Source organism: Rosa chinensis, chromosome 1 (assembly GCF_002994745.2).
Source record: "Rosa chinensis cultivar Old Blush chromosome 1, RchiOBHm-V2, whole genome shotgun sequence".
In the NCBI taxonomy this organism is placed as follows: Eukaryota; Viridiplantae; Streptophyta; class Magnoliopsida; order Rosales; family Rosaceae; genus Rosa; species Rosa chinensis.
In genome coordinates this window covers 24,560,589-24,630,694 of record NC_037088.1, presented here as the reverse complement: position 1 = coordinate 24,630,694, position 70,106 = coordinate 24,560,589, and the positions used below count along the sequence as shown (strand labels likewise).

Below are 70,106 nucleotides of genomic sequence, written 5' to 3'. Positions count from 1 at the left end.
GTGATCCATTAAACTGAATTTTGTAATTAAAAGATATTGAAAGTTGTAATTTTTTTATCCTTAATTACTGGAGGACCTGAAGTTCCTTACCAATGGTCATGAAGGTTAAACTCAATATTTCACATATATCCCTAATCCCTAATTTTAAGTTTTGAGAAAGTGATCCATTAAACTGAATTTTGTAATTAAAAGATATTGTAAGTTGCAATTTTTTTTATCCTTAATTACTAGAGGACCTGAAGTTCCCTTACCAATGGTCATGAAGGTTAAACTCAATATTTCACATATATCCCCTCCCCCCCCCCCCCCCCCCCCCCCCCTATATATATATTTTTTTTCCAGAAGCACAAAATGAATTGAAATGAGCCTGAAGTTCATCATAAATTGGATCTCTCAAGATCAGTATAAAATGTCAAACTTGAGTTTTTAGACAGATGTGAATTTTTCAAGTCCTTGAAGTGTCATATATTTAATTTAGTAAAAATCAGGCTTTGGATTTGACCGATGGATGTTCATAATTCATTGAAATTATTGATATTTCTCACGATTAAGCTTAGGTAACAACCTCTTCTGCCTTTAGCGGGAGGGAAGACTAATGTCATTAATAAATGACATGAATTTATGCAGAATACATCCACCAAGTCTAAAATTTTAAGCTTCCTACACAAGTTCTATAACACTTTAATGCAGTTATATGTAAAAAGATTCACATCCACTAAATAATTCATCTATGAGAGATGATTGTCTTAGAAAAAACAATGGATACCCTATAAGAGACATGGGTATCCAATATTAATAATCTCATTATAGCTAATGCATGCATATATGAATGTGCGAAATATAATTGATGATCGTCAATGTGATTCCCCGGAAATTCGTATTTATTTTCTGAGGAATCTAATTTGTGGTTATTGGACTGTTTCGCGGCTCGTGGATGGAGCGGAAGTGTTTCAGACGAATTTTTATTCCGAAAATATGACTTTAGGGGTGGCGCAAAGGTTGACTTTTGATACGTTGAGATTCTCTAAAAACTTCCTCCACGAAAGTTGTAGAGCGCATCGATATGAGTTCGTGGACATGTGGAACGCGAAAATCCGAGTTCGTATGAAGAAGTTATGGCCATTGGAAGAAGTTTCCATTTTGGTATAAATAGGAATTTCCGAAATTATTTTCATAATTCCCAAGTTTCCATTTCCGGAAACTCTCATTCTCTCTCTTTTCTCTCTCGGTCGATGCCTTCACTATCTGAGTTTTTCGTCTGACTCGGCCCGGACCAGGCCTACCCGACTCGACTTTTCCGGCGGTGAAATCTTCCAGATCAGCTCATCTCGACCATTTGCTCCTCACTCGGGTGTCCTCTAGCAGCGATTCTCCTTCAGGGCTATGTTGCAAGGAGGCAAAGTTTGAGGATTTTGGACCAGACCGGAAATCCTTGTTCCGGTGACGGCACGGCTTCAAGTTTCCTTCTTTGGGTTCGTGGAAGCTTTCTAGATCGATCTGTGGTGTTTGTTTGGATCGATTTACCTGGAAATTGGTTCAACTCGGATTGAGCAAAAATTCAAAGCTTGTGAGGTAGTTTTCAACCATTTATGCTTGTTTTTTGACTCCGAGCTAGTTATGAAAATGCACAAGCATGCTTAGATGAACATTTTTTATGTTGGGAGTTTTGGGAAATAATGAGTTTTGGCTAGTGGCAGTGCGCCACCGCCTGTGGAGGCGTTCCGACGGTGTTATGTCCATCTAGGGGACTGTTTCTGATATTATATATATTCTACTCATTGATATGAGCGTTTCGATGTATAATATGTAAATTTTGGTGTTCGAATGGATTTGTTATGATTTTTACCGTTTCATATCGGTAAATTTATTCAATCCTTGGGGATTTAAGCATCGGATCGAGTTGTGGTTTGGACATATCGATCGTAGAAGTATTCCGGAAACATTGGGTGGTCTCGGATGTGGTTTCGCCTCATTTGGCATCACTTTGGGAATTTTGGTTCGATTTAGGGTTTCGAACATTATTCCTTGTGTTTCAGTGACTAAATCTAGGCTGTACTTTCTTTAGGTACTTGGTGAATTATTCTTGGATGAGTTGTTGGTGTGAATGTTAGTTCGGTTCCGTACAGAAGACGCAGCGGGAGTTTCGAGGTGAGTAATCTCACAAGGTTCGTTAATGAACGGAATACCTTTATTTTTTAGAGTTATTTAGTAACTACAAACTATAGTTGGTATTAGTAGGCATTCCTGAGCGGATGACTACGTGTGTGTATATATATATATATATTTACGTGAAATATATATGTTTTGGTGGGTTTGTGGATTGACGAAAACAATATGCATGAAATGATGCTTTTTATTGTTTTGGGTTGTGGCTTTTTGGAAAACAAATGATTGTGGAATTGTTAATTTGATTTGTTTTGAAAAGCATTGAGATTTGTGTACGAAAACAATATGCATGAAATGATGCTTTTTATTGTTTTGGGTTGTGGCTTTTTGGAAAACAAATGATTGTGGAATTGTTGATTTGATTTGTTTTGAAAAGCGTTGAGATTTGTGTACGAAAACAATATGCATGAAATGATGCTTTTTATTGTTTTGGGTTGTAGCTTTTTGGAAAATAAATGATTGTGGAATTGTTGATTTGATTTTTTTTAAAAAGCGTTGAGATTTGTGTACGAAAACAATATGCATAGATTGATGCTCTTTTATTGTTTTGTGTTATGACTTTTCGGAAAACAATGATTATGGAAATGTTGATTTCAATTGTTTTCAAAAGCGTTGAGATTTGTATAACATTTTGGGTCCAGTGCGACTCCTTTAATGTTTTGCTCCAAGGGACTGTGCGGCACAAGGAACGAAGGTCTATGACATTGGGCAGAATATCAGGTAATCACGTCTTTGGCCGGAAGAGTGGTTACGTTTTAGTTAGAGCTCTAATCTGTCTGCCATATAGGTATTCATGGGGTAACAGGAACTGGTTATTGATAACTCATGACATTACGTATTTTTAGGGAATAAGGTGTGAGTTGCTTCCTTATTAACGGTTTTTAAGGGGACAATGTGCAAGTTGTTTTCCTTATTAACGATTTGATAGAAATCAAGGTGTGAGTTGCTTTCTATGGTACGATTTTGGTACATTTGATAGAAATCAAGGAGTGAGTTGCTTTCTATGTTATATTGATAGAATTCAAGTGTGGGTTGTTTTCTATGGTACGATTTTGGTACAATTGATAGAAATCAAGGTGTGAGTTTCTTTCTATGGTACGATTTTGTTACAATTGAGAGAAATTAAGGAGTGAGTTGCCTTCTATGTTATATTGATAGAATTCAAGTGTGGGTTATTTTCTATGGTACGATTTTGGTACAATTGATAGGAACCAAGGAATAAGTTGTTTTCTATGTTTCTTTTTAAAAGGAAACAAGGTGTGAGTTGCTTTCTTTTATTTCGATTTGAAAAGAAATTAAAGTGTGAGTTATTCTCCTTTATTTCGTGTTTTAAGAAATCAAAACGTGAGTTGTTTTCCTTATTTCTAGTGTGAGTTGTGTTAACTGTTTTGAGTTACTCATACGTGCTTGCAAAAGCTTACTGGGTTTGTTGTGTGACAACCCGGTACACTATTCAAACGGTGTAGGGGTTAATCTTGTAGGTTAGGATAATTGGGGCTGAAGCTGAGGTAGCACCTTTGCAGCTTTACGGTAAGAAGCCATTTTTGTAACTTTACCGTTGATAAGGACTTTCGTTGTAGTAAACTCTGAGGAGCATTTACGTTTTATTTTGTTTTTGACAATTTAATTTGTAAGCTTATGTAATATATGACTCTGTGGAGCTGGTCAATATTGACATAGTGGGTTCAGAGCATCAATATGTATTTGGGTAAAAAGGGAAAAAGTTTATAGGTATTTTTGTATTGATGGCTGAACATTCACGCATGTATAATTATGAGATTATATATCGATTTTTATTTGTGTTAAAAATCAGGGGCGTGACAGTCAATGATATATAAATTTTTATAGTAGCTACATCGTCAAAGGCTGTGTGTTAACATTACCATATTTCATTTTGTCGACAAAGTATATTATTGGCCAAAGAAAGAAGCAATTCCAATATGTTTTAATATCGGAAACGTGATGAAATACTTGGACCTATTAATTCCTAAATTAACGTGATGCAAAATTCTATTATTAATAAAATAAATAGAACCAGGCGTGGAGCTGAGCCTCTCAGCTAGGTTGGGTTCCAAACCCCTTTAAAAAAAAAACAAAAGAAGTGGAGAAATCCCTATGACACAGTGTTTCTTTATAGACACACATAATTATGAATATCATTGTTCCTTAAACAACAATTTTTCTATATGTACAGTGTTACATATATTGACGTGAGACTTATGACATGTTGTCATGGTATATTATGAAAAATTCTAAAGGCACATTGCTAAAAGAAAATTGCCAAAAATAAAGTGTCATTATAAGCATATTGCTTATCACATCCTTGAAGGATTCATATTGCCAAAGGCAAGTTTATGAATGATTGAAAGAGCCTGAAGCTCACTCGTGGAACCAAAAAGTCTAAAGCTGGCTCATATGTACTCATTTCATTATAGTTGACGTGATCTAAATTGTCTTATGAGTACTTTGACAATACTGAGAAATCGAATTTGAATTATAATTATAATATTGCAACATATTCTAACTCTCGAGAAGTTATGATTTACTTAGAGTCTCTTAAGAGTTTATATGAGGTGTACGTACCAATACACAAGTATATTGATATTTATGTCTAGGTATGTCATGAAAAACTTTCAATGTTTAAACTATATAAAGGTAAATATGTCCATTTCTTTATATTGTTATTGTTTAGCTAATACTTAGTGTATGAATTTGAGCAAATGAGATTGTTTCTAACCTTATTATTTGAGGTAACACTACTACAAAAATTGAATCAGACGACACCTCTCAGACGACGCATCATAGTTTTCTGTCCTCTGATTGATTTTTATTTTTTTGGACGTCGTTTTTATAAAATCTGTCGTCTGATATGGAATTTTGAACTAGTTCAGAAGACGTTTAAGGATAAAACCGTTGTATGACCTTAAAAAAAATTGAGCGGCAAGTTTCCCACCATGTCTGTGGTGCCAAACGCCATCTCAAACCCCAAATTTTCCCCCAGCACGTATTAATCATACGACGAGAAACAATAAAACTGTGGTCTGATTAATATGTTTGGTAAAAATGAAGGAGACTTCCGACCATCATTTTCCTGCAACTCCCAAAATAGGGAAGTTAAATTGATAGGAGACAAATTTCAAATTTCAAATGGCTACATTCAAACCACATTTTTATAAAATTCTGTTGTATGAGTCCTTCTCCAAATCGATCTATAGGAATTGGCCAAATCGATATAGGTCGGCCTTAAAACCCCAACACACTTGAAGAAGTGAAAAAAATAACAAAAAACCGAAAGCTCCTCACTCTCTCTCGATACCTACCCAGGAGTCCAAGACTAAAACCCAAAGCTCCCTCCCGCTCGACAATGTCTCTCCAAAACCAAAACCTACGGCCAAACCCTCACTCTTTCCCTAATCTTTCTAGGCTTTTAATTTTCAAATCCCCACCATCCTCCATCTGGATCCCTAAATTTCAAATCCTCAATTTTCAAATCCCCAAGATCTCGCTGAAGGTTTCGGTCTGGGCTTGGAGAAAAGAAGTGCAGTAATGCGTGGAGAGCCAATATAAACATGGAGGACATCCAAGACTTCTTCGATTAGTCAACCAAAGATGCTTTCTCCTTGGCAATCTCTCTCAGATCCATTACCACCTTCAGTGACTCGATTAAGGTTTCATGTTTCGCTTCTCTCACTAATCTATCCATTACCACCTAGAAGTGCCTTTCCTCCATTTCAATCTCATGGATTCGACCGCTTCACCGCCTCCCTATCGTCACCATTCTCGTTCGGAGTCTCCGTTCCTAACCAAATCGGCGTCGCAACTTGCAAATCTTCAGCTTCGCTCCCTCTGCACGAGCTACTGCTACTCTCGCCTTTGCCCAATCCAAGAACGTCCAAGACCCGTCTCGCCGATCGGTTTGAAATGCCCGATGAGTTTGGTCGCTTGTGTGCCCTCCCCAACTTCATCTACAAGTTAGTCCCGACCTCTTTCTTTCAATCTTTGTATCAGTCTTCCTCGATTTCTTTGGTTTTTTTTTTTAAATTTTATTTATTTATTTATGATTTATGTTTGTGTTTGTGTTGATAGTGGATGATGATGATGGGGGTCGTCTGGAGAGAATTGGGTAGTTATTGAATGATCTGATCATGTGGAGAGATGTAGCAAGATTGACCCTTTGGTTTGGTTTGGGCTCTCTGTTCTTCTTGTCTTCTTGCATTGCAGAAGGAGTGAACTTTAGGTGACTCCTCTTTGTCACTTTTCCCACTGTCATATGCTAGCTGAAACCTTAGGTGTCGCTGTGGGTCTTTTTATTTTTAATTTTGGGTGTCATAATTTGTTTAACTCTTGATATTGGGGCTGTTCTGTGGAATTCATTGTCAGTTGGTGTTGATGAGGGTTCTGAGCTTGATTGTGAAGAAACCAGACCAGCATAGGCAGTTATGCAGTATATGGAATCAGTGTCTGATATTAATATCAATGACCAACTTGTTCTGTGTTTGGATAAGCCACAGCACCCGCTTTCTGCTTACAAGCTTCCTTGCAGTGTGATTTAATGATTATTGGAGATAATGCAGCTGCCAACACCTACCCATACATTGAGGTAATTGTCTTTGATCTTGTCTCTTTTATTTATGGCGTTATGATTGTGTATGGTCTGTAATGTAATACAACTTTGCCTATTGTGTGATGATTTAGTTCTTAAAGATAGAAGGCATAATGAGCCTGGGGTTTTGTATTGAGGTTGCTTGTTTGTGATGCATACCAGATGGTTAACAAAATATTTAGGGTTTTCTTGGGGAAATTACCATTCATTTGTAAAATTTAAATTTCATTTGCTTTGCTGCAAACTGTAATAGTCAAAATTGGAAAATTTAAACAAGTCACTTGAAAATTGTAACTGTCATGTTCTGAGGTAGTTCAAAATTTCAGTGGCATAGCATCTCAGTGATCTCACAACAAAATGGTATCCCGATTCCTACTTGTTGATCACATAATTTTTACACGATTTTGTTTAGCATAATACAATATGAACCAATTAACAAATAGCAATATCTATATAATCAGTACTTGTTTGGTATAATTTCTCATTGCAGAATGCTTCGTTAGTGATTAAACATTTAAATTTTGAAATTGGCTACAAACTTCAATGTAATCACTGTGATGGTTTAATATGCTTCCTTATGCATTTGTTATCTCGTTTGTTGTTATCTTGTTTGCTGCTATTCTTGGAAACAAAACTGCTATTACCGGGGGTAGTGGGAAAGTTGTGGACAGTGGTCCGAATGATCACATCTTCATATACAACTCCGATCATGCTGGTCCTGGAGTACTTGGTGAGTAGCTATCGAGTAGCAATTTAGATGAAACAATTTGTCCTGCTTTGGTTGTTGTGTAAGGGTCAAATTGGTTGATTGTTGGTGCTTATTTGAGTTGAGCTAATAGTGGTATATATGTTGTGGATAGTCGTTTGAATAATTGTATTTCTAAGTAATTAAATTCATGGCAGACCTGGAGCTCTTGGCCATTAGGTCTGGAGAAAACATTTTTATAGAAGGATGTGGCATGCTGTAGATGTTGTTTGTTAGGGCGATAGTTAGTGATACTTATGCCTGGCTTTATTAGGGAAAAACCATAATATTGTAGTGACTGTGGCCTTCTATGGAATTCGAGAAATAGGTCTCAAGCTAAGCACTGAACTTGATAAATGAACCACCTGCCGTTAGATTTGAAAATCGGATATGAAATTTTATGTTGTTCTTGAGTCTTATTTATTTGATTTGATTTAGATATCAAGTTTGCATGTTACAATATTGAATTGCTCTCCATAACTGAACTATTTACTTTTTTTTTTTCTTCCAGGGATGCCTACCAGTCCCTATATTTATGCAAACAGGCTCATAGAAGTTCTAAAGAAGAAGCATGCTGCAGGGACATATGAAAGTTTGGTAAGTTCCTAGTTGAAGTGTGCATGCATCCTGCATATACCAATAGAGTTGGGCTAATTTGTGAAGTGCAGGTATTTTATCTTGAAGCTTGTGAATCCGGAAGTATCTTTGAGGGTCTACTTCCTGAAGGTTTGAATATCTTTGCAACTACAGCATCAAATGCAGAAGGGAGCAGTTAGGGGACTTACTGCCCGGGAGAGTATCCTAGTCCTCCCCCAGAATATGAAACCTGTTTGGGTGACTTGTATAGTGTTGTTTGGATGGAAGATAGGTATGCATAGTATTTCTCCCAACACTTTTAGCTTCGTGTAAAGTATAGTACTTATTGATTAGATTTTCACTATAAGATTCCTCAGAAAATAGGAGAATATATGATTAAATTGAAATTTGAAATATGATACACATCTAGAAGGGGAGCTGAATCTCTACATTTTAATTTAATGGAAATTATTCTGTATGATTTCATGCCACTTTCTTTTTGTTTTTGGTTTCGTTCTGTTTGTGTAAGAATTTGGATTGTCTTTAATCTTTATGAAATCATATGTTCAGTTTCTCCTCTCAAATTGAAGATAGAATTTTTATTTTTCATTTTGATCCTATGACAGTGACATACACAACTTGAAGTCAGAAACTCTGCACCAGCAGTATGAACTGGTAAGAACCTGTTGCTTACTGAATTGTTATGGAAAAAGTAGCGAACACTTTTATTTGGAAGAAAAGGATTTGTTAGGTAGAGTAGCTGTTTATGGTATGTTTTAAGTAAATGAAAAATGTTGTCCTTACTCAAAGAAAGGTGGGGGCACAATCATTGAGGTATCTTGAGGTCTGTTCAAGAAATATTTAGATTCCCTTACTTTGGATGTCTTCCGGTTGGTCTCTGATGGCAATTATATGATCTCACTATGCTGGCCCAGGTCAAATCAAGGACAGCGAGTGATAATGTAAAACTATTCCAATTAGTGCTCGTGTAATGTAAAACTATCATGCAATATACTATTATTCTTTGTTCCTCAATGAAATCATTTGGTACTTGTTAACAGGTCAAGAATCCTATAGCTCGCATTGAACACGAAGCCAATACCTCCAAAATTGGTGAAGACCATCAATTTTACTTTCAGCAAAGGGGAATAGACTATGAGAAAGCCATGGCTGCCATGATTTCTTGTTTTTGCCAGACAGTATTCAATGAGCTTCCTGACGAGTTTGGGTCTTAGGTGAATCAACTGATTGGCTTGAAGCTTGAAGCTTGAAGGAACAAGGGGTAGATAATTGTAAGATGAGTGGAGCAGCAATGAGGCCATGAGAGCAGCCAAGCTTGCAAAGCTAGACTCCTTAAGTAAATTTCTGGATGTATATTGCTAGGAGAGTAGTATTAGATGTACTCCTCTTGTAGATGAAAGATTACCTTTGCACAATCTATTTTGGTGCATGATGTGTATTATAACAATTTCTTCTATATATTGATTAGCTATTGTTAATTTGATCATTTTTTATTTCAGTTTCAGCATATACAATGCATTGAATCATTCTATTTAGACAATAATAACCACAAAAAAGCTGTCGTATGTGCACAATGGTCACAATGACTCAAAAATAAAAACTGTCGTCTGAATTTAAAATAGATAATGGATGCTTTGAAAAACTGTCGTCTGAATGAAAGTCACACAACGAGCATAAAATAAAGCGACTTCTGAATTACAATCACACAACAGTTTCTAAAGTCGCCCGTCGTCTGAAGAATAGTCACGCAATAGCTAATGCTGTCGACAGGCTGCCGGCATGCTGTCGAGCCCTTCACACGACTGTTCCCTACAACCGACCTTCATCAGACGGCGCCTCGATATACGACGGTTTGCTTCCATATCAGACGACGGTTTTTAGCCGTCGTCTGATTCAATTTTTGTAGTAGTGTAAGAATTAATGCAAATTACTTACTTTGTTGGTAATGCTTTAACTTTGTAGGTATGAATTTTTATGATGAGTCTCTGTATGTAAAGCACACATAGTATCACTTTAGTGATAGACACATCAAATAGTTTACATGATACATGTATTTATCATGTACATGATTGAAGTTTGCAACAATCAGGGGAAGATACTCATCGAGGGGAACATCTAGAAATATGCTACATATAACATGTGTGAGTTGTATTATTTTTCTCCTTTGACCAGAGTTAACTTTTATCCCACTGGATTTTCGTTACTTGATAAGGTTTTTAACAAGGTAAGATTAATAAGCGCGTCTAATACCATCATTCATTGGTGGACATCCAATGGGAAGTGTTGTAAATATGATTATCTATATGACTTTCCATGTATATACCCCTTAGATATGTACTTATGATGTATACCCTGCCTCAACATAAAGGAGTTAATGAAATTGAATAACACATTTCCACTTCCTTCCAACTATTCTTTCTTTATCTTCTCTCTATTTTATAATAATAAATTTTTTTTTTTTGAAATAGAAGTTGATATCATTAGATCAACAACAAAAAGGCTGTAGTCTATCAAAACTTGCATAAGAAATCCGGCAAGAAAATCCGGAGAACCTACCTAAGCTAAAACACACTATTAAGGATCACTGGGATGCTCACATTTAAGCGAGCCTATACAAGAATGAAAAAACCTCGCCTCCTACGGAAAAAAATCATTCAACTAGCCCTCACTTGCCATTCACGCAATTGTGGTACAAGCAAAGAACTAGAAACGTCATAGAAGACTCATAGAAGTTTAACCAACCTCACACAGGCTCAATACCCTAATACATTAGGGCCCAACTTGCCTCAACCTGAGTCCTAGCCCGTAGGCCCAATCCCAAATCGAATCTTGTTCAACAGGAAGGGTTGCCTGCCCCATCAGCCTAAGCCCATAAATTTGAGCCCAACAACCCAAGCTTGACCCCAGGCCCAAGCCCAAACCCGAGCCAAGAGGGCAGAAACCCTAGTCCACTGCAGCCGTGCCGCCTCCGCCGCCGTCCCTCCGGCGGCCAGCCCATCCTCCGCTGCATCAGAACTTCGAGCAGAACCCCCAGTGGCCTTCCTTGCCTACCGGTGCAACCCAAAGCTAAGACCACCAGCCAAATCAAATCAACGCAGAGATCACAGACCCACACTCTGCAATCCGAGCACCTGCACAGTAGCCGGCGACTCGTTGATGCCTCCAGTGACACAACGATGCAGCTCACAAATTTCGAGCGCCTGCACAAGAGCCAAAAACCAAGGAGAGCGAAGTCGTCCGCAACCCACCGCCTCCACGCCGAACTATAGGACTCTCACGGGCTGGATTCAACCCAGAAAAAAACACGGTCAGAGAGGCCTCCAATTCAGAAACCTCTCGCCGCAACCCACGATCGACGCTGAGGATCCGCTCCGTGCCGCCGCCTAAACTCACCGCTCCACGGACGCCGCCTTGCCTAAAGGAAGAACGTCGCCGCCAGTCTAAACCTAGGTTTCGAAACCAAAGCAAGTCTTTTCCATATAATAATAAATATATTCTTATAAAAGGACTGTTATAAAGAATAAAATATACACACAATTTTTTTCTTCCAAACCTCCTAATTTGGTCTAGTGGCATAAGTCTCTCATTTGTAAGTAGAAGGTCGTGAGTTTACCTTACAATAAACTCATTGTTGTATAAGGTTTGTTTATTTGATCCAAAAAAATAAAATAAAAAAAACCTCCTAATTATGTTGTGTATCCCAAAGGCTTTCTAGGTCCAAGGGTTAATCCCTCGGCGCATGTGAAATGTTCCAACTGTACATTGCATCACAATGCTTAGCCACTTTGACAACTTTGTGAGTCAGGCGGGTTGGAGAATTCCCAACCAGGACACTCAACCACTAGGCCACTTCCAGTGGTTAGTTTGATGATAGATCTAACAAATCCTAAATCTCTTATTATCTATTTATATCAAACTTAAAGCACTAATCATGTCATGGTCACAAGAACACTTGATTAGAAAAATTATTTTTTAAAATTTTCAAACAGCAGTGGTATTTTATTGAAGAATACTCAAGTTGCATCCTTTTTTTTAGACAACTAGAAGTCTAGAAATGAAATCAACCAACAAAAACTATAACGATAGTTAGCCGTTTGGAAGCAAATCATGCAATTATATGGGTAGTTTTTCCAATCCTTAGGCACATTAATGACGTTTTCCGTTGATGAACTGTGGGACCCCCCTTGACCCAAAAGGGGGTCCCACATGAACCTCCCGAAAACAAAACATATATACTGACAAATATTATTACTCTCAATAATTCAGCCTTGCAACTGATGAAATGATCGACTGAGAGCTCTGCTTTACAATAAAAACAGATGGAAATTCAGTATCTGTTTAAAAAAAAAATTTGGAAATTTAGTAAAAAAAAGGTTATTGTATTGGACGGGGCCACGGGGTGTAATTAGAAGTTTAAGATGTGAGTTGTAGGACTAGGTTTATTTTAGATATTTAAGAGAGGTATAATGAGCAAATCCCCACCCTTTTTACAAACCTCTTGCGTCTCTTCAAAAAAAAAAAGGTTGATATAATAAAATTATTGAGCAATTAAATCCAATCCAAGCCTCTAGTGCCTAGCTAGTGGCAAAGTTGGGTGAGCACCATCCTCAAAATTACCGATTAACGCAATGGACGAAGAGAAGACTTGATTGCAGAATAAACAGCATGCCAGCCATTCTGCGAAAGGTGCTCCATGTCCCAAAAGAAAGACCTTTCCGGATTACTGCACACTGTGTACTTGTTTGCTCCACTTTTCTCGTCCACACTCCCACACGAGTATTCGCTGCTCACCCCAACACAGCATGGCATCAGTGGATTCTCTGATCTTGTCGAATTTCCTGCTAGCGAGTGAAAACAATATGTCAATCGCATCGATCTATCACGACGCTAGCTAGTAATCAAATTTAAGAAGATAGGGTTTTTCTATATAATTAGTTCGGCCTAATGTACATAGGCCGTATGTATAGATCGAATGTGGATAGTTCGATTTAATAATCCACAACTGAAAACATACAAGTTAAATTACCAGAACAAATGTGAATTATAAAAAAATTAGACATTGATTTTGTAAGCTAAAAATTAAGTAAAGAGTAATACTAGGTGAACCACCTTTTTGTATATCACTTAAACCCTAATAGAAGAAAATGACTGAAGTACCTTGTTGCAGGTGTTTTTGTTGTTGGATTGCGGACAGAAATGCATTATAGAGATCCAAGATTACAAATGTTGATCTCGTAGTTGTCTGATTCTTTAAATCTTCAACCTTTTGGTGCAAAATCTGGTTGTGGAATCTTGAACCTGCATTCATACTTTCACTGCAATTCTGATACGAAGAAAAAATGGAAGTTACGGCTGGCAAACATCCCATGGGCTCTATTGCTGTAACCAATAATTTTCGCACTCCCAAATCATTTATACGCTTTATGTTCACCACAAGCTGGTCGACAATCGATGTGGACACCACTGAAAAATCCTGCCAAATTCGTTCATGACTTCATGTTATCTTTCTATGATCCAAAATAGCAAGTGAACATATTCATCCCCTAGCTATGGACATGCACACATTTTTTATTTACTATAAACTTCTTCTATATACATTACAAAAAAAAAAAAAAAAAATGCATGACTAGATACAATATCATATTGTCATATTTCCTTCCATTGAGGAATATTTTTTATTTTTTTTTTATCAATTTAAGGAATCGCTTATGAGAATCATTTTTCAATCACATTTCAATATTTCGACTGTTTAATTTTTAGGTCTCCATGAGTAGGTTACTTATGCAAACTTTGAACCAAATTGAAAATCGTTAAGGTACTGCAAATAAATGGATAAACCAAATATGTCCAACCTGAACCATTCATATTTATAATCATAAACCACAATCATTAATATCTCTTAACAATTATCAATTTAACTGAAAATTTGCATAAGTGATTTACTCATATTGACTTAAAATGAATGGTTAAAATGTCATGTGATCCAAAAATGAGCTCCACAAACAATCTCTTAAATAATAAGTTTAAAAAAAAAAATTTCTTATACTAGAAGAGTCCCACAGACACACAATGTCACGTTGAAATCCCGTTCTAGTCGTTCAGATGTACTCAAAATGTCCAACCTGCAAAGGGCGCACTAATTTCTTACTTAATTGAATGAGGGTACATGTATTACTCACTAAAACTGGCCAAACATGATTTATAATTTAACTAATGAAATGCTCAAATCAAGTTCTATGCCCTAAGTTACATGCAATGGTATATGAATTATCTAGGCAGAGTTAGCTTAACCACTCACCTGACTCTGGTTTCCTTTAAGAAAATAAGCAGCATAGTCGTTTCCACCTAGTGATACTAAAGCAACGGACGAGTCCAAGTCACTTTTGGTATACAATTTCTCTTCGACTAGTTGTTGGAGAAAGTCGATTTGGGTAGTCATGTTTGGTGCACTCACCAAAGTCTCAAAAACACCAGTTCCTCCATATGCAAAGTTCATCCCGTTCCTTAGTTTCGATTTCTCTTCAGTGTTTCTCAATTCGTAAGGTACTAGAGATCTTATACCCAAAAAGGAAGCTGCATTTCAAGAGAATTGGTAAATTAATGACATATAACAAAAATGAAATTAAATCCTTGCTGCTATATACATGTTTTTTTGTTTTACAATATAACATATTGGGTTAGTCCGATTTTGAATAATAGCTAGACCGGTTATTAGTTTTTTACTTATTGGATATATTATCACAAATTAAGGTTAATATCACAAATGTTACTTGAACTTTGGCCCATTAATTAGACACATGCATACTAGAATTCAAAAATGGGTTAACATTGAAGTATCCTAACAATTGCAAGGCATATTAATTAAAGTGAGTTAACTTCATTAAGAAAATTTTGGTAGTTTAAGGCATACTTTCGTTAAATCATCTATATCCCACCTATTCATATTATAACTAATAATGGGTGTGTGTGTTTGGTGGGGTGGTAAGGCTTTGGTCTCATATATAAGAGGTCAGGAGTTCGAGCCTCATCAAGGGTGGGAATGGGGTGGGTTTTTTTTTTTTAAAAAAAATTATATATATATATATATATATATTATAACTAATAATGAATCGTGTACTTTTAACGATATTAGACGTGTCAGAATAGATAGACTCAAATCTATTTGATAAAACTGTAGTGTTAGGTTAATCTAATGATCTATTTATGACTCAATATGTATGGTCGGGAGTACATATTGAAGAGAGAAAAACGGAGCGTTTTAGGGTTGGGGTTTTCAAAACGTTTTCTATTGCTTGTCCAGCGGCCCTTCTGTGCCAGCGACGGCGCCATGCCTCGCCGACATGAGGTAGGAGCAGCCGGACGGGCCTCTGGTTCTTTTGCTCTCTGCTATGAAAAGCTTGGCTGTTTGGGTATGGTTTTCTTCCATTCTCTGGTGGCGGCGCTGCTGGTATTGATAGTCGGCCCGCGTAGATCTGGTGTGGGCTGGGGGATGGCTTCGAGCAGACGTGATCTGGTTGGGTCTGTCCTTAGTTGCCATGGTGGTTATGTCTGGTGGAGCGTCTGTGATCGACATGATGGTGGTGGGATACATTGGAGATGGTGGAGGTGGATGACTCTTGGCTTATGGAGGCTGCACAGAGGTGAAGGTGGTGTTAGGGTGTTGATTGACGAAATTTGTGGCAATCTCGACTGGGTTCATGATGCGTGGGCGTGGAGTCTAAAACTAGGGCGTTGGTTTGGGTTTGGGATGATGTATGGAGCTTGGTCAATCACCGACGGTTGGTTGGATATCAGGTGGTTAAATCGATTAGGGCAGTGGCTGTGCAGTGGGTGGGTGGCCGTCATTGGGCGGGTGGAGGTGGTGGTGCCTGAGTGGTTGGTCAATCATGGTAGTTTCTTTCAGTTTTTTTATTAGGGTTTTAGTTTCAGGTTTTTGGTTAGGTCAAATAAAACGTCCCTACTCATTTGAGCTAGGGTTTGGAGGTTTTGGTCGTGTTGTGGAGCGATCTATATGGTGTTTCTCCTGGGAACAATATGTTACAATTTCGATGCTGTTTGGTTATCAACAGAAAGGTGGATTTCCTTTGCACGTGGTCTGGCGGTTTATGGACACGGTGTGGAAGAGGGTGGAGTGGTTCGTCTGGATGTTGGTGACGAGGTCGTATCGTGACACTCGGGATTGGTTATCTTTCTTTGTAGCCTGAGGTGATAGGCGTAAAAATTGGTTAGGGTTGGACCTTTTCGGTTCATGGATGTTACTATTAGTGACGGACCCATAACTATGGATCTTGGTAGGAATATGTATCGTGGTGTTGACACCACAACCAGTTATTCCAATGCTTTGTAATTTTTTTGGTTATTAATGGATTCTATTTCTTCTCAAAAAAAAAAAAAATCTAATCATCTATTTAGATATATGGGTTCAACACTTTACTCATTTAAAACATTTAACCAAAAAAAAAAAAGATGCATGAAATCTTGAAATAAATGGATGCATATAAACGAAATTAGACGTGTCAGAATAGATAGACTCAAATCTATTTGATAAAATTGTCGTGTTAGGTTAATCTAATGATCTATTTAGATATTTGGGTCCAACACTTTACTCATTTAAAACATTTAACCAAAAAAAAAAAAAAGATGCATGAAATCTTGAAATAAATGGACGCATATCACATATTAGATAGCTAAATATATGGTATGTAATTTTGGTAATATACATAAATGTGATGAATCCCCCAGCTCACTCACTATTAAGGAAACCAACAATTAATTACATGTTCTAGTCCTCATGAGTCTTTCATAATATAAAAGGGAGCAAACTTATTTAATAATAAAATTTGTTTAGTTATTTTTCAATTATATTCTGAGTTTTTCTTTATATATATGTATGCGTATATGTCTATATATATATATATATATATATATATATATATATATATGATCAGTAATTATATAATTTTTATATTATGGATGAAAAAGTTTTCTGCCAGACTATATTCTCTAAGTTTTTCTTTTTCTCAAAATAATAATACCCTGCAATAAAATAAAATTAGTATAAAGAATCGTTGCCAGATGCTCGAACTTACCTTATATCTCGAACCCCAAGTTATAAATCGTGTTTCCGCCCCTGATTGCTAGTTAACTCAATTCATTTTGTATTGGTATCGAGTCATGCTCATACCAATTTGACGTAATTTCATCAAATTGATCGATTTCAAAATTAGGAGCTAAATTCTCTGCTAGGCCAAGTTTAGATATCATTTGTGAATTAATTAAGCTAGAATTGGGTAATACATATTATGAAAGTAGGATCAATTTATGAATGAGTAGCTAGCGAAAAAAGCTGAGGGCGGATTAAACAAAATGAACGAACCTATATAATCAGTGAGCACGCGACCATCGGAGAAGCGGCCTGCCGGCTTTCCGGGAAAAGTGATCCCATAAGGCGGCTTCCACGAACCAGTTGCAGATTTGCCGCTGTTCCCAGTATCAGCATACGAATCCCCGAAAACAAAAAGCTTTACAGATCTCCTGTCATGGCGTTGGTGGCGGTGGCGGTGGCGGTGGTCGGAGGTTATGGCTGAATGAAGTACTTGTGGACAAGTGGAGATGTAGAGAAGAAAGAGACAGAATGAGACGATGGTGGTTTGCTCCATATGTAAGCATGCAGAGCTTTGGAAAATAGGACAGACACTGCAGGTGGTGTTGTTCTCATATAGGGTGGCACACTCTTAATTAAGGTAATTCAAAATTTATTGAGCTCCATAAATCACATTTGACATTAGCAAGGTTTCCAAAAGAAATTGACTACGAAAGTGACCATTCTTGACATTTTGTGAACAATGTCTGACCAGCCAACCTCAATAGTGGAAATACAAGGCAAAAAAACAGTAAGTAGTCTTGACCGGTCAAGCTCAATGGGTGAACTTGCTCTAAGTTGAATACATCGAATCTTTATGCTAATTATAATTCAATGAACTCTTAGTTAGTTAAATATAGAGATAATAGTTTGAATCTCATAGTACTGGGAATCCAAACTTGGTCACTTGATGTGATAAATCGAATGCATCAAACCTTGATAAAGTGAATACATAAAATATGTTTACTATTAAGCCAAAACAATAACTCTAAAAATATCTTTGTAAATATAAAAATTGATATCTCGCTGAATTAATAGAATTTATGTGGTTTGAAGGTTATTAATTTAAGAGAAAAATTCAGTCACCGTCCCCAGACTATGCTGTCAAGGCCAATTTGATACCCGAACTCTCAAAAGTATCAATGTGATACCCAAAGACCTAAATTGGCATCAACGCGATACTTCCGTCAAAAATTTCTAACGGCTCCGTCTGTTTGCTGATGTGGCAAGCACGTGGGCTCCAATTTTTTTTTTATCAAGGGCAGAATAGTCTTTCAATACTAACTAATTTTTTTTTTTAAAAAAAATGAACAAAACTCTCTCTCCCAACTCCGATTCTTCTTCTTCTTCCCAAATGTCATCGGGCTGATTGGGATTGGGGCCGAAATCAGAATTCTCGAAGAGGACGCCGGAGTGGAGGAGGCCAGGGCAGAAGATGGCGAGCTTGTGGAGGGAGGACCAGCCACCAGGAGGCTCGGAGGAGGCGGCGGAGACAAGATCGAAGACGACGGAGCAAGGTTCTAATCGATCAGTTTGGGCTTTTACTTTCTGGGTGTTCAATCGAAGAGCCTCAAACTCTTGGTTGCTCTCTTCCTCAAGCAGTAAAGTAGAAACTCTTGGTTAATATTCTGGTTCGTTGCCGTAATCCCTGTGGCTTTGGTTTTCATAGACGAGCTCCGGTGAGTCGGTGACAGAGAATAGAAGCCCGAAAGCTTCTCGGGTTCTTCGACCTATTTTTCGACTCCGGCCACGGCTGCAAGCGAGACCGGTGGCAGTAGCTTCGTCTTGGCGAGGTGAAGAAGCCTGTGGTATCTTTGTGTCCATCCATCAACTTGAAAGAGAGAATCAAATGGGAGAAGTTTCTGAGTTTTCCGGTCATGTTATGTGTTTTCCGGCGACTGTTGACGATAAATAAGGTATTGGTGTTCCTCTATTTGTCGAGCTCTACATGATTGTGCCATCAATTTTTAGTTTTGATTATGATTGGACGAATTGGAATTTTGGGGATTTTGAGGCTACTGTGTGTGTTCGAAGTTTGATGTGGTGTATTGATCAATTGATGTTCTTCAGTTAATTTTTGATCATAAAGAAACCTCTTAGTACCATTTTGGTTGTTGGTTAAACTTGAATTCAAGAATGATAAGAATTGGATGATCGGAAGGATAAACTGTGTTACTCAGGGGTCTAAGAACTCTAGCTGCTTTGGATTGTTTTTTGTATTCATATTTGTTTGTTGGATTGAGAATTGGAACTATGGAGCTTTGATTTGAGAACTGTAGAAGTGGGATGATTCCTCCATATTTGAGTCACTCTGTTTCAGCACAAAAGATCAGCTTTGGTCTTGTTGATATGAAGGACGAGGATAAGATGTTTGGTTTAATTGTTTATAACATGAAGTCTTAGGAACCAGAATGATGAGAATTTGCAGAGTTGGATACTGAGAGATTACTCTGTATGGTTTGTTAAATTAGTGGAATGGAATTGATACTTTATGTTGTAAAGAAAAAAAAAAAAAAAAAAAAAAAAGGAAGAAGAAGAAAAAGAAATGAAAAGAAAAAAAAATTAAACACAGGGGTAAATTGATCATTTCACAATTTTTTGGGACCCACGTGCTTGCCACGTCAGCAAACAGACGGAGCCGTTAGAAATTTTTTACGGAAGTATCACGTTGATGCCAATTTAGGTCTTTGGGTATCACATTGATACTTTTGAGAGTTCGGGTATCAAATTGGCCTTGGCAGCATAGTCTGGGGACGGTGACTGAATTTTTCTCTTAATTTAAAGAGGTTATTCTGGTACTCTATTGTATCAATCAATATTGGTTCCCTAAGAAAAGCTCTTGAAAACTTGGATCGATACCTAAACCTAGGGTTTCGTGCCATTTCCATCAAGTGATTGAGGTAGAAGGACAGGGTTCGTCTCCCCTGTGTAAGCGGCGGTGGTTTTTGGCCGACATTGGACTCGATCTTGTACAGATTTCTGGTCGGCACTGTGGAGTTTGGATTGAGGTTGTTGGCGTGAAGCTGCGTCAAATCCTGATCCTTCTGAAAAAGCGTGTGGGATCGTCGGCGTCTTTAGTTTGACAGTGGTGATTTTGGTTTGTCTAAACGGTGACCGTCTTCTCTAGGTGGTCGGAGGCCTTTTTTGTCTTCCTAGTAGGGCTTAAGGCAGGTTTCGTTTCGTGCCTTCGATGGTTGAGGGTCGATGAAGGGCTAACAGAAGACTACTCCCTCAGAGGTTCGGGTCCGACATGACCTTGGTGACAGAGGTAAAGGTCGTTGGGTTTGGGCCTGTGGGCCTTAGTCTTTCTGGGTTGCAACAATGTAGCCTGGTGGATTGGGCCACTGGGCTAGTTCCATCTTTCTTTCTCTCTTTTAGCTGGGTTGGGTTTGGGTTGGACCCTTGGGGAGTGGCCTCAACACCCTCACATTGCCCTAGTTAGAATTTGTTGCTGTGGTGCAAGCGGAGCTGTAACCATCAAGGTTCTAAAAAACGCTAGGCGCTAGTCGGGTGGTGACCCAGGGACTAGCGCCTAGGGGCCTAGGCGGTTTTTTTTTTTTTTTAAATTATTTTAATGACATATAATAATATAAATGACAATATTTAAAGTCTAAAAATTAATTATAAATATAAAAATAGTCAAAATATAGAATAAATTAGGGTTTATGACCGCCTAGGCTCCGCCTAGAACCGCCTAGCACCGCCTAGTCCCCACCTAGCACCACCGCCTAGCCCGCCTAGTCCCCGCCTAGTCCCCGCCTAGCCCGCCTAGTAGCCCAGCGCCTAAGGGAAACGCCTAGGCCAAAATCGGAGCGGTTCCTTGCCGCCTAGCGCCTAGGCGCCGCCTAGGCTGTTTTTTAGAACATTGGTAACCATAAGGGTCTTAGGCGTCAATGCTTGTCAAGATAGTTGCTTTGGTATGTTGTAAGCGGAGATGTACACCATAAGGGTCTTAGGCGTCACTGCTTGTCAAGACAGTTGCTTTGGTCTAGGGTTGTGTAGGAGTGGGATGGGGTTTTTTTCCCTACATTTTCTCTTTTTGGATTTTAGTTTTGCATCTTTTATAGATTGTAATCATTTGAATTGTAACATCCCGAACCTAAATTCACCGGTTTACTAGTCATTGGGACGGTAAACGACCTTTACTTTCACTTTTACTTTCGGTTTAGTACTTTTAGTGGCCCTAAAAGTTGACTTTTTGTTCGGGTCAAAATTTGAGAAAATGTTCTTCAAGGAAGTTGTAGAGGATGTTAAACCGAGCGCGTGCATATGTAGTACGTAAAAATCGGAGCTCGTATGCGAGAGTTATGGCCAAGAATGTGAAGTTACTGTTCATGGTAATTTTTGATTAAAATAGAAATTTACCCAGGGTAGGTTTCCATTTCCGGAAACCCACCCCAGCTCTTTCTCTCTCCTCCCCCCCGAGCTCTCTCTTCTCCGGTTCGGCCATTTTCCTTCTTCCTTCGATTTCCGGCGATTCCGGCCACCAACCGGCGTGCCACCGGTCATCAGAGGAGCGCCTCCTCCCTCCGATCACCCTAGCAACCTTGGTTTTCGACGATTTGACCGGAAAAGCACGGATCGAAGCAAAATCCCTTCCGGCTGCAGTTTGAAGCTTTTGCCGATTTTCGGAAATTCCGGCCACCTCTGGTCCTCATTCCGGCGTCGAAGGTTCGGTTTTCATCACTGATCATTTCCCCTATGGCCTTGTATCGCGATTTGTTGTGTAGATGCCGAATCGACGAATTGAAATTCTAGGGTTCTTGAGGATTTCTGGGTTTTTGTTCATTGATCGATTTCGGCCGTTTTTAATTGTTATTTGGGAATGTTGTAGTTGAGAAGTTGAATCAGTGTGTTGAGAAGGTGCTACTGTCAAATTTTGGTGGCCATCGGAGATGGTGGCGGCGGCGCCGCCACTGTGGGCGGCGGTAGCGGCGGCTAGGGTAGTTTATAAATTTCAATTTTTAGCTAGTTAAATTCTATAATTATCATAGAGCATATATATGAAGTTTGGTGAATTTTGGAGGAGTTTGGAAGTGTTTGTGAATTTTCGAAGTTTGGAGTTTTGTGGTGGAAGTATGGGAAATCCGGCCGTCGGATTTCCCTCGTTTTCATTATGGAATATGTAAATTGAGGAATTGGAATTGTGGAAGAGATTTGGGTTGAGTTTGAGAAGTCTTGGAGATAGGGATTTTCGGATTTCGTTTAAGTTCGTAATTATTTTATCGGATTACCGTTTATGGAAATATAATTGTGTACAGGGCAATGTCGCGAGCTACGGATAGATGAAGGAACTCGTTTGCGTGGTTGCCCAATAGTACTGTGAGTGGACGTTTGTTTTAAATAAGTGATGCATGCATTTATTTATTAAAGCTTGTTCTATTTTATTAACATATTATTTTCCGAGCATATAAAGTTGATTGCAAATGATCTTATGGATTTGCTTTTAAATAATGATTCTCATGAATAATTATAATTTATACCGGTTGTGAGTTTCGGTTATTAAGTTGTTATGCTCGGATTCGAATTTATAATTGATGTTGATTTTCGACGAATTATTTCCGAGGTGATTTCCGGAATTATGCTATTTATATTATATTCCTATTCGTGGATTTGAGATTTTTGGAAAGATTTTCGAAATGGGATTTCGATGGAATTATTTTCGTGTTTATTTATTTGATCATTGGTTTTGGCATTGGGAATGCCTCATTGACAACCTATTTATTTATTTAGCGTGTGGGACACGCTGTTAATTTATACGACTTTACGAGAATTTCCGGGTACGGTTGGGAATCGTACCCGTGTTTTCTTTATTCGTGGGACATGGGGAAGCCTTAAAGATTTATGGGATTTTATTAGTTTTTACCCACCATACCTGGGTCGTTATATATATATATTTATTGCTAGCTAGCCTATTAGAACTCCTCCCTACTTACTATGTGTTTGTGGGCGAGTAAGAGCAGAGCATGGGATGCTCCAGAGTGTGGGACACTCCGACCCGAGCCTGGGAGGCTCCCTTCTTTCGTATGGTGAAACTTCTTCCCCATATTTTATTGTTGCTTGACTAGCGGGGCTAGTCCGATTTTCACTGTATCCAGCGGGGCTGGTCTTATTTTCTTGAGAAATGAGATTTCGGTTTTACGATATAGTTTTCGAATGTGGTGACTAGCGAGGCTAGTCGATTTATCGTTTTGGAATTCTTGGATTTAAAGCTAAATGTATTTTTCTAATTGTTGCATGCATCGGTTATTAAAGAGAATAAATGTGGGAAAGTATGAAATCCTTTTTACTTTAAATTGTTTATTTTTGTCCACTCACGCTAACGTTTTTCGTCTACTTTCCCCTGGGCCTTTCGGTTTCTAATGCCCAGTTTGCAGGCGAATTAGTGGAGGTCGGGCGTACATGACATTTGAGGCATAGTTGTCACTACTTCCGCAGTGTAGGATCGCTTGATCCTTTACTCTTCTTTTATATCCCTGTGTATAGTAGTTTTGCTCTGATTAACCTTTGGGATTAGTATTTTTGAGTTTAGTGTTTTGTGAAAGTGGAGTTGTTGGTAATTGGGAGCAGGGTGGCTCCAGGAGTATAAGGTTGGTTTGCTTGAAGTGTTTTGTGTGTTTTACAGGTTTTTGGGTAGTCCATTTTAGAGGTGACTCTGCCGAATTTTTGGTAGAGTTATCCCTAAGGTGGGCCCCACAGGACCACCTCGGATTTCAGCGTGTAATTCGGGGCGGGTCCTGTCATGAATAATTGAGCATGACAATGTAATATGACGGATTTTCGAATCCCTCAAGCTTGACCTTGTACGGTCATATAATCTTTTGATCATAGCAATTTATTTTCCTTTTCCCTAAAAAAAAAAAAGAAGCAATTAAGAGGTTATACAGTAACCTTATAACTGAAATTTGATTGCTGTTGAACAAAAATTCTCATAATGTTGTGCTAGGATTGGTCTCCTAGCTAGCGCTAGTTAGGTTCAGCCTACCCACCGCCAACGACAAACTCAACTCCAGTATATCAGGAAGTATCGTATCGCCAGTACCAGTGCAAACAACTGCGCCAAGCCCTTTTTGATTTACTGAACTTTATTACAATCCATCAAAATATGGTTCCCATACTTGCGTGAAATGTAGGCAGGCATGGCTTTTGAAGAGGGCAAACAAGAAAACGAGCTATAGGCAAATGAGTCACACTCGAAAAATCAATGTTTGGTTGAATTCGTGTAAACCTGTACAATATGAGCACATTTAAGCTAAAACTGCAAACCTTGCCCCAACACTACGCATGCTAATATGCCCGACACAAATATGCCATTGAGACACCTACTTTTGACGTTAGTAATAGAACGAACCAATATTTGACCAAAGACAACAAAAAACAGAACCAATCAAACATATTGACAGGAAAATATATAAGTTCATAGCTGCAACGACTTCTGGTATCATTTTTTATGCTGGCATCGACACCTAATTTCTACCATTCATCTCTGTAAGAAGATCAATCTGTCAATGTTGTTTATTAGAAAAACATTTTAGGCAGAAACCAGTACCACAAATCAGAAAACACAAGCCTGAGGGGTTGATGAGAAACTTACAACAGGGTTTATGCTCGAATCTTGCATTTAACATGGGCAACACATATACAAAAAAAAAAAAAAGAACTAAATAGAACTAAATTGCATTAAGAAAAAGTACAATATCCTACGGAAACCTCTAACACGAGGACCCCTAAATTTTCATATATTTTAGATTTTCACAATTTCCCTAGGTAGCTGCTCATCAGGAAACACTCATGCAATGTCATGACAAATTTCAGTGTGAGAAGGGTAGCATGAGAAAAATATTGATTTTCAACTACTTTTAAAAAACCTTGCTTCTGTCAAGGGTCACACAGGAACATTCTACAAAAAGTAGATGGCTGGTTACAAACATTATACATTTCTGGGGTCAAATCTTTATATTCTTCTCTCTTAATTTTCATCTGGTTGCTGCTGATCTGCTTTGGCCCCTGCTATATCTTGGAGGGCTAGTCTTGGCAACATCAACAACTATCATCCAGCCATTAATGATCTGTAAGGAACGTTAACGAAAAGTACAATAAGATTTGGTTTCTCGGAATGATGTGTTAAAACATGTAAACAAAGATACAAAAGAATTGCTTGGTGTTCGACTTAATCTGATGAGGTTTATACAAAACAAAAAGGAATGCTCTTGCCTTGCCATTCATCTCATTGAGTGCAGCAGCAGCAGCTTCCTCTGTAGTGTATTCTATGAATGCATAGCCTTTGGACCTTTTAGAAATCTTGTCCATTATTATTTTTACTGTTGACAAAGTCGGTTCATCAGCATGAGCATTACCATTGCCAAGAAATTGAAAATCCCATTTTCTGATAAAAAGAAAGTATATTTATGTATAAGTATTACCTTCAACAAGCTGACCAAAGCCTTCAAATGCTTCTCGGAGGGTTTTCTCAGATGTATAAAATGATAAGCCTGTTAGAAACTAAGATGTTTTAAGCAGTTTCAAACCAATTTTGTAATTAGAGGGAATAAGAAATCAAGATATAATGGAGAACTGGTAATGTTTCCATGAGGGGTAAACAGTTTTTAAACTCAGCAAAGCATTACAGAGGAAGATTTAAATTTTATTATTTATTTTGAAAATATTATGCTGCTGTAACAAAAAAAATTAAAATTAAAATACTGCGAGTATCATATAAATTCTAAAGGACCACATGTTATGAAACGAATATTGGGTGGATCTAAATGAATGGAAGGATTTGGATTCCAGGTTTTAGTTTAACATTCATAATTGGACTCTAGAAATCTTAATTTCTTCTGTTGATAAAACCAGTAAAGTTCTCTATTTGAAAACAACGGATTTGATATTAAGAATATAAGAACAAATTACATTGTTAAAGACATTCAACTAAAACTCAAGTCCAAATACTCTCATTGTAAATCACCCTATGGAGCCTAAATGTTTGACATACGAATTGACATGCAACATACCAGTCACAAAAAGCTTCTTTGTTCTTGTGGGGGTTGTTTGACTTGCCTCCGCAGAGATTGACACATCCTTAGTCTTTATGTCATTAGCTGATAAAATAAATATCTGTTACTCGCATCCATGACAATTAAATACACCTTTATACATGCTTAGCAACTTAGCAGGAATGCCATCAAATAGAACAGGATCTGATTAGCACTGAAAAATAATAATTGGCAATTGGGTTCATGATGAGAATTTCGAGATAAAATAAATATCTGTTACTCGCATCCATGAGAATTAAATACACCTTTATACATGCTTAGCAACTCAGCAGTAATGCCATGATCTGATTAACACTGAAAAATAATAATTGGCAATGGGGTTCATGATGAGAACTTCCAGATAAATAGTTCTAGTAGATTGTAAATGCGTACCAATATATATGTCTACTTTTTTTTGTTTTATGAAACTGAATTCCTCAAAAGACTGTAGATAGGGTGAATACGGAACCCACTAAACTCTAAAAGCCAGCCAAAACAAGAAACCAAGCAACCAACAAGACAGTCTAAGAAACTCGACACTATGATTTGAACAAGTAACAAAAAAAGAACTATCTAACAGTTTACATAGCTCCTCCCCCCTTCCCTTCCTAAAAATCTTCTGTTTTTTTTTTCTTTCCTATTGAAGCATGCACATCTTACCAAAAACCATTCCCGTCTTCCTCCCACAAAAGAACTTGTGCCTTTCACTCAACAGAGCAACACAAGCAGCTGAGGTTTGATTATCCCAGCTCAACATAGTCTCCCAGAAACGTCTTGTCCAAAGGTCTAAAGCAACTGGAGAATGTAAAAACAGGTGGTCTCCACTCACAGCAACCACTTTGCACATCACACCAATGAGGAAAAAGAAAAATCCAAGGTCTTCTCCTCAAAACATATCACAGGAATTAACCTCCCATGAACAATAATCATCCATAGTCATAACCCAGGTGGTACTTTGGCCTTCCAGATTGCAGTAGGGGAAATAAATTGAGCAAGACTGACAAGAAAGTTCCCTGAAGATTCGAGCAAGTGCCTTCATCTATCTGGCCTAGGTGAGACCAGCACCACATATCTATCTGAAAACCACAATATCTAATTCACTACTAATATTTTTGTACAACCACCACTTTCAGATTTTCCTTCATTAACCTTTAATAAATATGTATTTCTTTAGACTTGGTACATATTTCTTACCCATCGTAAACCTGGTAGAAACAATGTCATCATTCAGTGGAAGGGATTAGCAATAAACATTAAATCACAGTTGAGAAAACAGTCAAGCTCCATAAACTATTCCACCAAGTCTCTTCCCACATACACTGATTGAGAGTAGACTAACCACAATGGTGTATTGAATAATTTCTATAGAAAAACCTACTCAGTACCAGAAACATGTGGCTTTGTACTAATATTTTTGTACAACCACCACTTTCATATTTTCCTTCATTAACCTTTAATAAATATGTATTTCCTTAGACTTGGTACATATTTCTTACCCATCGTAAACCTGGTAGAAACAATGTCATCATTCAGTGGAAGGGATTAGCAATAAACATTAAATCACAGTTGAGAAAACAGTCAAGCTCCATACACTATTCCACCAAGTCTCTTCCCACATATACTGATTGAGTGTAGACTAACCACAATGGTGTATTGAATAATTTCTATAGAAAAACCTACTCAGTACCAGAAACATGTGGCTTTGTTGTATGCGTTCTTCTTACTTTCTAAAATCAACAGATCTTTTATATTGCCAGAAAACCACGAATTTCACGAAACAAGAAACCAAGCTCAGTACCGTTTCATTTTACCTCTAAAATGAAGCTGCATCATTATAAGGTGTGTCAGATAACCTAAATATTTTTTGGCTCATTTCGTTCTGCTTTCTCCTTACTCGTTTACGCCCTTTTCTGCCACCATCAAACTTCAGTAAATTTGTATGTTGAAGCAAAAGAACATTAGGTGCTGTCTATTGCAAGATCAGAGTCACAAACTTGAGACCTGCTTCTGAAAAATTGTCTATTGCATCATGAATCTCACAATCTTGCCAACTCCCCTTCACTTTACAGACAGAGAAAAAAGTCATCTGTCACCATTCTGCACTTATCTTCTACTTCCTTGCTCTAGTGTTCAATGATACATTAAAAATTGTCTCCACAAGAATTTATTGTTTTCAATCTATGCACATAATTACTTGGGAGGGTATGGTGTAATTGCTCTCTGGCACTGACAGACATTTGCAAAACCAAGACACAGAGTGCTACTCTAGTATTACTTATATCCCAAAAGCAAGACATTCCATGACATCAAGTTGGTAAATATAGGTGCAAATGGGTTCAAAAGGCATTTAAATTGAGAAGCAAAGTTCTGATCTAGCAATGACAGGATACAAAATCATCTAAAATTACAAACATAACCAGATAGTTTTAATGAATCCAATTTAAGAAAGAGTAAAACCTCCATAGTCTTTATTTTCTGAGTCATAACTCTTGTCTGGCTGAACAGATAAAACACCAGGAACACCTGCAGTATATGGAGCATTTAGTCCCCAATATGCAAAAAAACCCAAATGTGGGCATACAAAATTTCATTTCATTCATATACTAACTTGCAATATTGCTTGCAGATTCTTCATCAAGTTCACAACAGAAGCCAAAGTTAGATTTCCACGAAACATGATATATACACATTTGTGCATCTTTCTCACTACAGACACACACACTACACCAATCAGCAAAAGTAAATAAAAGAAGGAAGCAAACAGCATTGACACCTACTCATAATAAGACACCTACTTTCCCAAGACCTTTGTTAGTATTTGAGCATAATAATCAACCATTTGCGCCTTTGTAACAACGCCAATCCCCGGTTTATCCATTCGAACAAGCCAGTGTTTGGTATTCCCAAGTGGAAATAACAGAGTACTTGCACTTTGAACATTTGAAAAACTGTAATCCTTTTTCACAGAACCAAAATCTGGGTCAGGCTTAACTGATAAAACCCCCGGTAAACCTACAAAAAAGACATGCAAAGAATTAAATCATTCAACATTGACAATAATGAACAACCAAGCCTCATAGAAACTTCATTATCTGTTCAAACAGAAAATCTCAGAAGCACTCATTTTGTGACAGCCACAAAATAGCACTCCCACAAATTTAGTGTCTAGCAAAAAGCAATTGAACTGAAATATCGGTAAAAATGATAGAATTTTACGTGCAAGCTTCTGGGAAGTTTCATCATCAACATCACAGCAAAAGCCAAAATGGGTATCCCAAGAAGCATCATATATACACATCTGAGCATCCTTCTCACTGTAGAAACCAACATCAAAGCATAGTTCAGCTTAAGAACTAAGCAATTCCACAATGGCAAACAAAGCTAAAGCTTACCCACTTTCCCAAAACTCTTTGAAGGGTTTTAACATAGTATTCAATAACTTGTTGTTTGGAAATGACCCCTTGTGGAGGAGTCTCCATGAGCACCATCCAGTGGCGGGAAGTTGAAGCTGAGGGTGCTGTTGATGTTGAAGCTGCACATGCTTTAATAGAAAAACACTTGTTGCAACAACTGAGACAAAAAGTTGATGGGTTTTGATGGGTTTGTGAGATGGGGAATCTGAGGTTGGTACAAGGGGTTTGGGAGTGGGTTTTGTTAGCTCTGAATGAGTAGCTGTTGGATATGGTGAATGTTGCGGAGGGAGAAAGAGACTTCATGGTTGCCTAGTCTGGTGCCTGTCCTCTGCTGTCTATGCATTTAATCAGACTAATCCTTAAAATAGTTCATGGAGGTGTAAAACAACAGTATTGGACTATTGGGTAGGAATAGGATATGCCCCCAATAACTTTCTTATTTTGTTACCGAAACTATGAAAAAATCTTTTTTATTTTTTATTTTATCAAATCAATAGTTCATAAATAAAAACACTCCTTTCAAAAAAAAAAATAAAAACACTTGTGCCACTGGACCAAATGGTAATAGGTAATCATATATAATTAGGGAAAAAATTACAAACAGTACCCAACTTATGGGCCACTCCGAATTTCAATACCCAAGCTTCCGAAACTATCACAATGGTACCTCAAATATCCCACCCGACCCAACATTCGTACCTGCCGTCATGGACGGCGTTAACTATCATGCCACGTGGCATTTTCTTAGGGGTAAAACCGACCCTCTGTCTTTACCTCCAGGGAAAAAAATACAAATAGTACCCAACCTATGACCGACTCTGAATTTCTGTACCCAAATTTTCAAAAACTATCACAATGGTACCCAGGTTATCTAGCCCGACCCAACATATGTACCTGCGTCCCACGCTTGTGCAGCCCACCCAGCGCCCCGCGCCTGCGCAGCCCACCCGTGCCCAAGATGATGGGAGAGTTGGGAGGAAGAAGAAAATGAAGAGAGTTTGAGGAAGAAGAAGAAATCTGGGGGAAAGACGAGAATACCCCTCACAGTTTGACAGTTGACTAACTCCGTAACGGCCAATAGTGTTCTAGGTACTAAAGTTGGGTCGGGGTCCGAACTTCAGGTACCAAAGTGATAGTTTTGGAAACTTGGGTACAGAAATTCGGAGTCGACCATAGTTTGGGTACTGTTTGTATTTTTTACCCTATATAATTAACTATTTGATCAAAATGTACTAATTACATAAAACTTGAGAGTTAATTTTAAGATGACTCGTCTCCTCTCTCTCGTCTTTGCCCTAACCCTCATCTTTTGTTCGGATGGCGGCGGTGGGTATTGGGATGGTGGCGGCGGTGGGCTTTGTGATGGCAGCCGTGGCTGGCTTCAGGCATCGAGGTGGTCGCGGCTAATCCCCTTTTCTCTTCCTTCTTCTCTCCTAACAGTTGTGGAGGCGAGGAACGATCTCCTATGGAATTGGAACTCTCGACCCGTTTACACTGGTAGAGAGACGATTTGGATGTCTTTGCAGCTATGCTTTTGACTGGTTCGGCGAAGGGCTTGGTGGCGTTGAATTAGGCGTGGTGTCCAGGATTACGGGTTGAAGAGGTTCGGAAGATTCTTGGGGTGCAGTAGTGGTGGCTGGCACTGAGGTCGTACCTCTTGTCGCTGACGAGGTGGAGCTAGGTGGCACGACCGCTATTGGTGGCCTTGGCGTTGAGATTCAAGGCGTAGGCTTGGGTTTGAAGCAACGGAGATGGTCTGGAGGCCTTGTGAGCTTCTCTAGGGTTCCGGCAATGTCGGGAAGTACGGCCACTGACGTCAATATGGCTGAAGTGGATTAAGGGCTGGATCCGGATCATGGGCTTGTTGTTGCTTGGGCTCGTAGATTAGTTCAGTACTTCAGTATTGGTCTTTTGGGCCTCGAGTTTTTATTTTTATTTTTTACCTGTTCATTGAGCCTGGAGAAGCCCCCTCTGTGTAGGGTTCTTCTTTGGGAACGTGAATAAAATTAGGGAAGGGTTTTGGCCGCATTCAGAGTCTTCCCTAATAGTGTCAAGGTTACTTGAATAATTGGAGCTTAATCCTATGGTTACGTTATGATTGAGTAGTCTAGGGCTTGCTTTAGATTATTCATTTATAGCTCTCTGTTGTTGTTGCTCGGAGTCCGGGTGAATAATATTTGTAATGTTTCCTACTTTACTATAATGGACTGACACCCCTCGCGTTAAAAAAAAAAAAAAAACTATTTGATCAAATGTCATAATTCTTATAGAGGTGCAACATTTACACTTCTTTATTTCTGTAGTATCTTAAATTTTGTCATTTTTATAAAAAATACTTTGAAAGTGTGAATTTCATTCTAGAAGAGGAAATGAGTGTACGGGATAGTGTTAATTTTACTGTCCTTGTATTTGTAAGTTAGAGGTCTTGTGTTCAACTCAAAAACAAACAAAGTAATTAATTATAGCGACAAAAAAAAAAAAAAAAAAATTCTATAGGTGTACCTAATTTAATGAACCCAATTAAGTAAATAACTAAATACGATACTAGGTTGTACTCTAGAAAATAGGTTAATCTCAAGTAGACCTGGCAACGTGCGAGTACCATACAGATTTTAACAGGTCGGATTCTTAACAGACCGATACGGTAAGAACCTGTTAGCTTAACATGTAAATTAAAATAAAATTACAAAATACTAATTCCCATCTCACTGTTTATCGTGAAATGACTATTTTGCCCTTCCTTTTCCATTCCCTAGGTATAAGAGTCGAGTCTTGTTCTGCGTCCGCCGATCTTCTCTCTTCGATTTCTCTCTCAAATCTCTGTAAAATTTCGTCTTTCTCCGGCTCAGGCCAAATAGTATAAGCAAAATCCCCTAACTCTTTGTGTCTTCGGGAAGCCATCAAAATCAGCAGCAGTAAAAGGTTGGTGAGATTTCGGCTTGATAAAATCAGCCCCGATGGCGATATCATAGTCATTCGTCAATTTTCGATTAGAAGACATAAATACACTGACCATGCTGTTTTTTATTTATGTGTGAAGAAGACATAAATACATTGATTGATTTTGTCTTTGGTTTCGGCAATTTTTGTTCTCTGTAATTCCGAAGAAATCTCTCACTAGGGTTGGGTTTTGTTTGTTAATAATCAGGGAAGGATGGTTTTGACTGAAGAAGAAATCACGAGGCTCTATAGGGTTCGAAAGACATTGATGCAAATGCTGAAAGATCGGGACTATCTGATTGTTGATCATGATCTCAACATGACAATGTCGCAGTTTAAGAACAAATATGGAGAGAACATGAAAAGGGAGGACCTTACTATCAATAGAAGGAAGAGAGGTGACGAGTCTGATCAGGTATTATTTGATGCTGTTTGCTGTTCCCGAACTAGTATTGTTTTCGGGTTCTAACTGATGGTTGTTGTTGTTGTTGTTGTGTACCAGATTTATGTGTTTTTCCCTGACGAACCAAAAGTTGGGGTCAAGACAATGAAGAGTTACATGACACGCATGAGTCAGGAGAATGTGATTAGAGCAATCTTAGTTGCTCAACAAAATCTGACCCCTTTTGCAAAGACCTCCATTAGTGAGATGGGTTCAAAGTACCACTTGGAGATTTTCCAGGTGAAGTTTAATTGTTTAAATTTTTTTTGTTTAGAGTGAAGTTTTGTTCTTGAAATATTGTGATTGTCGTGATAGTCTATTACCTTACATATAGGAAACTTAAGGTACCAGAAACTTAGTATCAGAAATGTGAAAGCTATACGCAGATAGGTCTATGCTGAAGAATTAGAATGGTAATTCCAAACCATTTATGCGTTGGAGACCTCAGTTTATCTCTATTCTAATGCAGCTTTTGATTCACAAGTAATGTGATCGAATACGCTTAATAGTATCGTCATTCTGACACTTAAAAGTGACAATTTGGATGCATAGGGTTATCTGATAATGCTAGTTAATAGAGATGTCCAACTGACAAAAGCATCAAAGTTTAACTAGGCCTGTCTTGGATTCCAAGCGAAGCCAAGGAAGATGTTCTTATTGCTATATAATGCAGCATATCTGTGTGGTGTTTGCACATTGGGAGAACAAAATAACTATCGGTTTAATACGATGGTCTCCTCTAAGAGAAAAAACTAAGGGTATTTTGAGGATTAGATTGCACTGTTTGATTTTGTTTTTTTTGTTGGCGGAACATCTTCAACAAATGCTGGCGCAATCACATTATTTTTGTTATGTATTAATCTTACCTTAATATGTATTGGCTATTCTGTGTGCTGTTCACAAACTTAGAAGATTTTGTTTTCTGAGTTAAATCTATTGGTTCAGGAGGCAGAATTGTTGGTGAATATTAAAGAGCATGTTCTAGTTCCTGAGCATCGGGTTCTTACAAATGAGGAAAAGAAAACTTTGCTGGAGAGGTACACTGTGAAAGAAACACAGGTCAGTCCTGAACAATACTATATTTGAATAATAACAAATGACTGATGTTAGATGCATATACACACTAACAATGTGTTACAAGTCTCTTTGGTAAATTCTTTTTATTGTTTCGGAGTGGGCATATTTTGTTGGTAGTGGTGCTTAATCTATCTTTGCACCCTCCAAACTTTTTACAAGCTGTTGATCTTTTTCTAGATTGGAATGTTTAAAACACATCTTAGTTTATTTTTCTTGTGGTTACCAAACTGATTTGGATACCTAATTCATTTTCATATTTGGTGGATGGTGCAGCTTCCTCGGATTCAGCTGATTGATCCAATTGCAAGATATTACGGGCTTAAGCGTGGACAAGTTGTGAAGATAATCCGGCCAAGTGAGACTGCAGGACGATATGTCACCTACCGTTATGTTATCTAAGTACTTTTATTGTAAGCTGAAACCTGGATTGCATTAGTCTTACTTATAATTGTCGTAATGGAAGGTTAGCTCAGAAGTGAACATTGCAGTTGGGATTTTGGGCATATGTGATGATGTTTTCAACTCATTCTGTGTATTCCTCCGTAGTGCCTGTAATGTGAGCTTGTGTAATGCTGAACTCCAATGATCTATAATGCTGTTGTTCTTGTAGTTGTTAAACCCCTCTTTAGACTGAGATGTCCTGATTTGTTTTAACCATTTTTGTTTTGATGGTGGTGGGAGATGAGCCATACCAATTTTTGAGGCAGTCTATGAAGTTTGTAGATATTTGATGCCCAAACAAAACCGAGAAACAAAATATATAACGTATCAAATCTTTCTAGTTTGCTTCTCTCTCTTTCACTAAGTTGCAAAATGTTCCTTAAAATCTGTTCAAAATGCAGGTCATGAAAGATCTCCCTTTTATACGTACTAGCGATGAAGTATGGACTTATCCATCAGATCTAGTTTATTGTATCTTCTCCAGCCCTTTGGGCTTGCCATGGGATGGCGTAAATTATCCCATATTACCAAACACAGGCAGTAGGTTTGAAGGACCAAAGGCTGGCTATGATATTCCAATCTCTCTTATTACGGACTTCATGTAGTCTCTTTTGGTCCAAGCAGTCGGTAATGTAGAATTTGAACAACCCTGCAATGTAATATAGTTTATGGAAAAGAAAGTAGCCAATAACATCGATGCGTTGCATATTTTAACGCATTGTAGGGGAGGTGTTTACTGTTTAGATTTCTCATCTCTGGTAGGGTCGGTAGACCTGGAAATATATTTGTTGAGCAGGTCAAAATTCACTAAAGTCTTTGTTTCATATGAAAGACTGACTAAATTAATGATGAAGCAGCTTTGATTCTTGATCCTCCTCCTCTGTGTTTCAGAGAGTGGATTTTCTATACGATGAAGCATTTATCACCTTCTCAGTTTAACAAGTTGTTAGTCTTACTTTGGTTCATTTTGAAGGCACGTAATGATCAGCTATGGCAAGGTCAACAATGTCTCCCTCGAGAACTTTTACTCGGTGCACAAGTTTGGTTATATAATCACTTGAGAGCCAAAACTCATGTTCCCAAACTGTGTGGCAACAATCGCATGCGCTCTACTTGGAAGAAGCCTCCACCTGGGTGGTTAAGTGTTTGCTTACATGGAGCTTTTGATCCTAACACAAGGTCAGGTGGTGTAGGGTTAGTTGTTAGAGATTGGCATGGTAATTTTCATTCGGGGACAGCCCGTAGTATTGCTCATGTTTCATCTCCAGCGCACATCGAAGCCATTGCTGGGCTTATAGCTTGTCGCCTTGTCCTTGATCATGGTCTCTCCCCTGTCAAGTTCGCGACAGATTCACTGCAGCTGGTGCAGGCAGTCTCGTCTCATTTGCAACCAAGACCTATTTATGAAGATGTGGCTGACTTGTTTATGCAATTACCAGGTTGTTCCTTCACTCACACCTACCGTGAAGGTAATGAAGCTGCTCATGAGTTAGCTCGTTGGGCATTAGCGACACAACCTGGTGATATTTATTTTTCTTCCACTCCACCTATTCTTGAGGAAGTCATCTCTGCAGATCGATTGTAACTACTTTGGTTTATTTATCGTTTGTCTTAGAAAATAAAAAGAAGTAAGAAAATTATTATCATGTTTTTGGCCATCTTCTACTTTTTTATTTTCTCTTGTTGCTACTTCCTTTCCTTTCCTCTTCCCTTGTTGCTTCATCTGAATCTTACGAAAGTGGTTGACTGGTTCAGTAGAGCCTACACGGATATAGAATCAAAGGGATGATTGGTGAAAAAGGAAATGACTGGTGAAGCAAGTATTTGGTGACATTCCGCCCCAGGCCAACGCTCAGGGAGGCGTTTGGCAAGACAACGACAACGATCACACTGCAGGAAGAGCAATTTACACATCTCACAAGGCGCAGTTATGTGTTCTTTGATATCGTATTGCTTACTCATAATAATAAAGATCCTCAAATTTTAAAAGTGAGGATAGGTGTATCCAATTCGAATGAATCAGTTAAGTAAATAACTAAATACGGTAGTAGGTTGTACTCTAGAAAATAGGTTATGACACTCAAAACAAGTGCTTAACATATAAATTAAAAGAAGGGCTAAATCAATACAGAAGTGCATCCTCATACCATGAACATTCTGTGAGGATAGTTATTCTTATAGGAATTCAGTGTTCGTTGCATGATCTCATCGATTTTATTTTGATTGATTACCATGAATTTAACGTCTTTAAATAATTGTTACACTAGAACTTTCTTCTATGTCTCTCAAAGATTTGTATTGAATTGCATGACATTGAGGAAGTGGTTAAGGCACTTGGTATTTATATATCCAAATTGTCTTTTCTCCCTGTACATTTTCCCCTAAATTTACCATGTTGAGCCTTAGTAAGCCTTTTCCAAACTTCCTTACCAATATCCTTATCTTTTCTAGGAAGTAGTAGAGTGAAATTTCAAATGAATTTTCTTATGTTCACGTTTCTGAAGGAGCAAAGAGAAGTAAGTTGGAGTTGTGAAATAGAAAAAACAAAAAAATTTGGAACACTTGTGAGCCAAAATTATGTTGATTAGTTTGAAGGTTTAACGTAGGACAAGAATGGAGCATGTTTAGCTGGGGAAAAAGAAACTCAATTGCTGTGGATTCCGCGATGTCTGGGTATGCAGAAGTCAGTTGTAATGATATATGTGAGCATCCTCATGGTGCATATTAGGTTTTATTCAGTGGAAAGCCGACTCTCACAGAAGCATCTCTTTATTAGATAAAATATGGGTCATAGTTGACCATGTCACACATTATCTTGTCAAAGAACTAAGGTTGCATTCTATATCACCTATGAAATATGTTTGATTCATACCTTCATGGATCCGTGAAATATTGAGCTTTGAGTCATTGATTCATAGCTCTTAATCTCTGGATATATACTTACGACCTTTTGAAGAACCACCCATTGTGAATCCTCATCTTCCGTAGTTTGAATTTGCAAGGCAGCATACATAATCATGGATCTTCAATGGTGTCACGTGGAAGATGCTTCTTGATCTTTCATCAAAAATTTCAGCAGTCTATTCATTGGAGAAATGAACCAGAAAAATTGAAAGGAAAAGAATATATGGGGATTTGTAAAATTTGAATATGAGAAGTGTTTGTTAATTTGTGAAAAATTAGGCTAATAATGACTCCATTTTATGGATCTTTTGAAAGGATATCATCAAATAAGATAAGACACGTGGTGGATAAAATCTAACCGTAATTTAGATAGCCATTTAGAGTTTGACACGTGGCACCAAAATCACATTCAGATTCAGGATAAGAAATCATATGTATATAACTCAACACGTGGCCAAAATACTTTCTCCATTATTTCATTGTTTGTCATATATGCCGACACAACACGACAAAGAAAATATAATCTGAAATAAATTTTTTATTAACTATTATTAAATGGTAAATATAATTATTAAATATTATAATAAAAATAAAAATAAAAATTGAATTTTTTTACTTCATTTAATTGAATTAACTTATTATTAACATAATATTCATAAACATTATACTCATATTATATTTCCATTCAAGAATAGTGAAAATAATACCCTCATAAAACACTTATTGTTGTAGATGAGAATGGGTGCTATATGAATAGTGTTACAAAGAGGTGCCAAAATGAGTTTTGCACCCCTGAAATTGTTGGAGTTGCACTTAGGTCTTATGAGTCCAATTCCGTCCAATCCCCAGTAATAAACTTACCCGGAGACTTCACAAATTTTCACTCAATCAGAAATTAATTTGCTCAATGATGTTCAATAAAAGAGACTTGCTTTCGCTGCTCTAAGATATTGTAGTCAGTTATAAGTGGCAGAGAATTGCATTCGATTCATATTCATGTCAGGAAAGTCGAGGGTAAGGTTCATATTTCAGCGCGAATGGACAGAGCCACCCAATCTGTTATGTATCAGGGCAGTATTTGGCAAGTTCATATGATGAGGTTCTAAATGTTGGACAATAGCAGGATTGTAATTTGTAAGTGCAGTGGGCTCTGGAACTTGGAAGATTTGAGGTTATGGAGGAAAACTCTTCTCTTGGTGAAGCATTTTATATATATACTAATACAAATCAAATGTTACTCAAGGTATCCAAAATAACTACACACATCATTTACAGGATGAGCGAAAGATCAGATTATATATCAGTCAGAAGCGGTGCTTCAGTGTCGTCTGTAGAGCATGATTCAGGTTTAAGCTTGCAGGCATAACAAAGGGATATCACCTGAGCACATATTAACATGCTTGTTAGTCAAGAAAGGCAGAGATTGGAAGAGGAAAAACAAAAAAGAATCGTGAAGAGATAATATAAGTGCTTAATTACCATGCATATGGATGCACATATTATGCTAAAACCTTTGCAATCGAAAGGGGCACTGCTAGATAGAAACCATGCTATTTTATACAAGAAACAATTCATCCCATCAGTACTACAGTTAAAAAAGTCATCATCTACATATCAGTACTACAATTAACAACCACTAACATGTCAATGGACTCATGGCAACTGGAGATAGCAGGCTTGATATGGACTGCACACCAGCAATAAATCCTTGCACCTTTCCCTTCAATTAATAGAGAATATAGAAGGTGACGAAGTAATTGTGTTAAGAATGAAAGACCAAGTATGATATATAAGATTGCTTAAAAAATGAAAAACCAAAATCATTAGTCCACCAGATAGTTCAGTTTGCTAACCTGATCAGATAAGCTTGATGCTTTTGAAATAATTGCAAAAGTCTGCAATATCAGGAATTCAATCAATGAAAAAGTGGAAATACGGTAACTACACTTTAGTACGATAAGTTTGATAGCAATTAATTGAACTTCCATCAAGAGAACTATGAAATTCAATATATCCAGAAGGATTACTAAAGGGTTGACTCGTCTTTCTCTAGCCATGATTAATAATCTCTTGTGGAATATAATAGATTTCCTTTATGGTTACTATTGAGGATAATGTACTTACGGAAGGTTTCACAAGGATGTAGATGACTCCAAATGAAGCACTTAAGTATGGTACCTGCATTATTCAAGAATAATGTATTCCCATTACAATGGATAACTTGAGGAGTCGAGGGATTGAGAATAGTAATTTTGCTTTTGCCAACTGAAATAAGAACATATATCAATTTCTTTCCGTTTTTGTTACTTCAACAAAAACAAAAACTGAAAAGATTGGAGGTAAATCTTTGGCATTTATCCCTAGAAATTAGTTTTCAGCTTATGCATACCCAAGAAGCCCAAGCCAAGCCATAGAGCACTGCCTGTACATTAAAAAGCAACATTAGATTTTTCTCTTTTTGTTGCCTCTCTTTTCCTTCTATAGGGCACAACTGAAGAAAATGACTTACATAAGCTATTGACGCACACAAGGATATGCATAGTATCACTTTCTCTCCAACTAATGGATTGATTAATGGAAGCACCAACATCTAGAAGAAAGCCATAGAAACAAACAGTTTATGCAGAAGAATAACAAAGGATTCCTTAATCCTCCAAACAGAAAAAAAGTTAAACGCTTGCACATACTGCAATGCAAGTATGATAGCCATTCCTAAAAGAGTGGAGAAGATAATAAAAACTGACATTACAGCCCAGTACTACTTCTGTTTCTAAGCATGGTTGTCTGGTTCGGAAAAGAAGTTTAATGAGGAAGGTGGAATACTGAAAATGCTTTTAATTACAGATTCACAGATGGCAGATAAGAGCAGAGCACTCATAAGAAATTTCAGGAATATATTAATCATAGGAGTCAAAGAAGAAGCTGAATATGTGTACATAATCAAGTAAGAGTCAATATGACATATCTTGCCCTTACTTATAGTATAAACTAAGAAGAGTAAGAATTGTACTCTGCATTTCAGCAATGTCAAAATACTACTTTGGGAGTAAATGAGAGGAATTTGGGAAACACTTTCGAAAAGAATATACCTGAGAGACAATTGAGCCTATTCCCACCATCATCAGGATCTCTGAGAATTGATTTTTGTCAAAACCAAAAGCTGCCTTCATATAGTACTGTGCAACAATGCAAGTAATTATACTGTTATACATTTGTCTTCAAGTCTTTGGATGAAACAGAAAGCAAGATATATGATAAAGTGTTCGGGGCTTCACACCAAAACCAATTGGCAATAGTTGGAAAGGCCAAAGTCTCTTGTGAACACATTTGCAAGGTCACAATTTTTCAATGTGGGTTACTTCAGATTCTCACAATACATTTCACTGTCACAATACATTTCACCGAACATTTTAACTAATCACACAAAGGGCATTGGTATTGTAACATGCATAAATAGATTAAAGTCAATGCACTTTATGCATTGATATTGTAACATGCTAGGATAATTCCACCCCATCATCAGAACTTTAATACCGCTCTTCTACAGAATCAGTATAGCCTAAAAATCTCAAATTGATTAAAGTCGAAGGTATATCGTAGGTGGCCTATAGATCTCAATGTATAATACATAAGCCCCTCCACAAGTATTGTTTCATTCAAGAGAAGCAAATTTGAATAGCATCCTCTCTCCAAAAAAAAAATGGTGGTTAACAAAAGTTGTCAGGAAAGAATACCAATAATACAGTGCTGATGCCAGACATTCCCATCTCATAGAAGAAGGAAACCAAAGAAATGCTCCTCAATGTTGAACTATAAAGTACAATAGCAGCTGTTTAGCAAACTATATAACTTTTTGATGCATAAATTTGCATGAAAGAATTAATCAGATTCTCTATCTCATTTAAATAAGTAGAGTCTTCTATGAAGACATAAAAAGACAGTCACTAGAAGCCAGTACCTGCTCATAACTATTGTTGCAGCATCTCTCATTGAAACATAACGTTTATGAATAATCGCAACTCTCTTGGTCAGGCAAGACAAGTCTTGGTCCATTTGAGGGGCCAATTTTTTAGCTGTCTCAACCAAAAATATTTGCATATAAATTGGACAAAAGATCAGGAGTGCTATTGAAACCTGAAAACAACAAACCTCATTAATAAGATGAAATGAAATGTTGATGGACTTGAACTTTAAAGTTTCTAGTTATTTCACGAACTTACATAGAAAATGTACTTCTCGGGAAGAAAACGGGCCAGAACATTTCCCAACACATGCGATGCAGAGAAGAGACCTGTGATCCAACTAAATGCTGCAGCCCTATTATTTTCGCTGACAACATCTGCCTAAAAGAGGATAAAAGTGTCAGCACCACACATTTCCAGTTCATGGCTTTCAATCAGTGGAAAATAAAACGTACCACATAAGCAACAGCGATGCAGAATATACTCCCCTGACTCAGAATATATGAAATTGTACGAAGCACATAATAAGCATACACAAATCCCTTGGACTGATTCCAGGCAAGTAATGCTGCAACCAGACCGCACTAAGTTATGACAGTCAAAAATGCACAGAATCACTATGTGATTAATAAATAACATGGGAAATAAAAAAATCGATTTAATTTACAAGCATATATGACCTCATTTCTTAATGTCCTGCTAGTTATAAGCAATTACAGTGAGGTGTTTATAAGTACTTGTCTTAAGTTTTTCTTTTAAGGCTACCCAGAAGTGCTAGATAATATACTACTCAAATATTCTGTTTCATTTCGAAGGAATAAATGTTCGAAATATATATATCTGCATGAAACCTACCAAAAGGGAATATGGTTGTTGACACAGTAAGAAGGAGCACTGGTTTACGGCCATTCTCATCTGCGAGTTGACCAAGAATTGGTAACACCACCATCTTGAAAAGTCCAACAATCTACAGACACAGATTCATCCAAATACCTATTTTTAGATTGTTAAAAGATTGTTAAATCACAGAAAGTATATAATCATATCTCAGTTTATCATCATTGACATCATAATCCCCAGTTTATGTGTCAATTAGAATCATTAAAAGGAACACCATTCCGACACAATAATGTTTTAAATCATCCCACTACCTACACCCTTCACACATTCTTCCTTGAACAGAAATATTTATTGAATTAGTCCCATTCTTGAGTATCTAGGAATTTTAACGATCCAAAAAAGGCTCGAATCCAAGTTAATAAATAACACACACAAGCAAATATAAAGGCAATGCCAAGTGGAGCTATCAATCAGAAAGCTCCATTTAAAAGGTGTACAACACTCAACTTTCAGGTAAACATTAAGTGCACATAGGATCAAACGGAGTTGTCCGGCATCAACCTTCCATGTTCAACCAACACCAAGCAGAGTGAACATGAAAAGATAGCATAGTCTAATTTTTGTGGTTTAAATACAAATCAAGCTTATATCATCTAAAAACGTAATGTTGCTGGTAACAATAAAATTAAAAAGAAAAGGTAGTTATATAAAAGAGCAGATGGACTGAAACATATGGTGACAAGTGAGCGAGAGAGAGAGAGAGAGAGAGAGAGAGAGAGCATGGTACGTGTTACCGTTTGTTGAATACCAGTGATATAGATAGGTTGAGAACAGGTGGAGTGGGCGGGGCAAAGAGCAGTAGTAGTAACATCAACAAGGACAGAAACGGTCATTTCTTCAGCGACCCAATGGAGACACAGAGGCAAGAGCAAGTGAAACAATGGCCTCATCTCTTTGAAACCACCATAACTAGTCTTCCAAGCCATGTATCTGATGATATCTACGTACTTGGTAATTAAGACAACAACCACGTTGTCCTTATCCCAATCAATGAATAACTCGGCTGAATTCCTTCTAGAACCAGATACTTATAGCGGGAGAAATGACTTGGGTTAACAACAGCAAGAAGGAAAGGTGGTTGGTTGACTGATTGGTGACGATGATGATATATGCTCAAAGCGGGAATGGAGTTAGTTGCGGGCATGGCATGAGACTTCACATGTTAGCGTGTGGGATGGACTTGCTTGCTCGTGTTTTGTGGATTCTGCGGCGCTGCCCTGTCAATAAAGTTGTGCTGACTGGGTTGCGATGGGGCCGCCAGAAGATTAACCTCCCCATTCTTTCATCGGAAAAAATAATAATAATAATAATTATTATTATTATTTCCGTACGGTGATTTGGATTTCAAATACCCAAATAAAAAGTAGCCCGTTTGACACATATTTTATCATCAAAATTCAGATTTGATGAAATCAACTTACTGATTTCTTGTGTTTAATTACGCAGATTCTAAATAACTAGGGCACCATAGTTTTCTTGTGTTTAATTATGCGGATTCTAAATAACTAGGGCACCCTAGTTATTTCAAATCTCATGCTCTTCGTCTTTCATAAGAGCTCGCTTTCTCCCCACACGTCTTCTCTAGGAATAGTAAAGTTTGGGCTCCATTTAGTGTGAGATTTGGTGAAGGTCTTTCTTTCTTCTCTTAAATTCTTCGGTTATAGTTAGTATTATGTTTTCTCTATGCTTTGAGATAAAGAATCTATAAATAATTCCCGACCATGGAAATATTGCAAAGACTTGCTGATTTGCTATTACAGAAAAAGGTCTTGGTACCCATCACCACCACCATCCCCAATCAGTGATGTATACATATTTACATGCATGCATATTGAGGGTGGCCTGCATGCCCATACCCGTTACTTATCTAGACGGCCATTGAAAACAAATGTCTTTAAAAAATAAATAAATTGACAATGATGAGATTTCAGCTTAGATTTCCCCATTCAAAATTTTTTGAAAACAAATGTTTCGTAATGACATACTCATCTGAAATACTTACTCTTTGGGGATAGCAGCGTTACCAAGGCTGAATAGTAAAAAAAAAAAAAATCAAATTTACTAAACATTCAGCATCCAGTAATTGTACCTCTACCACACTACTTAATTCTAAGGTCATAATTTCATGTGCTGACAAGGAGTTTCTGGGGATTTACACCATTAGTAAGGCAGTTGAAGTAGTGTGGGGCGCAAGAATCATTGCTATCTGATTTAAACTAGAGCACCATAAGTGAACTTTTCCGTCAGTGCCTAAGTTTAGGTACAAATATCTTCACCACAATAGACTAGTCACATAACCTACTTTTGCAGCCATGTGGGTTCTTATGATGATGTAGCATGAGAATTGACATGGAACCACAATGACACATGCAAGGCATCTGAAATGGTGACCAATGCACTCATGTCTAAAGTGCAGGAAAGATTTTTGAACTGCTCCAACTCATAAAAATAAAAACCATAAATGGTTATCAAAATAAACTACAGACCAAACTGTCGTATGATACTGTTGTATGATACATAATTTAGTTTTCCTCTTTTATTATTCTGTAGACATGTATCTCTAGTAAAGCATTCAAAGTATCAGATCTTCGTCAGAACAACCTGGATGCAGACCAAAGTTCTCAAAAGCATACATACAGCTTGCAAGTGTCTTCCTAAGCACTGTGGCTCTTCGTTCTGCTGTATGCACCAAATAAGCAAATCAATGTTGCTTACTCTCTAAGGTGGTTGGCAAAGCCTGCATAATATAACCAAAATATGTGACTAACAAGTATATGCCGGAGATAATCCAAAGACTCGAGTCAAAAACTTGCTAGTCATTTGTCAGACCAATACAAACACATCAACTTTTACCAACCATGCATATTGAGCAGGTGAGATTCTCGTAAAAACAGTTGGGTCATCAGAAATACATGCAGACATATACAGCTAGGTTCCCTTGGGAACATTGATGTGTCAACATATAACTTCCTGTAGTGGTAGACCAGCTCAATCCAGTGGTATAGGCAATTCAATAGAGGGAAGCAGCTAACCTAGAAATGTACGAAGTTGATACCACAGCATAGTCTACCACTACCAGGTGTTAATGTACTAATACAAAATGTACTGCAGCCTATCCCTAGGCCCATTCAGAAACAGACCTACAGACTAGTGGACCAAGTCCATTTTTGCCAAGTCTGCAAGTCCCTTCTAGAATGAACTAAGCTAGTGCAATGCACTGTCTGTATCTTGATGAGGTTTCCAAGAAGCATACCTTCATCCAAGCAGAGCACAAACTTTTGAAGCTCTGTTAAAACTCTTCAGAACCATTGTCGTCGTCGTCGTCGTCGTCATAGGGCTATAGATTGCCAAACCGAGGGAGCTTCCTCACCATTCTATCATAAATGGAAGAAGCTTCCGTTGAAACCAAGGATTGGGGGGAATGGATGTTGTGATTGTTGTTGGTGTCCTTTGAATTGATCCATCTCAACCCACCTTGGTTCTCATGCCTGCACTCCTGCCAACAAAAACATGTCTTGGCTGCCTGTGGCAGCCAATTCTACATCAAGCTCAACTTCATGAAGGCAGGGTGCAGGCATGGCCCATGCCCCTCACCGGGGCCGGGCTAACCCAAAACTTGCATCAGGCTGCTGTTGATGAGACTGTAGGAAAACAAGCAATAGACATGAGTACTACTTAAGAAGGCAGATATAATTCAAGCATATTTTCTCCAACATACTTTTATTTTTATCAAGATAAACTCTACTGCATACAAATTTACTATTTGTGATTCTACCTTGTACGATCAACTTTTCAATTAAAGAAAAATTAAAATAGCTATGAAACAAATCCACACATCACATTTAGGCCACTCATTTAATGGAGGTAGTTAGACTCATCTTTTCAAGACAACATAATGGCAACTTCTTATAGAGGGAAAACAGATGATTGAAATGACAAAATGTCAAAGTAAGAAAATGCAGAAAATCACAGTAAACTCCAAACATTAAGGTTGAAGAATACCCACTACATGTTTTATTACACATGCCAGACCTATATAATGAAGGATCAGCACATAATTATACAATCTGATGTGGCAGGCAAGTTCAAACTACACTAAATAAGTTCATCTAATTACTAGCATCAAATGCGATCACAAATGCATCAATAGGTTATTTGTCTTTTGATTTTCTTTTGTCATAATGGCCAATTTATAATTCATCAGCTTTATTCTTTCAGAATTCCCAAGTTAATATTTTGAGGCATTTCAATGATTCATACATCAACCCCTCTATAAAAGCTTACAATATATGCTTTTAACAAACGAAATAGTGAAAAAAGTTCTTGAGATGTTAAGCTCGTGTGTCAGACATGATTTAACTTAGAGAGATGCCAAGACAGCTCTGGTGTGGTGTGATGCCAAAGGCCAGAGGGAAGCTGAAAATTTTCAATTGTACTACACCACAATAGTCAAGCAGTACACAAATTCTCACAAAGACCCATCTGTACATTAGCTAGTTCACATGTGAACTCTGCGCATGTAAAAAGGGGAAGAAGAGACATTAAATTAAAAACTTTGTAGTGAATAAATAAATAAATAAATAATAATAATAAAAAAAAAACTTAATGTAGCTATCGCACTATGGAGAGTTAGAAATCAGTAGAATTAATCAAGAACACATGCCTGCTGCTGATGTTGTGTAGTGTGCATTGCATAAAACTCAAGTTCATCCGAGTGGTCAGGTGGAGAGTTAATGAATGCAGGATGTAACAATTAAGTCAACTATCTTATATAAAGTTTTGCACTATACATCCAAGTCATTACTATTATAATCAAGGGTATCTCCCAGGGAAATGTGTCATAGAGGGCCCTTCTGTCCACTTCCCCAAACAGGAATGCTCGCATAAACTAGCAATTTGAAACTTAAAAGCACTTCAACAAAAAACTAGCTAGGCTACTTTACTGACAGTAGAGAAGAGCTGCAGAATTGCCATACCTGTGAAAAAGGTTGGTGAACATGTTCATGAGGATGGATAAAGGGCATTCCAGGCCGCTGACAAGGATACTGGGAAGAATGCAGGTATATGCCAGACGTGGACCGTACACCAACATGATTAGGATTAAACGGTGTCATTATGGTCTCTGGATGACCATACCCAATACCAGCAGGGGGGGATGGTGCAACCCACGGCCCGGGTAAGTGTTGTGGAAGTGGGCGAGGTTGATGTTCAGTAGAAATCTGAGGCCCGTGGGTAGAACCAAGTTGAGGGAATTCAGTGTTATAATTCAATGCAGGAGTATACATGGGCTGGATGGTGTATGGTCCACCACTGAATCCGAACCCAGGATCAAATCTTTGCATGTACCTGAGGAAAATTTTTACTGTAAAACCTCTTGGCTAACTACAGAAATGCTGCAGACATTATATCTACCTCAAAGTTAAAAAAAAAAAAAAAAAAAAAAAAGAAAGAGCATTCCTACAAAAGCAAAAACTAACACAAACATTGAATACCATACCTGTCGTAACTTCTGTCATAATCCGGATCCTTCCTGTCAATCTCACGGTCCCTAAATATGGCTACCCTATTATTTGGTTTGTACCTCCCCACTGGCTCCTTCTCTGTCCTACTTCTAGAAGATGCTCTACTGCTACTTGTTGAATAATCAATTAAACCTCTACTAGAATGTAAATCAGAAACATCTGATTTATCTTCCACTTTTGACATCACCAAGGGAACATGTTGTGAAGTATCCTGCAGTCTTGGTTCACTTTCTGGTTTCCCACTTGTACTGCCACTAATATTATTAGCAGCATTAAATATTCGCGCACGGGCCCTGTTATACTCCTCCTTCCTCTCTTCCACACTTTTAGAACTGTTCCCCTTTGATGAATTTGAGTCTGCACTGTTGGCCATCTGTGACCGTTTCTGGGGCCTCTGTTTTATTGCAACTTTAGTGACACCACTTTCTTCTGACGGCAAACTAGCAGGGATGTCTGCAAGCCGAATCAAAGGAAGTCGACACTCGGGAGTTTTGCGAACAATTATTCTGGAACCAGAGCCATCAGGCAAGTTATTATCTAACAAAACCATTGACTGAAGTGCATAATGCTGAGCTACACGGTGTGCAGCCAAGCGTAAGTAAGAAGTGGGCAACTGCTGAAACTCCAGTTGCTGCTGAATAGGATCACGGATAAACTTTTCAACATCTTGCTCCATTCGTAAAACTGCACAGAGAAATGCAAATATTTATTGTAAAGACAAATTACTGCACACAACCAAAAATATTATACAGCATTTGTGATAAAATGGACACGTCAAAAAGTATAGCGCCAATATACAACAAGTCATGTAGTCTATCATAAAATAAATAGGAAAAACACAATCCTAACTCACATCTCATCCACACAAGCATTAGCATAATTGGCACAATATTCAAATCAAAAGGAAACTAGAAAGACAAAAAGAGAAAAGTGTGTGTGTGTGTGTGTGAGAGAGAGAGAGTGAGAAAGAGACAGACAGGGACAAAGAGAGTTGGTTTTTATCCAGCTTGCGCTCTGCCCTTGTTTGAAATATCAAGTAACATTTTCATCCACATTTTAAGCCAAGTGGTATAGAGCGTGCAGACATTCAGAAAACCATAAAACATAACACTTTTGAAAACCCGAGAAAAGACAAATGTCTCGAAATGGTAAGATTTACAATGATGTCATACAAGTCCTGATAAATGAAAACCGTAAAAGATAATTGTCTAAGGACCCCAAGTCTAGTTCCTTGGCCACTATATTGAGAATGTAACACAGAAAGTTATACAAATTTTCCCCCTGTCAATTTTAATCAGCACTACCCTCACTATGTGTGAAAGAGATTCCACTTCAATTGACACAACAAACCGTCGTCCACCTTGCTTCAACCCTCATCACAAACTCACTTCAACTTTTATCCGCATAAGGTTCTATGTCAGCAATCACCATTCAAGCCTACCCTTCAAAATTGAGAAAGAAAGCCCCAGCTGTCTTGATGCGTGCATTATAGCATAAAAATTGAGGAATCATTCTAAGAACCATCCTAAACCTTATGACATTTCATCTTATTCCTTTTCAGCATGAAGTAAGAAAGCCCCAAACAATTTACACTGTTGCTTATTTTCTTTTGCACATGTCTTGTTCCTAAAATACTCCACAACGAACATGCTTCTCAATAGATAACCTAAAAAGCAAGCAATACGACACCGGAAACAAGTTGAATCCTACCCATATAAGATCCCAAAACAAACAAACACACTAGAACAACTTAACCAAAACGATACGCTGAAGGGTCAATTATGGTGGTGTAGGCAAGTACAGGTAAAACACAGATGCATATATATATGTAACTACGAAAGTAGGTAAGAATTGAGGTGCAAGGTAAAAGCATACTTGATAGGCGCTCCCGAGGGTTTTGCAAAGCCTCGCGAAGGAACTGGTCGACCTGATTGAGGGCGTCCTCAGAGAGCTTATCGCCACCAGCTCCATCAGAAACGGAGGAAACCAAAGACGACGCGTCGTTGAGGTCTTGCTGGGGCTTGAGGTCCTTGTTGGAGGAGAGCATCAGGCGGCTCATAGCCTCGTCCACACCGGCGACCTCCCATGACTCCGGGGCTCCGAGATCGTCCGCCACAGAGCCCTCCATGGCCGATTAATCGCTCTCTCTCTCTCTCGCTCTCTCTCCTCTTTCTAGATACGAATTCGAAATCCGAAAAGGGCAATAATCGAGGCTAGGGTTTGAGGAAGGGATTCATCAGAGGACGTATGTGTCTCCCGAGGATGAAACCCCAACGAGAATTTGGGGTTACGATTTCATGTGAATTTGGGGGTTATTTTAGGGTTTCGGAATGAAGAGAATTCCAGACGAATAGAGAGAGAGAGAGAGAGGCGGAGAGAGACAGAGAGAGATAGGGTTTGACGATGGATGGTGTGCTTTTGGTTTTGGGGGGTGGGTGAGATTTTCTTTTTCACAAGCCACGTGGCTTTAAATACCTTTCTTTCTTTCTTTTTTTTTTAAGGGCTTTCTTCTCCGATTTTCCCACTGCCAAAAAAAAAAAATTAAAACCCGCACTTTGGACCCTAGAAACCGAGGGCTTAAGTGAAAATATTTGGTAGTGTGTGAAACCAAACCGAAGAGCACAACATTGATTCCGTCTCTTTTAATAAATGTCAAATATTCGAAACAAATCAAAGAATATAAATGTACATGTATCGTGATAAACAGCTAGTTTGGTCAACTCTAGACTTCACCAAAGGAGGCCAACCAGCAGGCCCAGCTGACATTGGGCCAATTCTGTCACTTCGTTACTAGATTAACACATATCCTTTTGTTTGAACCTAAATTTGGCAAGGCTCACTTGCCAGACCGGTGGATCGGGGCCACATGACATAATAGATGATAGCGGTTAAATTGCTGCCATGTAATGAATGGCCCACGGTTGAATAGCCGCGCCATAACAAATGGAGAAAGCATTACGGCCCATGCCAATGAGCTGCGGCAAGGTGTAATGACAACTTAGGTGAACACGAGGACTTATGCCCATGAGTTTTGCAGTAGTAAAGTAATCTTTACACTACAACCAATCAAGGGGGCTACAAAAGCAAGTCACATCATGGTTTGTAACCGAGAGGCCGTGAAATTGTCAACAACGCAGCCGTTCTAGCAACCAGAGTAAGCCGTACGAAGGTCACCTCGACCCGAGTTTTGGTCAAGCTCTATTTAGACCAATTATTGAAGATTTATAAAAGCGAGTTTTTTTTTTTTTTTTAAGAGGAAAGGAAAATTACAACGAGAAGCCTCTAAGGCAACCAAAACTAAATTGATCCCAAGTCAAGGCTGGAACAGCAGCAGCAGGGAGGTTATTGATCCAAATCTTGGGAGAGGAAATATTGTATGTACCCAGCAGCAGTGATAGCATCAACGAGGTTAATGATCCCAAGTCCAAACTAAATAGAACCCCAATCAAGGCAGGAACAACAGCAGCAGGTAGGTTATTAATCCAAATCTTGGGAGAGAAAATATTGTACGTACCCAACAGCAGTGATAGCATCAGCGAGGTTATTAATCCTAAGTCTTGTTAATTCAAGTGGGGATTGATAACCCCTGATCAATCCTAGTCACTAAAATCTTTTTTTTTTTTGAAAGGGGTCACTAGAATCTGTATATATAAACAGAATTTGACGACAAAATATATGGACAGATATAACACACAAATATAAAGCAATATACAAATAAATACAAATAAGTAGATATGAATTCACTGACTTGATCTTGTGAGAGAGACTTGTGCATGCAGCGCAATGTCCTAAGATAGATTTTCGTCCCCACAAGTGTGTTGTGGTTGATCGTAGACGTCTACCCTATAGGATACAACTCTCGTTTCAAGGCGTTGCACAGATGCCTTGAAACCTGGAGAACTTCACTTGTGTTTTCTCTTGAGTTTGTGTAGAAGAAAGATGTCAGAAACTGATGTTCTTGTGTCTGGAATGAACCTTTAACGTCTTTTTTATAGAGAACGGACAAGAAGATGTAACTGTTTGTTCAATTTGAATTTGATTTGAAGAGGTACAACCGTTTTGGATCAATTTTACCCAAAATCAGCCTTTATCCGAATTTTAATTTAGACCCTACCCCCAAGAGCCTCAAGGCCCAAGGCCCTATCTTTGATATATAAATATATATTAATATATTTACAATATATCCAAGGCCCAAGAGCCTTACCTCCCATCTAATGGGCCTTCCCTTTGACTTAGCCATTTAATATGTTTCTTGTGTAAACATAGATAAAGGGAGCAAGCATGAGCCTTGTCTCCAATGTGGGATTGCTTATCCCATTCCAAATTGGTTTTGGCAAGTCCAAACTAAATATTGTACAAAACCAAAACTAAATTGATCCCAAGTCAAGGCCGGAACAGCAGCAGCAGGGAGGTTATTGATCCAAATCTTGGGAGAGGAAATATTGTACGTACCCAACAATAGTGATAGCATCAGCAAGGAAGTTTGCTTCCCAGAACACATGGGAAAAGGAATACTTTCAAAGGACTTTGCAAGGGTAATGATGACAGGACCCGCCCCGGATTTCACCTTGAAAATCCAAAGTGGCCCTGCGGGGCCCACATCAGAAGAAATTCTACCAAAAATTTGGCCGAACTCCCTCTAAAAGTGGACTACCCAAAAACCTGTAGAAAGACATTTACACTTCTAAAATAATCCACCCTTATTCTTCTAGAGCCACCCTGCTCCCTATATCACAATATCTCCCATTTCACAAACAATTCTCAACTTAAGAATATGAGAAAATTTTACAAACAGTACCCGAACTAAGGCCGACTCCTAACTTCAGTACCCGACTATGCAAAACTATCACTTTGGTACCCCAAGTTTAAAGCTCAACCCAAGAATGGTACACGCCATCCATCACAGCGTTAAGTCTTTGCTACGTGGCAAACCATGAGGGCCCTCAAAATTTGCCACGTGGTTAGTTAGTTAACGCCGTGATGGACGGCGTGTACCATTCTTGGGTCGGACTTCAAACTTGGGGTACCAAAGTGATAGTTTTGCATAGTCGGGTACTGAAGTTAAGAATGAGCCTTAGTTCGGGTACTGTTTGTAACATTTTCTCTAAGAATATTAATCTCATTGGTTATCAGAGCAATCTAAGGTACAGGCGTACAAGAGAATAGAATACAAGATAAAGGACCGATACTTTTATAATACGGAAGCTATGATAGTTATGCCTCAACCTCATGTACGCTCGACCTCAAGCTAAACTGGCCTGCAAACTGGGCATTAAAACTGAAGGGCCCAAGGGAAAACATTTAAAGAATCGTTAGAGTGAGTGGACGAAAATTAAGTACTTTCGAATGAATAAGTAAAACTTAATGCTTTCCCAAGTTATTCTCTAAAACCTCGCATGCAATAACAATCTTGGAAATACTTTCAATCATCATCTTTACTGCAATCTTAATCACGTAAAAAATATAGCATCTTGCAATCTCTTAAAATCTCATCCTCAATCCTTTTTAAAACATCTTTTTCAAGAGGTTCGGTTGATGACTAGAAAAGACTGTTGTCTAGTCATCTCATGCCATCAAGGGGGGACTGCCACCTAGATAACGCATCGGAAGGGACTGTCAACCAGATTAGGAGGCAGTGGGTAGAAGGGACTGCCAACTAGCCACAGGTAGTTAGAAGGGACTGCCAACTAACTACGTCATGTCATCTGGAAGGGACCAGGTGACGCATCGGAAGGGACTGCCAACTAGGTAATATACGCATGCGCCGAAGATAGCCTCTTCAATAAACTGGAAACAACCTCTTTCAATTACTTGCTTTCGGAAAGAAATTCAATATTACTTCAATAAATCATTAATAGTTCACCGAAAGCATAACTCAGGATTATCTCGCTAACTCAAACTTCAATATCTCAATAAATCCTCGAAAGCATAAATCAAATACTCTGTAAATCAATAAATGCTTTCGGAAAGAAATCTCAATCTAACTTCAAGGCTGATAAGTGCGGAGCTCAAAATTTCAATAAATCTCGATAATTCAATCATGCTCAAATATTCGATGAAACATTCGTACTCGTGAATCCTAAAAAAAACCGATATTCGAAATCAATATTTCTCATAATATTTTCTTAATCAGTCACTTCCCGAAAATCATTTCCCAACTCAATAACTCATAAATAAATAGCTTGAAAAATCTATTGAAAGCCCTCGGGAAGGAAATCCACTAAAAAAATCCCGTAACTCAAAGAGCATAATAAATCTCAAGAAATCAAGCTCATAAAATCGTAACACTCAATAATTCAAATAATAAATTAAACCTCAATCGGAAGAATAATAATATATTGCATGCACATTTAATTTAAACTAAAAGTCCATTGACAGTACTATTTAAGCGATCACGCATACGAGTTCCTTCATCAAGCAGCAGCTCGGTATATCGCCCTGTACATAATTATAATTCATGAATAACAATTCGGCAATTAAATACGATTCCTAAAATCAAATCCTCATAAACACATCTTCACTTCTTCTCGGATTCAACCCAAATTATACCACTAATACCAATTCGTTAATTTAAAGGTTCCAAGGCAGAACCGAGAGATATCCGACAGTCGGATTCTCGTAAATCGGTAATGAAAATTCTAAATTCCGGAAATTTCATAATCAACACAACTTTTCTTCAATTCCAACCAAATTCACATTTACGAGCTCTATATCAATTATAGGATTTAATAGGCTAAAAATCGAAGTCAGAAAACTGCCCTACGTGCCTCTATGTGCCATCTATAGTGGCGGTGTGTAGGGCCCACGCGCCGGCTGCCACCACCTCCGATGGCCACCAAATTTTGGCAGCAGCAACATCGAATCAACAGATTCGTTGGTCAACTCTTGAGTTGAATAAACTAATATACGTATATTAGTAGACCCAACAAGTTTCTCAACTACAGCACATTCCAATTTTACCTTTAAATGCTCGAAATTGGCCGGTGAAGAAAACCCAGAAAATCCAAGAACCCTAGGATCAGCTTTTGGTCGATTCTCCCTCTACACTGCAAATCGTGGCTCAAGGCTAGGGGGAAAATGATCCTTGGCGAAAACCGCACCTTCGACGCCGGTTAGGTGGCCGGAGATGGTCGGAATCGCCGGAAATCGACGAAACTTTCAAATTGCTATAGTGAGCTTCACGGCTCAAATCCGAGTTCCTTCGACCGAGTCATCGAAAAACACCACCGCAGGTGTGACAAGGAGGAGGAGGCGAGTTTGCCGGTGCCCGGATTCCATCGTGGGGTGGCCGGAGGAGGAAGAAATCGGTGAAGGAAAAATCGGGCAAAAGAGGAGGAAAGGATCGGGGGAGAAGAGAGAGAAAACTCGATAAGTTTCCGAAAATAGAAACTTACCACAATAGTTTCTACCTTTTATAGAAACTTACTATGAACAGTAACTTTCATATTTCGCTCATAACTTTCTCATACGAACTCCAATTTTTACGTACCACATATGCACGTGCTCAGTTTAACGCCCTCTACAACTTTCATGAAGAACATTTTCTCAAATTTTGACCCCACCAAAAAGTCAACTTTTAGGGCTACTACAAGTACTGAAATGATAGTAAAAGTGAAAGTAAAGATTGTTTACCTTCCAAATGACTAATAAACCGGTGAATTCAGGTTCAGGACGTTACAAATGATGTCCCGACCAAAGACTTAATAAACCACGAACAATGGGATCGGCGCAGGATGCAGTTAATGATTAGAGCAGAATCCCCTTCAACAAGAATTCTAGTATGGTTGAATCTCAAAGCAGCAAACAAACCATCCTTGAGAGCACTATATTCAGCCACAGCAATGGAAGCATAGCCAATATTCCGATAACCGGCAACAAATGGGTTACCAAAGTGGTTTATGATTTTCTCCACACAAAAAAAAAGGTTTTTAATAGCAAAACTAGAAGAAGTAAGACCAGAAGCGGACATCAAGCCATCAAAGTTGAGTTTGAAGAAGCCCTGAGGAGGAGGATGCCACTTGATAGCTCTCTAGGAGGAGCGGCAACTTGAACATTGTGATCTCTATAAGCAACACCAAAGGTAGCGGCAGCATGCACAACAGAGACAGGAGAAAAGTCGGCAGACCTGAAGACAAATTGTTTCTAGTTTTTCATATTTGCCAACACAGAATCAAGCAGTCTTCAATAGTAGTAGAGCTAACAGTATGAAATAGATCCATTAGCCAATCCTCCAAATTGGGAAAGGAGGAAAGGCTTAGAGGCCACATTAGCAAGATTCTAAATCGGGGCTAATCTAGCATAAGAGTGGAAATATGATTAGAATCATTCACGTCAGAAGGCTCGAGTCTTTAATCTGTCTCTAATCAGAAGCCAAGAAAAAATCTTAACTTTAGGGGGGATGTTAAGTTTCAAAATTTTATTCAATAAAGTAGTCTTACTAAATACAGGTAGCTGATTTAATGAAAAATTTTCCAACCTATCATCAACCTGACAGCAACGAATGTTAATAAGAAAAATTGTTCTAACTGAAGAAGAATCCAGAACTTGGGACAATTTATCATTATTCCAAGAACCATTGTCAATATAATCTGACACTGAATCATCTGTGTTAATGGAATTTCTAGCATTGACATCAAGCAGATTAATAAGAGGAAAGTCATAAACCCAATTAAATGTCCAAAACTTAATATCCTTGCCATTGCCAATAATCCACCTCATGCCTTTGAGAATAATATTTCTTGAATCTAGAATCCCTTTCCAAGCTTCTGGCCTAGTTTGGGATTGATTCCTGAGCGACTTTTGAGCCAAGAAGTGCTTTTGAGCCTAGATTATGGTGTTTGGTAAAATTCCCTAAATCTGATTTTGGTCCAAAGCTCTTTTCCTAACCTGGGTTTTTGAGAAGCTACAAATCGTAGCTTTTGGAATTTGCTTATGTGAAACTAATTTGAAAAACATGGAGCAACTTTAATGAATTATGTCAAACTACATATTCTGTCCTCATCCTTTTCTAAAAATTACATTGAACAAGCTAACCCTTATCTTTCATCTTCATCAGGGTGAGCCGAACACATTGCGTTCTCCTCCTCCTCTATTTGCCGTCAAATACACATGGCATCATTCATTGTAATAGGAACAAATGGCGAGGGAGGGCCTCTACTTCTCCTCCTTCTCAGAAACAAGTGAAAGAATCTCTATTTCTGATAGTCTTCTCCTCCTTCTCTCTCTAGGATCATTGAACGATTCAAGCATCAATCATCCTCAGCATCAATGACAAGACCCACCCCGAATTCCACCCTGGAATCCGAAGTGGCCCTGCGGGACCCACCTTTAAAGGAGATTTACCAAAAATTTCGGCATAACCTCCCTTAAAAATGGTTAACCCAAAAACCTGCGGAAAACCAAAATTCACTTCTAATTATCCAACCACAACTCCTGGAGCCACCCTGCTCCCAAATTCAAACAATCATCCCAAAGCTAATATCATCATACATAATCTCCAAAGGGTACAAGTTACTACAATCACCAAAGTTAGGTCATAGACCTCAAATATAATTCATACAAGTTTGGGTTACATATCCCTTAGTAATCAGAGCATTCTAGGAATATAAATAGACAAGGAGTGCAATAGGTTAAACAGGTAACCTACGGAAGGTGATGGCGGAAGCAGGTGCGGTCACTATGGCTCACACTCGTACAGCGAGCAACAATACTGCAATCTGGGCATTTGAAACCGAAGGGCCCAGGGAAAAGTATATAAAAACGTTAGCGTGAGTGGACAAAAATAAATAATTGAAAGAAAAAGGGTTTTATACTTTTCCACATTTATCTCAATAAAACTCCCGATGCATGCAATAATTAAAAAAAAGACCGACTAGCCCCGCTAGTCAAGAACAACAACCAAAGAACATGGGGAAAATGGGTTCACCATACGGGAATGGGGCCCCTCAGGCTCAACCTACCCTCGACTGCCACTCACACATAGATTGTGCGAGGAGGAGAACTAATAACCTCAACTACCACTCACACATAGATTGTGCGAGGAGGAGAATATCACCTCGACTACCACCCACGTGAGGAGGAGAAAGCTACCTCACTGCCACTCACAAACACAAAGTAAGTGAGGAGGAGACCTATTCACATGACCCGCGTATGGTGAGGAAGAAGATCGTCAAAAGCCAGTAAATCTGTATAATTTCCCCACTTATCTCGAAAAATCGGAATCCAATGAATAAAGACGTGACCCCGCACGCCAAGCTCATCTCAGGTTCAAATATAAATAGGGTATAAATAAGTATAGATTTCCGAATCCGCATAAATCAAAATCCTCAAATCGAGCATAATGAATCTAAATTCAAAAGTTCAAACCAATAAATCATTCAATAATCCAAACCAAAATAAAATGCTCGATAATTAAATTGATAAATCGATAAACTCAAAACTTGCGGAATAATTTGCATGCATCAATTAAAATCAAAGGTCCACTCACAATATGCGGTCAATCCTGACGTCGCTCGTGATTCTCTTCGTATGGAGACTCCTCTCGTCCTGTACGAATAACAATCATAAATATATAATTCACAGGACGGAACTTTAACTTTACGATACTTAATTGGAAATTTAAAACATCCCCCTTCCTAACATCCGACTCCTCAACCCTCTACAATTTCCATCCTTAATACTCCATCCATATTCAATCATCGATAAATAAATTCTAGAGTGAATTCGAAAGAATTCCGGCGATCGAATTCACATAAATCGTTAATTAATCAATTAAACACAATTCGTAATTCCTCCAATTTCCACCAAACTTCATACATTACAAACTACAATCGTTATAGAGTATAAGGGGTTAAAACGACAATTAAAACACCGCTTTACGCGCCTCCACGCGCTACCTACAGTGACGTCCCCACGCGCCGGCGGCGACCTCCTCCGATGACCACCAAACTCCGGCACTAGCATCTACACAACAAGCCCAATCAACTTCCAAACTACAACATCATCCAATTTTACCTCGAAGTGGCCGAATCAAGCCGGTGAAGGAAAGCCCCGAAGCTCCAAGAACCCTAGAAATGAAAAATTGTCAATTCGACTTCTACAATACAAATTGGAATGAACCACCTTAGGGGAAATAATCTCCATCAAAAACCGAACCTTCGATGGGAATATGGTGGCCGGAGGTGGCCGGAATGGCCGGGAATCGGCAAAATCCCAAAACTGCAACCGGAGCACTTCTTGCTTCGATCCGGGCTTTCACGGCCAAAACTCCCCAATCCCAGGTCACTGGTATCACAAGCGGGTTGAGGCGCCCCTGTGGTGACCGGTTGCACGCCGGATGGTGGCCGGAAAGTGAGGAATCGGAGGGAGGAAGAAAACCCGAAGGAGAAAGGGGAGAGTCGGGGGAGAGGAGAGAGAAAGAGGGGTGGGTTTCCGGTTTTGGAAACCTACCCGGGTAACTTTCCCTATATATCAAAAATTTACCATGAACAGTAATTTTCATAATTCACTCATAACTTTTGCATACGAACTCCGATTTTTACGTACCACATATGCACGCGCTCGGTTTAACGCCCTCTACAACTTTCATGAAGGAAATTTTCTCAAATTATTAACTCACAAAAAGTCAATTTTTAACCACCCCCTAAACGTTAAAATTATAACCGCGAACGGTAACCATAAGGAATTTCATGCAACTCAGTAAAAAGGGTATCTCAGATATGGTGTGTAACAATCAATCATCTCCAGATTCTAAAAGGTAAAACCTCATCTATTTGCTAAATTTTTGGCTAGATTCACAAAGGGGTTCCATTGGTAGAAAATAAAAAAATCTAGTCAATTGTTTCCATTGTGCAATCATTTATTAGTTGTTTGGTTTTCTGAAAAGAAAAGAAATCATGAAGAACCATTAATTTATAGACTTGGCGCTTTGTACTGAAGTAGTCTTTTGATATGCTAGAACCTCAAGGGAGGCCGTTCTGTTTGAGGGAATCCTGTAGTAGATTTGCTAAGGAGTAAGGATGCTTTGGTTTAAATAATGATGATTGTGTGTGTGTGTGGTTTGATTTATTGATAATCATTGTTCTCCGACCTCTTGATGCATGTTTTGAATTCTATTTATGTTAATTTTTATTTAGAATTGGTTGATTAGTACTAACCACTACTGTAACGTCCCGTATCTCAATTTATCCGTTTACTAGTCATTTGGATGATAAACGACAAATACTTTCACTTTTTACTTTGTTTTGATACTCTTAGTGGCCCTAAAAGTTGACTTTTTGTTCGGGTCAAAATTTGAGTAAATGTTCTTCATGACAGTCGTATAGGACGTTAAACCGAGCGGGTGTATATGTGGTTCGTAAAAATCGGAGTTCGTTTGAGAAAGTTATGGCTAAAATACTAAAGTTACTGTTAATGGTAACTTTCTATATATATGTGGAAAGTTACTGTGGTAGGTCAGAACCTACCCAGATAACTCTTTCTCTCTCCCCGATTCTTTCTCCCTCTCCGACCTCTTCACCTTCTTCCGGCCATAACTCCTCCATCCGGCGACAGATTTTGACGCATAAGGTGCCGTTTGAAAGTTCTCTTCCTTCTCTTCATTTGGTAGCTTAATTTGAACTGTGGAAGGTGCAGCAACGAGAAGAAGAAGACGGTCACTGTAGCAGATTGAGGTCAACGCCGGTTTCTCCCGATTCTGGCCACCAGACGACAAACCTTAGTCCTTTGGAAGCGCCTTGAGACGTAGATGCTGCTCCCCAAGTATTTTGCAGCATTTTGAAGCGTGGAGGAAGAATCGACGGTTTGAAGTTTGGGATCACTATTCACAAATTGGGTTCAACCTTCTCCTTAATTGTTGAGGTACTTCTACTCATTTTATGACTTTGTCTCGGTTGAGAAAGTTGTTGGGTCTATTGAGTAGGTGCTGCTACCAAAGTTTGGTGGCCATTGGAGCTGGCGGCGGCGGCTGCTTGTAGGGTAGCTTTTTACTTGCAATTTCTGGCTAGTTAAAATCCTACAAATGTCGTAGAACTTATATTTGAAGTTTGGTGAAGTTTGGATGGATATTGAAGAGGATTGAAGGAGTTCAGTTTATGGGATTTGGGATTGAATTTTAAATATCGTAAAATTACTTCCGTCCGGTAATTATTTATGTACGAATAATTGTGTACAGGACGAGGTACCGACCTATCGCTCGACGAGGATCCTTATGCTTGGATACCACGCTAGCCGTATACTGTGAGTGGAATTTTGTTTCTAACTAATGATCTATGCAATTGTTTTTCCTGAAATAAGTATTTATTAAATTAATTATCATATCGTTATTCACTTTCAGGAAATTGATATTGAGTTTGGATTTAAGTATTCTTTACCATATCAATTGGAATTTCGAATTGAAGTTTGTTATGCTCACTTTTGAATATGTGACTTGTATTGAATTTCGATGAAGTATTTTCCGGAATTATTTATATTTTCATTCTGAGATTCTGAGATTTCTGAAAGGTTTTCAAAAATGGGATTTTCGAGAGAATTTTACTCATCTATTATTTCTAGCCTATTTATTTATGAATTCGAGAAAATTTTGGCGTGTGGGGCCACGTCGTTGGAATATGTATTTTTTTCTCGTGAGATATTGGGCAAACTTTACTGATTTTCGATTTTCATATGATTTTAACCCACCATACCTGGGTCGTCATATTTATTGCTAGCTAGCCTATTAGTACTCCTCCCCGCTTGCTATGTGTTTGTGGGTGAGTAGAGCAGAGCATGTGATGCCCAAGAGTGTGGGACACTCCGACCCGAGCCTGGGAGGCTCCCTGTCACGCCCCTGATTTTAAACACATGAAAATCGATATATATAACCCCATAATTATATATGCGTGAACGTCCAGTCATCAATACAAAATACCTGGAATCTTTTTCCCTTTAACTTACACAAATATTGATGCCCTGAACTCTCAAAGTTAATATAAACTCGCTCCATAGAGTTATATATTACAATGCTTACGAAATAAATTGTCAAGAACAAAATAAAACGTAAATGCAACTCAGAGTAACTATACAACGGAAGTCCTCAACAACGGTAAAGTCACAAAGATAGCTTCCTACCATAAAGCTGCACAGGCGTCACCTCAGCTTCAGCCACGATCCCCTCGACCTGCAGGATTAACCCCTACACCATTCCATTGAATAGTGCACCGGGTTCCACACAACAAACCCGGTAAGCTTATGAAGCTCGTATGAGTAACTCAAAACCAATTACACAAATTTCACAAAAGCCTTCTGCTCATAACCTCAATCCTAGCATCCAATTACACAAATTTCGGTCAAACAAGACTTCCTCAAGAAATGTTTAACGCCATCCTAACGCACTACGGCGAATTCCAACATCACACTCATTTCCCATTTCCCCCCTAGGAGTTTTTGTCATCAACATGACATCAAAGGTGAAGAACAATGAATCACCTTCCTATCCTCACTACAGAGTACAGTTCATAACCGCTATGGCTCTTAATGTAAATCAAACCATCAATCAATACAATCAAGGAGAAATCAAGGCAATCACATATCAAAACAAGCAAAACAATTCATAGTAACCCCTGCATATAATTTAGTTCAGGAGGTCACACTAAGTCAAACAACTCAAGACAAAGTAGTCATCGAAGTCCCACACTCTGACGTCTGTAGGTAGCCCCAACCATCACAGCAGTCCTCTCGATCTTTGTTAACTTAATAACAATTCAGCTCCGCTACCGAGCAGTCATCACATTGATCATCGCACAGATTTCCACCGGTCATCACTTAGATTTACATCATCCTACTGATCATCACATAGATTTCAAGGATCATCACATAGATTCACAAAGATATCGCCAATCATCACACAGATAGCGATCATCACATAGATTTCGCTGGTCATCACATAGATAGCGATCATCACATAGATTTCGCTGGTCATCACATAGATAGCGATCATCACATAGATTTCAACCATCCTACTCATATTCCTACACAAGCTACACATATATTTCTATACAAGCTTTACATGACAATCATCACAAAGATTCACCATACTGATGTCATCGATTCATTACACAAATATTCCTACATAAGCTTTTCATGACAATCATCACAAAGATTCACCACGAAGTCACTAATACATGAATATATATGTATATATATATACCCCATAATATATATATAGACACACATAGTCATCCACTCAGAAATGCCACTAATACCAACTATAGTCGTAGTTAACCTAATAACTCCAAGACAATAGGGTAGTCATGCTCATAACAAATATCGATCATATTCATAACAGATATTGATCCTGCTCATAACAAATATCAATCCTGTTCGTAACAAATATCGATTATACTCATAACAAACATCGATCCTGCTCATAACACATATCGATCACACTCATAACAATTATCGTGAGATTTCCCCAACAAACGATAAATGTAATTCGTTCACAAATGAACCTTGTGAGATTACTCACCTCGAAATTCCCGCTGCGTCTTCAATTTAGAACAAGGCAACCAATCCACAAAATAGCTGTCCAAGGGTTACTACGTCACGTACCTATGGAATTACAGCTCTTATTCAGTCAATGAATCACAAGGGATAACGTTCGAAACCCTAAATCGAACCAAAATTCCCAAGGTGACGCCAAATGAGGCGAAACCATATTCGAGACCTCCCAAAGTCTCCGGAATACACCCACGATCGATGTGACCAAACCACAAGTCGATCGGACGCTCAAATCTTCACGGATCGAATAAATTCACCGATATGAAACGGCAAAAATCATAACAAATCCATTCGAACTCCAAAATTTGCATATTATATATCGAAACGCTCGTATCGACGAGTAGAAGACATATAATACCAGAAACAGTTCCATACATGGCCGGAACACCACCGGAACGCCGCCACAGGCGGTGGCGCACCGCCGCCGGCCAAAACTCAAAATCTCACAAAACTCCCAACATCAAAAAGCTTCATCTAAGCATGCTTGTGGACTTTCATAACAGGATCGAAGTCAGAAAACAAGCTTAAGGGATCGAAAACTACCTCACAAGCCGTGAACAGTAATCCAATCCGAGTTGATCAAATTTTCACGTAAACCGGTCGAAACAAACACCAAGGATCGATCAGGAAGCTTGTTCTGAACTCAACCCAAGAAGCCTGAAGCCATGAGGTCGCCGGAGTTGTGTTTTCCGGCCGGGTCCGAAAACACAAGGCTGCACCACCTTGCAGCGCCGCCGTGGAGAAGAATCGGCGATAGAGACCACCAGAGGGACGACCAGACGGAGGAGGCGACCCTGCTGGCCAAGTTTCACTGCCGGAGACCGCCGCAGTTGGCCGGAAAAGTCGGGTCGGATCGGCCGGGTTCGGGTCGGGTCAGGCGGTTTTCTTCGATACTGAAGGTATCGACCGAGAGAGAAAAAGGGAGAGAAAAAAATGAGTTTCCGGAAATGGAAGGAAATGAAAATAGTAAGTTTCTCCTTCGGGAAACTTCTATTTATACTAAAATGGAAATTCCTTCCAATGGCCATAACTTCCTCATACGAACTCTGATTTACGCAATCCGCATGTCCACGAACTCGTATCGACACGCTCTACAACTTTCGTGAAGGAAGTTTTCGGAGAATCTCAACGAATAAAAAGTCAACCTTTGGCAACCCCCCTAAAACCATATCCTTCAATTAATTATTCGCCCGAAACACTTCCGCTCCATCCACGAGCCACGAAACCGTCCAATAGTTATAAAATTAATTCTGGAAAATCCTCAGAAAATAATTATGAATTTCCGGGGCATCACACTCCCTTTTTATCATATGGTGATAACGCTTTCCCCATACTCTTTATTTATCTTTGACTAGCGGGGCTAGTCTGGTTTTCACTTATCCAGCGAGGCTGGCTTGGTTTTACTAGATGCTTGATTTTAAGATAATTGTCCTTACCCTTGTTGCATGCAACGGTTTTTAATGAAATAAACGTGGGAAAGTATAAACTCCTTTTATCTTTTCAATTAATTATTTTTGTCCACTCACGCTAACGTTTTTATCTACTTTCCCCTGGGCCCTTCGGTTTCAAATGCCTAGTCTGCAGAGTAGCTGGTTCGGCATAACATTTGCTGCAGTTGTTTTCACACTGTAGGTTAATCGTTGAACCTACTTGTATTATGAATTCTTATTCTTCTTTAGATTGCTCTGATAACCTGTGGGAGAAATATTGTAAAGTTTGGGTTATGTTGTATTGTTTGGATTTTAGTTCTAAATTGTGTAGTTGTTGGGTTTTGGGGAGCAGGGTGGCTCCAGGAGATTATGGATGATTTGTTAGAAGTATGAATGTGTTTTTACAGGTTTTTGGGTAGTCCATTTTAGGGGTGACTCTGCCGAATTTTTGGTAGAGTTATCCCTAAGGTGGGCCCCACATGATCACCTCGGATTTCAGGGTGAAATTCGGGGGGGTCCTTGATAGGAGCAAAAAGTGAGACAATATTATTGAGTATAGGCCCCATTTTAGCCTTGTTTCTCTCTTAGTTTCGTGTTTTGCGTCATCGAGTAGTTTTCAGAGTCTTGTAGAGTGTTTGGCGTGAAATAAGGGGAAAATGCAAAATTCATGAAAAATCCTAGTTGGATCAGGATTCCTCACCGTTGACGTTTTTGCGGTCTTTACATTTTAATTACTTTTTATTTTCTCTAAAAAAATATGATATTCTCCTGCTTGTTGTAGGAAACCTTGCCTAGTGGAACTCTTGGAAACAGCAATGATGGCATCAGAAAATAAAGCATTTAAGATGTTTGACCAAGCAATGAAGAAGGGAAATAAAAGAGAAAGACATTTTCAGTTGGGGAATAAAGGAGAAAGACGTTTTTCAGTTGGGGAAGGAGAAAGATGTTTCAACTAGAAAATAAATAAAAGAAAGACGTTTCAGCTTGTTAAAAGACTCCATTATGAGAGGAATTAAGGCCATAAAGGAGACGTTTCAGTTGGGAAATTAAAGGAATTATGATGCAATCCCATCCGTCCAATGATGAAGGGTATGATCGACAAAAGCCAACCAATGCTCCCCTATAAATAGGCAACGTCCAGAACAGAATTGGTATCACTTCCCGGCCTATCGCTTCCTGGCCGATCACTTCCTTGCCTATCACTTCCTGGCCAAAAACTATTCCAAGACTCTGTCCAATTCACTCCTCAAACCTCCAACACCTACAAGACCGTGACTACCATCCATCCATCAATCTACGAAGTTCTTAAGCACTGAGTCAAGGATGCTCCACCACCATAATAGAGACGAGTTCATTACCTTGTTGCCAAGCCGCTGAGGAAAGCTTCAAAGTGTAACTATGACTCTATTTACGATTTTTGTTTCGGTTTTGTGTGTTTGGATTTGAGAGTTGTGTAATTGGAGACATGAAATTTTCAGAATATTTTTATTAGTATTTTTGAGATTTTTAGTTTATTATTGAGTTAATTTCGAGAATTCTTTGATGATGCATGTTACAATCTTGTGCCCTTTTACGTGTTTAGGTAATTTTCAGAGTTAGGTTCATAAGTTTTCATGCTAGAATGACGGTGACAGTTCTTGTGTGTTTGCTTAATTTGCCAAGAGTAATTGTTATTTGTTAAGACGCTGAGTTAAACAAGTAGCAATTAGTTCTAAAAAGTGATAAAAACTATGTTCAATGGTTAAACGATTCTAGAAATTACGTGTTAAATTCTATGTTCAATGGTTAATTTTCACGTGTGAGTTGATTCGAGGGTTAGATAATACTACTAGTTAAGAGAATTACGCTGAATGTTTTCGAAAATTAGTAGTATTAGGTTTGGTAAGGACTTTTCCAATCCAAGCCTACATTAGAACAAATCAGATAAATGGATTGATCCACTGAGGCTTTTCATTTGGGCTCTTATCTAGGCATTTAAGATGGGCACATTTTGTTAGCATGTTGAAATGGATTTTCTGTTTTTACACTTAGTAATTTCTTAGTGGTATTGGTCTAGGTTAGGGAAGTTGATCATTGTATATAGTTTTATTTGTTTTGTTTTTATTTTAAGCAGATTAGAAACCAAATTCCAAAACCCCCCATTTTATTCTTTTATTTGTTAATAACCTTTTTGTGTAGGCGTACCATACAATCCCTGGACTCAACGATCTCTGCTTATCTTATACTGACAACTACATTTTGCAGAGTTAAATTGTGAGGTTATTTAAGCCGCATCAATTTTTGGCGCCGTTGCCAGGGATTGTTAAAATCCCTAGCGCTTAAAGTGTCATCGATTTTGTTTTTTATATAGAATGCATGCTAATTTTTGTACTACACTTGTGGAATGGTGACAAATTGCAATTTTTGTTAGGCCAAGCTTTAATTGTGCTTTAGTTTAAGTTTTATGAGTGTTACGAAATTAAGCATGTCTTTTATAATTGTTGTACAATTTGTAGAAGTTTTTTTTAAGCATATTGTAAATTGTATGTGTTTCACTTAGATTAATATACTTAATTGTTGTAAATTGTATGTTGTCATGAATTTAGTTAAATACTTAATTGTTGTAAGTGTGTAAAATCGTATGAGTAGATAAGGGCCCTTTTGTTAATATTGACCTAAGCCCTTCATTAGTACCTTGCTAAGGTCTCTTGAGGTTGAGGGCGGCCTTTATTAGCACTTGGAGAATGGTCTAACACATAAGTTAATTTCCCAGCTGAGTAAGGGGCGCATACAGATGGCCGGTGTCTTAGGTTGGGACCCTGGTGATGGGTTCAATTGGATCTCAGAGATACTATAGAATGAGCCTAAACCACTATGTGGGAGTAGCCGATGGGGGCCTAAACCTCAATGAGGGAGTAGCCTCCGTAGTATCACCAAAATGAGTCCTCCCTCTCACTTAACTCTTAATCTGGCCATCCAGCCTTCTGAAACAAAGGAAAAAGACTTATGTCTAGGCGACTATCCCTATATCGTATCTCACCAATAGTAGTGGTTTCTATTGGGCTCGACTTACAACTTGGAATCAATTGAGATATTAACTAAGTTTATAACAAACTTAAAAAAAAAAAAAAAAAAAAAGTTGTGTGACATGCTTTAGGTATATCGGATTAAACATGACTTTGTCGAGGGTAGCTGTTCTATAGTCCCATCGCACAAACGAGGTCCTCTGTTCCAGTACCTAAGTATGTAAATGTAAAAGTAACTTAGAAAGTAGGAAAGCATAATGTTTGTATTTCAAACCCTTGTATATGTTACTAACACTTGATTTGGTCGTAAAGGTCCATGAATGTCCACTGTCTCTGATAAGACTAAGGACCTCTTTGAAAAATTGGAACGTGCTAGGCAAAGGACAGAACTCACTTTTTCAGACCGCCCTCCTCTAGAAAGGAGGGATTCTCAGGACTTTAGCTATTCAGGTTATAACTCATCAACTAGATCAACCGAGGAGATCAACAAACCTGACCATTCTGAAGAAGGAGAAGGACAAGTCTTTGAAGAGGAAGAAGAGGAGGTCACTGAAGAGGACATTGCGGACACAGAAGAGGAAGAATACGCCCTTGTTGAGCAAGTACAGGCACCAATGGCTGAGACTATTAGGCAGCTGTCTAATCCTACAGGTGGGGGTGCTGCGCCCTTATGCATTGCCTATCCACAACCAGGAGAGGGGCTTAATGATGATTTTGAGTTAAAGAGTGGGTTTCTGCATCACCTACCCAAGTTTCATGGGATGAGTAGTGAAGACACCAACAAGCATCTCAAGGAGTTCTAGTTTGTCTGTGGGAGTATGTGCCCTAGAGAAGCTGATATCAATATCTTGAAGATGAAGACATTCCCCTTTACTTTGGAGGACAAGGCCAAGACTTGGCTATTTGAGCTGCCTGCTGGGACTATCAACACTTGGGATAGGATGAAGGGCAAGTTCCTTACGAAGTACTTTCCTACCTCGAAGGTCACTGTTTTGAGAAAGCAGATTAGTGGAATTATGCAAGCATATGAGGAGAATTTCTGCAATTATTGGGACAGGTTTAAGAGCCTTGTAGCATCATGCCCTAACCATGGGATGAGTGAAGGGTCCCTCCTTACCTATTTTTATGAAGGACTCACTGCTAATGAGCGTGGTCTGTTAGATGCTGCTGCTGGAGGATCCTTTATGGATAAGACACCTGCTGATGCCAAGGAGCTACTTACTAATCGTGCACTAAACTATCAACAATATGAGGGGGTCCTTTCCTCTCAAAGGAGGGTACATGAGGTTTCCACTAACTCTGCTCTTGAAGACAAGGTCAACAAGATGTCTACTATGCTGTCTCAAGTCTTAAACATTAATGGAGGAGGAGTAATGGCTTAAGTGTGTGGGATGTGCTCGACTCAAGGGCACCCCACAGATAAATGTCCCCAGCTTACCTCTCCAGAAGGATGGGAATCTGTTAACGCCCTAAGGTATCAAGGAGGCCCGAGGTACAACCCTTACTCCAATACATACAATCCTGGGCTCAGAGACCACCCCAACTTTCGTTGGGCTAACAATGATAACACCTTGAGACCACCTCAAGGTCTAGGTCAGAATTCTCAGCGCCCACTAGATTTGTTTTTGAGGCCTCAGGAACCTCAAACTTTTGGTATTCCCAATTTTGTCCCTCCACCTCCTGTTTCTAATACTTCGAGTGCCCCTAATTATGATGAACTGTTGAAGTCCCTTGCTGCGGGGCAACAACAACTTAACACGGCTACTCAAGATTTGGTTGTAGGACAGGCGACCCATTCAAAGGATATTGCAGAGCTCAAGAATCAAATGGGCCAAGTAGTGGATTTCATGGGCCGGATTGCTGAAACAGGGAAGCTACCAAGCAACACAATGCCTAACCCAAGGAATGAACACGCCCAAGCCATCATCACTAGGAGTGGACGCGTACTAGTTGACCGTCCCAGAGCCCAAAAGAAGGCCCAAGCGGCCCATAATGAAGAAAAAGACGTTGTGGAGGTGTCTAAGAAGGATGTTGAGAATGACCCAGCTACATCAAGGGTGGAAGTTGACTTGCAACAAGCTGAGGCACCCAAAGGTACAATTCCTAACTCTAATGGTTTAGTTAAGACTAACCTAGTTGTTTCTATACCTTTCCCAAGCAGGTTTGCCAAGACAAAGAAAGATAAATCTGATCAAGTGATCTTGGAAATCTTCAAGAAAGTTCAAGTGAACATGCCCCTGATCGAGTGCAT

At 38.6% G+C, this 70,106-nt stretch overlaps 5 protein-coding genes and 2 long non-coding RNA genes across 9 annotated transcripts; 2 read left to right on the top strand and 5 right to left on the bottom strand.

Moving 5' to 3' along the window:
- Positions 1–7,375: 7,375 nt before the first annotated feature.
- LOC112182568 lies at positions 7,376–8,318 on the top strand. Its single transcript, XR_002929495.2, has 3 exons — positions 7,376–7,499; positions 8,026–8,111; positions 8,183–8,318. It is a non-coding gene; the product is annotated as an uncharacterized LOC112182568 (long non-coding RNA).
- Positions 8,319–12,731: 4,413 nt separating this feature from the next.
- LOC112203957 (GDSL esterase/lipase At5g03610) lies at positions 12,732–17,770 on the bottom strand. Its single transcript, XM_040505660.1, has 4 exons — positions 17,488–17,770; positions 14,410–14,684; positions 13,269–13,584; positions 12,732–12,949 (listed from the first exon to the last, which is right to left on the bottom strand). Exons 1-4 carry the CDS (start codon positions 17,768–17,770, stop codon positions 12,732–12,734), a joined length of 1,092 nt encoding a protein of 363 aa, XP_040361594.1.
- Positions 17,771–25,084: 7,314 nt separating this feature from the next.
- On the bottom strand, positions 25,085–29,854 carry LOC112187215 (organelle RRM domain-containing protein 1, chloroplastic). The gene is made up of 9 exons (XM_040512197.1): positions 29,678–29,854; positions 29,502–29,599; positions 29,081–29,297; positions 28,894–29,006; positions 28,743–28,808; positions 26,265–26,351; positions 25,677–25,745; positions 25,468–25,574; positions 25,085–25,322 (listed from the first exon to the last, which is right to left on the bottom strand). The coding sequence occupies exons 1-9, from the start codon at positions 29,710–29,712 to the stop codon at positions 25,230–25,232; spliced, it is 885 nt and encodes a 294-aa protein (XP_040368131.1). The 5' UTR covers positions 29,713–29,854; the 3' UTR covers positions 25,085–25,229.
- On the bottom strand, positions 26,919–28,735 carry LOC121050852. The gene is made up of 2 exons (XR_005804229.1): positions 28,097–28,735; positions 26,919–27,361 (listed from the first exon to the last, which is right to left on the bottom strand). It is a non-coding gene; the product is annotated as an uncharacterized LOC121050852 (long non-coding RNA).
- Positions 29,855–32,475: 2,621 nt separating the features above from the next.
- On the top strand, positions 32,476–34,811 carry LOC112192120 (DNA-directed RNA polymerases II and IV subunit 5A). Its single transcript, XM_024331724.2, has 5 exons — positions 32,476–32,620; positions 32,847–33,053; positions 33,141–33,320; positions 34,026–34,139; positions 34,431–34,811. The coding sequence occupies exons 2-5, from the start codon at positions 32,853–32,855 to the stop codon at positions 34,554–34,556; spliced, it is 621 nt and encodes a 206-aa protein (XP_024187492.1). The 5' UTR covers positions 32,476–32,620; positions 32,847–32,852; the 3' UTR covers positions 34,557–34,811.
- A 3,842-nt stretch (positions 34,812–38,653) lies between these two features.
- On the bottom strand, positions 38,654–43,543 carry LOC112181904 (hippocampus abundant transcript-like protein 1). Of its 2 annotated transcripts, none has more exons than XM_024320307.2 (14): positions 43,099–43,543; positions 42,320–42,431; positions 41,920–42,032; positions 41,723–41,845; positions 41,461–41,636; positions 41,237–41,312; positions 40,592–40,678; positions 40,012–40,092; positions 39,892–39,924; positions 39,627–39,680; positions 39,356–39,397; positions 39,144–39,222; positions 38,982–39,052; positions 38,654–38,882 (listed from the first exon to the last, which is right to left on the bottom strand). In XM_024320307.2, the coding sequence occupies exons 1-14, from the start codon at positions 43,288–43,290 to the stop codon at positions 38,796–38,798; spliced, it is 1,326 nt and encodes a 441-aa protein (XP_024176075.1). In that variant the 5' UTR covers positions 43,291–43,543; the 3' UTR covers positions 38,654–38,795. The 2 variants fall into 2 exon arrangements, with proteins under 2 accessions (XP_024176075.1, XP_024176083.1); XM_024320315.2 differs by lacking the exon at positions 43,099–43,543 and adding an exon at positions 42,812–43,079.
- Positions 43,544–44,737: 1,194 nt separating this feature from the next.
- LOC112190562 lies at positions 44,738–50,326 on the bottom strand. 2 transcript variants are annotated; one of them, XM_024330004.2, is made up of 5 exons: positions 49,762–50,325; positions 47,862–48,570; positions 47,341–47,710; positions 45,618–46,005; positions 44,738–45,101 (listed from the first exon to the last, which is right to left on the bottom strand). In XM_024330004.2, exons 1-4 carry the CDS (start codon positions 50,012–50,014, stop codon positions 45,955–45,957), a joined length of 1,383 nt encoding a protein of 460 aa, XP_024185772.1. In that variant the 5' UTR covers positions 50,015–50,325; the 3' UTR covers positions 44,738–45,101; positions 45,618–45,954. The 2 variants fall into 2 exon arrangements, with proteins under 2 accessions (XP_024185772.1, XP_040367796.1); XM_040511862.1 differs by lacking the exons at positions 44,738–45,101; positions 45,618–46,005 and adding an exon at positions 46,037–46,875 and having other exon boundaries at positions 49,762–50,326.
- Positions 50,327–70,106: the final 19,780 nt, after the last annotated feature.

What these genes read in the sequence shown, in the direction of transcription:
- LOC112203957 (XM_040505660.1), bottom strand. Translation starts at nt 17,770, where the DNA reads ATGGAGCAAACCACCATCGTCTCATTCTGTCTCTTTCTTCTCTACATC. An exon ending in CGTGCTCACTGATTATATAG is followed by an intron (nt 14,685 to 17,487) that starts GTTCGTTCATTT and finishes CTTGAAATGCAG; the next exon opens with CTTCCTTTTTGGGTATAAGA. An exon ending in TTAAAGGAAACCAGAGTCAG is followed by an intron (nt 13,585 to 14,409) that starts GTGAGTGGTTAA and finishes CGAATTTGGCAG; the next exon opens with GATTTTTCAGTGGTGTCCAC.
- LOC112187215 (XM_040512197.1), bottom strand. Translation starts at nt 29,712, where the DNA reads ATGTTAAAACCCTTCAAAGAGTTTTGGGAAAGTGG. An exon ending in AAAGAGTTTTGGGAAAGTGG is followed by an intron (nt 29,600 to 29,677) that starts GTAAGCTTTAGC and finishes TGGTTTCTACAG; the next exon opens with TGAGAAGGATGCTCAGATGT. An exon ending in CTAACAAAGGTCTTGGGAAA is followed by an intron (nt 29,007 to 29,080) that starts GTAGGTGTCTTA and finishes TGATTGGTGTAG; the next exon opens with TGTGTGTGTCTGTAGTGAGA.
- LOC112192120 (XM_024331724.2), top strand. Translation starts at nt 32,853, where the DNA reads ATGGTTTTGACTGAAGAAGAAATCACGAGGCTCTATAGGGTTCGAAAG. An exon ending in GAGGTGACGAGTCTGATCAG is followed by an intron (nt 33,054 to 33,140) that starts GTATTATTTGAT and finishes GTTGTGTACCAG; the next exon opens with ATTTATGTGTTTTTCCCTGA. An exon ending in ACCACTTGGAGATTTTCCAG is followed by an intron (nt 33,321 to 34,025) that starts GTGAAGTTTAAT and finishes CTATTGGTTCAG; the next exon opens with GAGGCAGAATTGTTGGTGAA.
- LOC112181904 (XM_024320307.2), bottom strand. Translation starts at nt 43,290, where the DNA reads ATGGCTTGGAAGACTAGTTATGGTGGTTTCAAAGAGATGAGGCCATTG. An exon ending in GCAACAATAGTTATGAGCAG is followed by an intron (nt 41,313 to 41,460) that starts GTACTGGCTTCT and finishes TGTACTTTATAG; the next exon opens with TTCAACATTGAGGAGCATTT. An exon ending in GCTTGGCTTGGGCTTCTTGG is followed by an intron (nt 39,681 to 39,891) that starts GTATGCATAAGC and finishes TGAATAATGCAG; the next exon opens with GTACCATACTTAAGTGCTTC.
- LOC112190562 (XM_024330004.2), bottom strand. Translation starts at nt 50,014, where the DNA reads ATGGAGGGCTCTGTGGCGGACGATCTCGGAGCCCCGGAGTCATGGGAG. An exon ending in TATGACAGAAGTTACGACAG is followed by an intron (nt 47,711 to 47,861) that starts GTATGGTATTCA and finishes AATTTTCCTCAG; the next exon opens with GTACATGCAAAGATTTGATC. An exon ending in TTCACCAACCTTTTTCACAG is followed by an intron (nt 46,006 to 47,340) that starts GTATGGCAATTC and finishes GTTTTCCTACAG; the next exon opens with TCTCATCAACAGCAGCCTGA.